This window comes from Lepidothrix coronata, unplaced genomic scaffold (genome assembly GCF_001604755.1).
Source record: "Lepidothrix coronata isolate B3197 unplaced genomic scaffold, Lepidothrix_coronata-1.0 Scaffold69, whole genome shotgun sequence".
NCBI classification, from domain to species: Eukaryota; Metazoa; Chordata; class Aves; order Passeriformes; family Pipridae; genus Lepidothrix; species Lepidothrix coronata.
The window spans coordinates 1023742-1095830 of NW_016690249.1; the positions used below are offsets into that span (position 1 = coordinate 1023742).

At 40.2% G+C, this 72089-nt stretch overlaps 2 protein-coding genes across 5 annotated transcripts; one reads left to right on the forward strand and one right to left on the reverse strand.

Annotated features, from left to right (window-relative positions):
* Nucleotides 1-16464: 16464 nt before the first annotated feature.
* POMP (proteasome maturation protein) lies at nucleotides 16465-26515 on the forward strand. The gene is made up of 6 exons (XM_017818574.1): nucleotides 16465-16559; nucleotides 17954-18051; nucleotides 18955-19015; nucleotides 21071-21172; nucleotides 23901-23994; nucleotides 25567-26515. Exons 1-6 carry the CDS (start codon nucleotides 16557-16559, stop codon nucleotides 25632-25634), a joined length of 426 nt encoding a protein of 141 aa, XP_017674063.1. The 5' UTR covers nucleotides 16465-16556; the 3' UTR covers nucleotides 25635-26515.
* A 2418-nt stretch (nucleotides 26516-28933) lies between these two features.
* On the reverse strand, nucleotides 28934-40923 carry SLC46A3 (solute carrier family 46 member 3). Of its 4 annotated transcripts, none has more exons than XM_017818569.1 (6): nucleotides 40813-40923; nucleotides 40513-40726; nucleotides 34561-35434; nucleotides 34067-34150; nucleotides 32465-32621; nucleotides 28934-31104 (listed from the first exon to the last, which is right to left on the reverse strand). In XM_017818569.1, exons 2-6 carry the CDS (start codon nucleotides 40702-40704, stop codon nucleotides 31017-31019), a joined length of 1395 nt encoding a protein of 464 aa, XP_017674058.1. In that variant the 5' UTR covers nucleotides 40705-40726; nucleotides 40813-40923; the 3' UTR covers nucleotides 28934-31016. The 4 variants fall into 4 exon arrangements, with proteins under 4 accessions (XP_017674058.1, XP_017674060.1, XP_017674059.1 ...); XM_017818571.1 differs by having other exon boundaries at nucleotides 40513-40706; nucleotides 40813-40864; XM_017818570.1 differs by having other exon boundaries at nucleotides 40818-40844.
* Nucleotides 40924-72089: the final 31166 nt, after the last annotated feature.

Sequence of the window (72089 nt, forward strand, 5' to 3'; positions counted from 1 at the left end):
TATATGGAGACCTAATGATTGTTATTTCACTTTTAAAAGTCACTATGCCCTAGGGCACAGTTACCAGGCAATAAATTCCTACATGCTACTGAAGTTTAGAGATTAGTGTTTGCCAATCAAAGCATGAAAACACATTTACACCTAATAAAATAAGGCTAATTAGCTTTTTAAATAATAGGAAATGTCAGTTGGGGCCACAAAAGGCTATGAACAATAACTAAACCCACCCCCCAAAAAATTAACACGAGTGTTTAAAGGTTTTAATTGTTTGCCAAGCCATCCAAAAGAGAAGGAACTTCCTCTAAATAGTGAAAACAACAGTTAGTGGTAGAAACTCATTGAAGTACTGTAGGGTGTGTCATTCCAATCTGCACACTTCTTCACAGATCGATTTAGAAAAATCCCGTACATACTCGACCGAAATTCAGTGAGGGTTTGGAGCACAGTACAGCTCTTTAGGACATGTTTTGGCCTTGTCCAGTTATGGGATTGCAGGTGAGTTGAAGAGTATGTCTGAAACCCAAGGCAGATGTTCTCTGCAGTGTGCCCTGCACTTCCCGTCTCCCAGCGCTCGACACCTGTTGGAAGATGCACGTCTCCCCACCACCCAGAGCCCTGTCTGTCTTTCTTAGGGAATCGAGGGCACAGCAGGAGGATTAGATGGCTATGAAGTCTTGCTCTAACATAAAGTCAGGTTGCAGCTATGCATATTCCCAGACCTCTAAACTGGAAAAGCTCAAGCCCTTCATTGAAATATAACAATAATGAAACATCCAAATGCTTTGGATTTAGGACTCTATATGCTCACTTGAAAGTTAGGTAATGCAAGGAAGGAGCTGGACAATAGCACCAGTGTGATATGCCACCTGAACAGACAAGTGACTTCTCTGTATTTGTGACTGCAGCCATTGCTTTTTCATGAGGAGACCAGAATGGTGGCCGAGGCAGGACCTCTATATAGATATACCCAGATATCTGATTAGTTTTTTAAAAACACTATGAATATTTTTTCTGTTAATTTTAACTGCTTCTAGTGTTCTCATTCTGTTTTCTCTTATTTTTTTCTAGCTTTGAATTTCAGAGAGGTTGAAGTGATCATTATTGAGCACCTATATAACGAGACTAATAGCAGCATTTCTGATTGATTTCATGGTTTAGTCTTCTACTCAGTGCTTATAATCTGACAAAATTAAGCTGTATCATTCAAAATCGAAACTAGTTGATGAAGACATGCTTTCTGCTGGTATGAACCGCCAAATATAAAAGAGGTACAACAAAAGTTGATTTTTTCCTGAGATTCTTGATTTTGCCAAAATTCCACTGAGCACATCCCTCACCCGAAGCATTCAGCACATTTCACAAATGTTAATGAGAAAAATTCTTTTAGTCAGCTGGACATTTAGAAGACATATAATAAAATAATATGTTACATTAAGCACTGATAAACTAATGAATAAATTATCAATTGCAGTTTTGAAACCAAAAAGGTGTTTGAATAAAAGTTCAAAGGCAGTCAGTGTTTGCTGAACTTATGGATTTTTCACATTCTGGATTTCTTCTTGTTCATGGCAGGAGTCAGCCTTCAGGCAATGAACAGAAATGATCTTGCATGGTTATATATATAAGCAGGACCTGCTTAGTGCTTGTGATGTGTGTCTGGTCTTTTATATTGCCTGCTCTGCATTAGTATTCCCATGCAGCAATGAATGATAGCCATGCACTGCATCAATAAGAGCATAGCCAGCAGACTGAGGAGAGTGGTTTCCCCCCCGTTCAGCACTGATGAGATAAATCCAAGCTACTGTGTCCAGTTTGGGGATCTCCAGTACAAAGAGACAGACTAGAACGAAATCAGTAGAAAGGCCACCAAAATGTTTAAGAGGGATGAGTACATGACTTAGAAAGTGAGGGTGAGAGACTTGGGTTCATTCAGCTTGGAGAACAGAAGCCAAAGGAGGAATCTAATTGCTGTCTACAACTAATTAATGGGTGGTTATAGAAAACCGATTCTTCTCAGAGAAGCATGTTGCAGCTGGGGAGATGTCATTAGATATAAGGAAAGAACCTTTCCGATGAGGTGCTCAGGTGAGAAAAGAGGCTGCTGCAGAATCCAGATCCTTAGAGATAATCAAAGATCTGAGCAACATGGCGTAATTTCAAAGCTGACCCTATTTGGAGTGGGGGAGTGGGTTTAGGCCAGAGGAAGTCCTACGATCCCTTTAACTGAAATTATCATATGATTGTATGATTTACAGGATCATGACAGGAACACAGTGTGGCAAGACACATGATGAAATCCAGTTTAGTTGAAGCAGTATTTAAGCACGCATTTGAATTATTGCTGAAACACAATCAAGAAATAAATATAGCAGTGTTACACAGGGAGATAAAGTGCCTATATACAGCTTCCAAATTGTTTGAAAAGGGGAAGGATGTTCTGTCTAGTCTTCCAGGTTAGAAACAAGGAGGTATTTGTCATTTCCAACATTTTTTATAGGCTCTTTTGTGATTTGGGGCAAGTACCTGAATCTTATTATAAATCAGCTGCTGACTTATTAAGTAACAGGATAAATCCATTATTGCTTAGATATTTGTGAATCCTCCAAATAATACTAAAAGAGAGTTCACAAGTGGATACCAGTAGGGCAAAGAAGAGGACACATCTCCTTAAATTCTGAATCATTTGTCTGATTGTAAGACCAACTGTGCCATAAGAGCGTCATCGACAGCAAAGCTAGGAGGTTTAGCTCCAGGGTAGGCATCTATCATGTAGACATCTGCATTTGGTTAGAAGAGTCTCTCCTGGGAAGATATGATGCAAAACTGCTTCCTCAAGCCTTCAGATGCAGCATGAATCAGAACAGAATAAAAAGTAGGATGGATGATTCTTTTCCTCAGTGTCTTAATAATTGCACTTGATGAGGGGGTTTTTTTGACATTTTTGCCAATAATACATTGACAAAAACACATTGTAATATCTGTATTAAAAAAACCTAGATTATTATAATCATAAAGCTGTCCCAATGACTTCCAAGAAATAAACTTCTGGATGAAAAACAAATGGTTCAAATTAAACTTGGGTTAAATATGAGTGATGCTTGGGAAAAAGTATCTTTGGAACTGTCCTAGGACAAGTACATTGACTGCTTACAAACACAGAGATTTTCGCCAGTTCCTTAAACAGCACAAATCCCTTGTACTCTTCCATTTGCACTGCAGTCTTTGAATGCCAAAATCACCACAAAAGGGAGACATGACTTCTTCCATATGCCATTTAATAGGCACTATGCCCTCTGTTTCCGAGTGGTGGTCTGTCTGCCTGTGTGATTATTTTCCAGGTGAGTCCGTAGGTGAAGCAATATATAAGAGAATCAAAAGTGAGACTCTACCCACAAACCTGAGTTTAGTGAAAGAAAAAATCCGTCTTAGAGTGAAACTCCTCTCCCAACTACTTTATCATTGATATAAATGTAAGAAGTTGTCTCAAAAGCGAATGATTTACCAGCTTATCTGCTGCCAAGACTATTTCCCTAACCACGCTTCTAGAAAAATCCATATCAGCTCTCTCTTCTGACATCTTCCATTTTGGCATTCCTTTCTGGAATTACAGTTAGCCTGACTTAATTTAATCAGCATAAAGGTGATCATAGAATCATTTAGGCTGGAAAGTACCCTTAAGATCATTCGATCTGCCAAGTCCACCACTAAATCATCCCCCCAAGTGTCACATTTTTTTAATACTTCCAGGGGTAGTGACTCAGCCACTTCCCTGGCCAACCTGTTCCTATGCTTGATAGCCCTTTCAGTGAAGTAATTTTTCCTAATATCCAATTTAAACCTCCCCTGGCTAACTTGAGGCCATTTCCTCTGATCCTGTTGCTTGTTACCTGGGAGAAGAGACCAGTCCTCCACCTTGCTACAATCTCCTTTCAGTAGAGAGTAGAAAGGTTCCCCCTGAGCCTCATTTTCTCCAGACTAAACAACACAGCTCCCTCAGTCACTCCTCGTAAGACTTGTGCTCCACACCCTTTACCAGCTCCATTACCCTTCTCCAACACCTCAATGTCTTTCTTGTAGTGAGGGGCCCAGAACTGAACACAGGAACTGACATATGGCTTCATCAGTGCCGAGTACTGGGAGGATGATCACTGCCCTGGTCCTGCTGGCAACACTATTGCTAATACAAGCCAGGATGCCATAGGCCTTCTTGGCCACCTGGGCACACTGCTGGCTCATGTTCAGCTACTGTTGACCAGCACCCCCAGGTCCTTTTCTGCTGGGCAGCTCTCCAGCCACCCTTCCCCAAGCCTGCAGCGCTGCATGGGTTTGTTGTGACCCAAGTGCAGGACCTGTCATTTGCTCTTATTGAACCTCATACAATCAGCCTTGGGCAATCAATCCAGCTAGTATGGATCCCTCTATAGACCCTTCCTACCCATGATGTACATATCTTCTACCACTGACTTACATTTTTATAAGCATATGTCTGTATTCTCAAAGGCATTTTAAATCCATATCACTTGGCTAAGACACAAAAAAATTAAAGGTTATAGGGCTGGTCTATAGCCTTTATCTCTTGACTTTTCTTAAGCTTGGACTATCAGTAAAAATGATCTTTTCATTCTCTCTATGTATGTCACCTAGCAGAATCTGCCCCTTGTCCTATATAGCAATGACTGCATATTTCACACTAACAGAAATATCTAATATTGATTAGCAATTTTTTTTTTATAACAGAAAACCTGCATGGGAAGAAAACTACTTCTAGTTTAAAAAACCAGTAAAATCTGTGTATTCAAGGAAAAGTAAAATCCAGGACACAAAATGATCACAATCCACTTGTCACTGGTGGCAGATCTTAATGACCAGATGTAATTCAAAAAGCTTAAACCCCATACTGATCGACTGTCAGGAAAATCACAGGGTAGATCCAAGCAGGTAAGAACAGCAAATATATCACTGTAGCTTTCCACCAGATTCTGGGCTGCTAAGAGTTCTTGGGCAACTCCACTGAATCAGTGTATGTGAAGCATGTGGGCTTCCTTATGCCACTGCCTGGTTTCCTCTTCCTTGAGAACAATACCATGAATGGGACTGGGAGAGTAGGAGAGCATCCAGCCCTGCAGGACAGCTATTCACCCTGCTCCAGCCAAAAGCCTCTCAGCATTTCCACTCTTTCACACGAGTACCAACTTCAGACAGGGATGACATCATTTTAACCACTTTTCTCACATTTAAAAAAGTCAGAATTAGTCAAAACAAAAACAGCAACCATGTGTGCTCAGGGATGTGAGCGGAGAAATAAAGATAAACAAATCTGCTGTCTTGCATATCCTACCAGCAGTTCGTCTCAGCATGATCCTTAAAAACAGCAGGGTGCCTAGCCTCAGCTTTTATCAAATAACATTTATAGGACACCCAACATTCCCTACCAGTGGACCACAAAGAATCAACAGGGAACTAATAGGCTGTCCTTTATATTTGAAATGTTAGGATCCAGCTTACTCAAAAAAAAACTATGATGTATTTTATTTTGTTTTGTTGTGTTTCACAGCATGGGAAAGAATGGATGAGCAGTGACCCATACATGCTTACTTATGAAAAATTGTGGTTCATCTTACATGCATATGTATGAAAACAACTTTGTGTAATGACAAACACCCTTCAAATTTGCAGTTCTGTATCTGCACGGACACAAGAAGTTTGCTGTGAAGTCTGTTTTAAGGGAATGTCAGTTTTTCAGTATAGGAAGAGGGAAGGCATGCTCTAGCATGTCTAGACAGATGTGTTCAGGGGTGTTGGCCCTAGACAGCAGAGGATATATGGCCTTTAACAAGGACAAAGATTGGCTTTGCTATAAAAGAACAAGCCACTTCCTGAAGAGGAAGATACACTGATTTTTTAGGAAAATGCAGACACATTGTGAGCTCCAAGGAACACTGATCTAGAGAGGAAGGAAGAGACTAGGTGTGAGAACTAAACATTATCTACCTATAAACTTTGTAATTAAGGCTCATAGCCTGTTATAAATGACTCCTTATACAATCTTCACCTAGATGACAAGAAGCAAATACTTTATTTTATGTCTTTATTGTTTTCCTCTTCTGCTTCTCTCCTGCTTTAGAACAATCAACTTGTAAAGTACACCTGTAATATGGATTTCATTGCTAGTAAAGAGAAAAGCCAAAGTGGAATATGCATTGCAAGAGAAGAAAAAGGCTCTGTGCTCAGGAAAAGACAAAGAAAGTAAGACACTACAGAGATAACCCGATAACATAGAGTGATTTCCCGATGAGGTCCTATAACTCCATGCTTAGACTCTGACACCCTGGACTCTCAAGGCTTCAAGGAAAAGCTGGCACTGTTACATTCACAGAATTAATACAAAAAATAGGAAATGTTTTCCAAAATTTGATGACATATTTTGTACAGTCAGCAAGTTATATTTCACTACAGGAAAATTCAGAAAAGCGAGAAAAATATGTGAGAGGGAGACAATGGAAAACTGTTTTTTGGCTTTCTTATTTCAGTAAGTAAGCACATAACATCCTTCCTTTGGCTACAAGACAGCTATGTTTTCTCAATATTTTATCGTGAATAAGCACGGATGAATGTTCAAGGAATTCTCTTCCATATTTCTCATTGTGGCTTTTAACTTCTCAATAAATGTATTGAGTTGAGTTTCTTTCTCCAGAATTTTCCAAATGATGGAGTTATTTTAGCAGTATTACAAAGACTAATGTATTATCATAACTCAGTAGCTTGTGGTTTTAAAATGCTAGGAAAGGAAGTGGGGGGTAGGACAAATGTCAAATCCTTTGAACAGAGAAATAATCCTGAAATCTACCCTTCTCTTTCTAATTGCCTAACATTCACCTCTTATTATGTTCAAATATGCCAGACAGTGGTTAATAATAGATAAGTGTATCTAGAATGAGGGCCAAACACATCATTTCATGCTCCTTATCTCTGTAATCTTGCTTCAGAGGAATTCTCTTCTTCTTCTGGAATCTGGGGCGACTTTTTGGAAAACCACAGTGATGCCAAATGCAGTTAGTTATCAGTCCCCATAACATGTGTGAGTTGCTGCTGGAAGCAGAGCAGATGAAGATATCAACTAACAGCAGATATTTTTCCATAATATCTGTCATTAGACTAAAGAAGGCATGAGCTCACGGTACATTGGGTATGAAATGGCAGATGAATAACTTCACAAGGCTTTAAGGAAAAGTGCCAGAAAAACATGGGAAAATGTGGCATTGAAACAGAATACTAGATTAATGCACTAGCCTCTCATTCTCAGACTAGTAAGAAAATAGACGAGATCATTAATGAATGAATTGGTGGTCTCCCGTTACTAGACCTTCCGGAACATATCTCAAAGAATGAATGTAATTTTCAGTCTGTCTTTGAAAACCTTCCAGGAAAGTGTGGAAGCACATGTTTTATGCTGGGTCTGAGTACTGCCTCAAGGAATAAACAAAATGTGTTGGCAGGCTGAGCTAAATAAGAGTAATGTAAAATTCTAGGTACACCTGATGTCTACAATCTTTTCTTTAATTAAAGAGTGGGAAAATGCTGATCTAGAGGCTTTGGAAACACACTGGATATATTTTGTTTTAAGAATTTTTGGGACAACACTGGTATAATGTATAACACTGGTATTGTGTCTGTATGGTGAAGTCTGGTGCTTTAGCCTTGCATTCATAAAAATGTGTGTAAAATAAGACAGTATAGAAACATATTTAAACAATATCTTCCATTCTAAGGGAGAGAACAGTTGAAACACCTCACCAACCAATCCCAGTGCTACTTCTCAGCATATATAGAAAAGTAGGTTGCTTCTCTTTGACACTGTGCAGATCCACATGTCCCCCCTCAACTATAAAAAGAAAAATCTGGTCTCCTTTAGACAAATCTTGTGCACTGAGAACCTACAATACAGCACATCATTTACAGTATGATCCTTATTTATGCTCTTTAGACAGAAATATCCCAGAGGACAAGTCTCCAGACACTCTTCCTTCCTCTCTTTTTCAAAGGATTTTTTTTCATCTTTTCAGGATGGTCAGCGTGCTATTCCCAAACAGAAAAAAAAAGCTTTAGCTTTTACTTCAATCAGATTTAATAGCAATCTAGAGGGAAAATCGAATTTGGAAAAAATAAAAATCATAATTTTAATGCAGATATTGCTGGTGTAGATTCAATTTCTAACCAGGACAAACCCCCCAAAATGAGTATTCTTCCTCGGTTTTCAAGCAGAATGAGAAGAAATAACTGAATGGTCATTTTGAAGAAATCTATAGTACTGGAAATGTCTATTTCCGAGGTGGCAGAAAATTTTTAAGAGATGAATAGCCTAAATTTCATAATTTAGGTAAATTTCATCCTCCAATTCTCATAGAATCAGCACAGCAATCACAAATCACTAAGGATTTTCAATAAATCTTACAAATATTGATTTTATCTGTTGGCTGGTGGTATACCTAGGAACTATATTTAGGAAAGAGAGGGAAAGAGTATTTTAGATAACAGTAGAGTCAATAATCTGATTATAACAATATGCCTAATTTTATAATAAACTTTGTAGGACAGTGTAGTTAGGCACTGGGTAATTAAAAAATAACATAGACTGAAAAAAAACCCAATTTGCTAAGAGGAGGCTATGTCAAAGCATTAAAATATCCTTCCTTGATGGTAAAACAGGAGATTTTGAAAATAGTAAAGCACAGATCTTATCTAGCATAATTTTAGTTTAGTATTTGTTACAACGTCACAAGGAAAACCACTGTTTAAGATAGAGAAGAAGGGTGTAAATGGTAGAACTGAAATTTGAATAAAGTATTTTTCAGACAGAAGACTACAATGAAGTGCCTCGAAATGGGAAGATTCAGCCTATATTGGAATTCCTTTGGAATTGCTTTTAGGATCAGTCTTTATTAATATTTCCATAACTGATGGTCCCTCAAGAAATAGAAATTTGTTAATTAAAGTTAATGGTGGCCCAGAAAGTCATGAGGTCTCAAACTAGAGGAACATCAGATTAATCAGACACAAATTACCTGAGAATAATAGAAATGTAGCAGAATAAAACAGGGTCTTTGACTAGAGATTATGATTAATACTTTCCACAGCAAAGTAAGTGCTTCCGAGTTAAAGATCTGCAGTGACGACAAAGCCTGAGAGTATCCTATGAAGCACCAGTGTGAAGCAACTATGAAAAAAAGAAAATGAGATCCTACACTGTATGAGAAAAATTGTATTACTGTAGCTGTGTAGGTACTGATGCAACCTCATCTGAAGCACTCTATAAATTTTTTAAGACTACTCATGTGAAATGTAAAATTGGAGCATGTTCTGGGAAGAGTTGCTGGGATTATCAAAGGAACAGATGACCTGGAATCTTCATGTCCTCTTCATGGAAGAAGAACCACGTGAGCTAAAAGTGACCAGAAAAAATAAGTATAAGATTCCTCTGAATTATTTCTGTCCAGACACAAAGTTTTCATGACCAGAACAATGAGGTTCGAGCACAACTTCCCAGAATAAGAACACTCAGAGAAGAAGGAAGAAGAATGGGATCAAGTTAACTTAATATTCAAGCCTACTAAGATGTTACAAAAATAATTATGTAGCACAGCTCTTTGTAACAGCAGGGACAGGACACAGTGAGCCAAGAGGAACGCTTGAATCCAAATGTGATCCTATGTCGACCTCCCTCCCCCTCCATATCTCCCTTGAGCCCGTATATTACTTTGATCTGCCCACTCTGATCCTTCTCCACAAAGGTATTCACACAAATTTACTCTCAGAGGAGGATATGACAGTCTGTCTTGAAATGTCCACTGTATATATTTCCCAAACCCTTTCAGGACTGTTTGCTTCTTTGAATAAATGGCTTGGGGTTTGTTTTTCCGGTAATATTTAATAACTTTAAAAAGTCCTTCAGCAGAAGAAACCACACAAGTTTTCACAGTTAATTTGCATCTTCTTGGTTCCAGCCTAAATCAAAATAATTTAAATTTTTTTTTTTTTTTTTTTTTTTTTTTTTTTTTTTAAATATGGTTTGTCACTGAAGCTAACCCACAATCTTCCTTTCCAAAAATAGAGCTAAAAATAGAGAATTTGCCTGGCATAATGATCTTAATTTGTTTCCTTTCTCTTTAGTTTCAGTTCAATACATTAAATACAAAACTTTCTACAATACTGTAATGGTATGTGCTTCAGTAATTTTGTGTAAAAAGTTGTGTTGGCTCTTGGCTGCAACATTCTTTACTTAATAAGTATAGAGCTGCCACTCTGAATTCACTGACAGCTTCTGTCACAAGCATGATGCTATATAAACTGTACAGGAAATCTCATTGTAACAAAGTTCCAGCAACACATATTCATCATCTTTCAGCAATAAACTGGAGCATAGGAACATGATTTAAGCTGTTAGTATGACACACATAGCAAAAAAGTATTTAATGTAATAAAACAGGTAGCCATAAACACTCAGAATTAAGAGATGCAATACAAAGAGCAAAAGAAGTTAAGCCCATTGAGTGGAAAACCTGTAGTAAGGAAGTACTAATAAAATCATCCATGGAAAATGTACAGCCATAGTTTCAAAAAAAAAAAAAGAACAAAAATAAAATTCTCAAGACACGATTTTCTCCATAAAAACAATTAACAGCCAACATCCTTTACAATATAATAACATTGAAAGTAGTAAGAACTTTTCCTGAAGAAACACTGTAGCAGTTGTCCAGTACAAAAACCATGTTGCTCTTTTGCTCCAGCCTTGACTCAGTGAGTTCCGCTCTATGGGATCATCTCACCAATGTGGAACTCCCTGAAAAGTCAAGCAAGCTCCCTACAAGTGTCAGAGCTTGCACACAAGCTTACTGTAAGCTACAACCTCTGTTTACCTACAATATAGCAAACTGCAGTTTTCTGTCAGAAATGAGTCATCAGATTTAAACCCAAGCCCAAGCCTGGACAATGATAGGGAGGCTCTAGACCTTCTTCTGATTTTTCTGTCTAAATCTAGGCATAACTGGCTCACATCCTGAGGAGTTCAACACATAACTGCCTTCAGAGTTTTGAGTCTTAACTATTTCTAAGCCAGCCTCCACTATGCCCTCTGCGTGCCTAATTCTTAATTAGCACATTGTGGTTGGATCAGAAACTTTGTCATGATTTCTTTTTTAAAATCACAGAAAATGCATATGGAAAAATTTTTCTTTGATAGTGTCTTAAAGGGAAAAGAAAAATTATTTTTAGTGATGCATATATTTTTGCTGTAAATGCCTATTTTCTGTGCAAAATGCCATCTTCTCAGTTTGGCGATTATGGGCTCATTTATTGTATTCAGCTGTAAGAGGAAATTAATGTGACTTCTGATTATCTTGCTGCTTAATGGATATGGTTATGAGTCAGAGCAATCTCGGACTCCCCTTTTGCTGCTAGGCATTTTGGCAAACTCTTGGGTGATTTTTTTTTTTCCCCTGCACAGTAGCAGGAATGGGAAGTAATGTTCCATTCAACTCTTTCAGCTGTGACTACTATTAATTATATTCAAGGTTTCCTTAGGAAGACACTCTTACAGGAAATGTGCTCTTAGTCTCACCTATATGTGCAGAGTGGTTATGCCTCTGGGAGGCAAATCGCTTCAGGCTAAGGTGAAAGACAAAAATGTTTTCCTGTGAATTCTCGTGAGGGACTTGGTTTCAGATCTCAACTGTCAGGTCCTGACTACATAAACACTGGCTAGGTTAAACACTGGACTCAGGCTGAAGGATTAGTTTAAGATTAATACTGTCCAAAGGAGGCAACAGAGTTTACTGATTCTTCCATTAATAGGGAAACATGCCTACCAGCATTCCGCCAAGTACTGTCCATGTAGCTTCAGCTGTTGCATATACCTTACTTTTTATCTTTCGACCTTGTATTTTTCATAATTCTCAGCATTATGGGTGAAGAGAAAAAGTACTCTCAACCAGCCACGAACATCAGAGCGAGGACGAGCAGAGGCGGCTGGCGAGCGCCGAGGAAGGCAGGCGCGGGGTGTTCGGATACCGAGCACCCCCTAGTGACCGGCTCTCCCAGTGCAGCCTCCTGCTTTTCTGAGTCTGCACAAAGACCGCAGACAAATCCGGATTCGCAGAATACAAACAACGGATTAGTACAAAGAAAGTAGTCCTAGACTCACAAAAGCACTGACAAGCTAAAAAATAAGTCATCACTTCAAGATAACAAGGACTCTTTTTTAATCCAACCACTTTATTTGACTTACCAAAAGAGGAACTGAAGACACTTCTATGGATATACCAGCTTTTTACTTAAAATTTGCTAATGACTTATTAATCAAATAATTGATTGTTAGTATTAATTCCCCACTAGATGCTACAGCACGTTAAAAAAGTTTACATTTCATGGAGAGATACCAATGTACTCTTTTTGGTCATCTGTTGGACTGCTTGCTACTTTTGAATCATGGGGATGGGGAAGTTTTGATCCAAGAAAATCCTATGAACTGTAGAGTTTTCTGGTAAACAAACAGAAAAAAAACAATCCACTTCGACAATATGTGGGATTCTTTTTTTTTTCTTTTCTTTTTTTTTTTTTTTGTATCCCTGCAACAGTAACTTTTTTTCTAAATACTTTCACCAGCTTCAGGAAAGGGTGGGTTAGAGTCAGGGGTTTCCTGAGGCTTTTCAGAACATGGTTTTAATGTAGCCCTGTGTTCAGAAGAGCCCCTAGAGAGTCTTGTTTTGGAACACTCTGACGCCTACACGTTATTATCTTTGCTACATTTTGCAGTTTTGTGTGAAATTTATTTTTAATCTTTAACAAAACATGTCCCTGTTTATCTTAAATTCAGAAAAGGTTTAATAATGTAAAACAAAATAACTTTTTAAATAATTAAATTTACAATGAATGCCAAAACATAAAAGTATAAAGCAAGTTAACAAGAAAGGACTTCTTAAAGATCAAAGGAAATGTGTTTATTTGATTTGATTAAAAACAAATAAAAAGTACTTTCACTTTAACAAGTTATAACTGGCTGTTGACAGAAACCAGTGAAAGAGTTTCCCAGTCCCACAGGATAAAGGTTTTTTTCTGATAGAGGTTCACGTACTCAGAACAGATTGCCCACTGATATGCTAAAGGAATTAGATTTTGAAAAGTGACAAAGCTGCATCAATATTAAAAAAAATGGATACAAGGGCAAGTTTCTTTGGAGAACATACTCCTTTTGCTACTATTAAATAGCACTGGTGGTATAAATCAGTAGGTATTTCTATATTTCATCCCCCTACACACAACAGAGCTCTGGGGATGGTAGAGGTAAAATGTACCACTTAATTTAGTAGAAAGGCAGGATATATTAGCTCAAAACCTATTTTAACATAGCAGTAGAGTTCCCAGAAAAAAGCTGGCTTCTGTAGATCTCCTCTTCCATAGGCAGAAGAGGCAGGTATGGAGTGGCCTTTGCCCCACTTGCCTCTGTCAGGACAAGTTTCGAATCCATTGGGTAAGTCTCTTCCAGAGGTTTCAATAGTAAATGTACAGACCTCATATGAAATAATGCCATGCTGGGATCCAGGCAAGAGAGAGCTGAGTAACTGGAACAGGAATATACTTTAAGTCAGGCTGCCTAAAACTTTGTTTAATGAGGTTTTTTGTTTGCTAATACCAATGAAACTACTAAAAGAGCACTTGAAAGAGTATGTTTTTTTAGAGAAGAGTAAACACTTTCCTCATTGCTATAAGATAAAAAAATCCACAGTCTAAGGATTGTTTGAAACTTAAGTGAAGTCCCCCCAACTAAACCAAAACAACCAGATCTGACATTCCAAAATGCTGTGGTAAAAAAAAAATCCAGAAAATATTTGAAACTGTCATTCATTTCAGACCTTCTCTACATAAAATGATGAAGAGAAATTCTTAAAAAAATAATGATTTGGAGGTTATCTTTCAAGGCAACACATGAAATTCTTCATCCTAAATGTACAGAAGTAACCATTTTAGAGAAGCTAAGTAGTTATTTTCACACTAAAATTAGAGCGTCCACATACTCTTTTAAGAATGTTCACAGAAAAGAATGGCCTCTTTAGCAATTGCAGTTACTACACCTCACTTTCTACCCTGTTACCACCGGCCTGGAAGATGCCTTCAGGCAGACTATCCAGACCTGCAGCCAACAACAGTCCTGGCGGGGTGCTGTGTGCTGGGACCGCTGTGTCTGGTGCAGTGCCTGCAGGCTCCTGTCTGCACTCTGGTCAGCCTGGTGCTGGTAGCAGCCTTGAAATCACCTTGCACCACTGAGGGCAGCCATGCCCTCTGCTTCGGAGCAGTTGAAGAGCTCATCGCTCACCACAGGCTCTCGCTTCTGATCAAAGCTTTGGTCAGCCCAACAGTTGCTCATATAACTCAGATTAACTTGCAGTGGGGCTGCAGAGAGGAATCCAATCACTCACTGCTGAGATGCTCACTGTAAGGTCATTAAAACAAAGCTGCTTGTGAAAGAAATCAAGCCTTGCTCCAATTCAAAATACTTCGTAATCTGATGAGAAAAATATGTGTGTGATTTGTGTTTATGTCTGGAAGTTTTCCCTAGTGTGAAAACCTTTAAAGGAAAACCAGTTCTTTCTTGCAATGTATGTTCTTTTATGTTATGCAGCCTAGACTGTGGATTGCAGTGATGTCAAAAATGTACATGAACTGATTGCATCCTGTCTGTGTCCTGCAAGAATGACTTTGAAAGTTAGATGTTTCATCTCTACAGTCATATCCTGATCAACAAACTCAGTCAATAAATAAATACATTTAGTGACAAACCTAGCTTTTTCTGTAAGCTGCAGTTAAACAGGAACTTGATTTGTTTTTTGTATTCACATCTATTCTATAATAATGAATCCAGCACCACAATAACCAAATACCCATTATAATTACAAGATCAGAGAAACCTTTGTGGTACTCATTTTCCTAAAAATGATTTAAAAAGACTCAGTCCTCCATTCTCATTCTTTTGAAGTCTTTGCTTTAAATCTAAGACCTAAATACAAAGGACCAGAACTGTGGTTGAGAATGTGGGGGTTTTTTTAAGAGGTGGATGGATTTTGCCCAAGAAAGAGAAAAACAAAGTATAAAGTGTATAAATTTTTCAGCTTTTTTTTTCCAAATCTGAGTGCCATATATAAAATTCATATTTAAATATTGTGTTTCTGTGCAAGATGTGGTGTTTAAATGCCTCATACAAAATTTGTAGCATCAGGGTAATTTGGTGCAAAATCTTAAAGGGTTTTATGAACTACAGGTCTCAGAAGAAATATGTGAAATAGATATCCCAGACACGCATCTGGAGCTATGCATTGAAATATGTGGAAAATTCTCTCTTGATTGTCAGAAAATCTTTCAAAGTTCTTCAAGTGCAAGCTAATACTAACTCCGTTACCGTACAGTTACTGTGGCTATTAATACCTGCCTACTAACACATCAGCTTATATCCATCATTCTCAAAACTCATTTCCAGAGATTAACCTGCTTCAGGCCCATCCCTGTTGGTCACTGACGGAAGACCAGGGTCCCAAGGGCTGCCTCAGGTCTCTGCCAGAGCAGTGCACCCCGACACCTCATATGCACCCAGCGCTGCCTGGGAAGGCTGCATGGCCGGCCCAGCAATGAGGCTGCGTTTACCTCTGGAAGCATCACGGCCTGGTTTTACTGCCTCAGGCTGTCAGCACTGTGATGCTGTTGGTGTCATCTAAGCAGCTTCTACTGCCTGTGGTCCAGCAGGAGGGGATGGGTTTGACCAAGAAAAGGTCTCCACACCAGGCACAGCAACACAGCCACCCTGGTCTACCATGGGAAGGTGTTAGTTAGTCAGCTCCAGCTCCTGCCTGGATCCAGGGCGGTACCGAGACAGTTGTTTTGCTGGCATGTGGGAACAGCCTGGAGTTTTAGCCTGGAGATGAGGAAACTCAGAGGTGACCTTATCACTCTCTACAACTACCTGAAAGGAGACTGTAGTGAGGTGGGAGTTGGTCTCTTCTCCCAGGCAACTAGGACAAGAGGAAATGGCCTCAAGTTGTGCTGGGGGAGGTTCAGGTTGGACATTAGGAGGAATCTTTTCACAAAAAGTGTGATTAAACATTGGAATAGTCTGTCCAGGGAGGTGATGGAGTCACCTGGAGGTGTTAAAGGAAAGACTGGATGTGGCACCTAGTGCCATGGTCTAGTTGACAGGCTGGTGTTTGGTCATAGGTTGGAGTCGATGACCTCAGAGGTCTTTTCCAACCTAAACTGATTCTGTGATTCTGTGAACAGTGCGCTCGGTCGACGACCAACAACCTCGGGAGCAGGAAGGCCATTGCCAAGGACGTCACAGAGCTGGGAACGAAACCCCCGAGGGCAGCGCAGGGCGGGCGGGCATCCGCTCTCAGCCCCGCCCCTCGGCCGCTCTCAGCCCCGCCCCTCGGCCGCGCTCGGCTCCGCCCGCCGAGCGGGCGGGGCGGAAGTGAGCGGGCGGCGGCGGCGGAAGTGGCGGCGCGCGTTGGAGGCTCAAGATGGTGAGTGCGGGCAGGGGCCGCGGGGTTGGGGGTTTGCACTGGAGCGGACCGGACCGGACCGGACCGCCCTGCCCTCCCCTGCCTTGTCCCCCCCTCCCCCCCAAACCCCTCCTTCCTCTGCCCTTTCGGTGTCCTCGGTGCCGGCGGGGCCGTGCTGAGTCATGGGGGCTCGGCGCGGCCATGGCGGGCTCCCTCATGGGCGCGAAGGGCGCGTGGCGGCTGTGGATATAGCCCTTCTTCTGGGAGCGGGGCGGGACGAGGAGTCTCGGTGGTCTCCGGCCTCCCGCAGTCTGGGGGAGGGAGGTCACGGCTGGGCCCGCCGCGGAGGGCAGCGGTGGTGGGACCACTTAAGACAGGCTGGGCACTGGTGGGACTCTACAGTGTTGCTTTTGAGGAATATTTAGTGATTTTTCTCCTTGCGTTTGACTTTAACTTTGATTTTCCCTTGTCACGTCCCCTAGGTACTGTATCTCTTTAATGCTTTCACTTAACAGCAGTCTCAGAAAGGTCTGGTCAGTGTTGAGTGTGCCAGTTGTAGATGCTTTATATACACGTAAAACAGATATTTTAGGGCTGTCTTATTGCTCTGATGTCAATGAAAGCTAATGCTTAGTACAAAAGACCATAACTGTAAGCATGATTTTTCTGTTGGATCTGACAGTGCTGCCGGAGGAAACTCCTGCACTGAACAGCTCATTACTGTCACCTTCCAGAATTTATTCTGCATTGACGAATTGGTGCAGCAATTTGTGTGAACAATCCTAAAATCACTTCAGTAAAATCGTGTAGGTTAGCTTGAAATTAGTGGTCTGGGTTAATGTGGCTTTACTTAGTAAGTGTGTGGACTTCTGGTGTTCTGCTACAAATTGCTATTTTCCCTTTGTTCTTTCAGCTAACTGGCATACTGGATTGCTTAAGTACACCTTGTCCTCTTTATGACAGCCTCAAACCATGGCTAAAATCAATTTAACCTTACTTGACAACGTCAGTATTGCAGTACATGAAGGAATGCTCAGACATGTTCCTTTCTGTCCTGTCAGCTCTCAGGACCTGCCATCTTCCTTTCCATCCCTGCAGCCCGGGGTGGGAACAAACAAGGGGTAATTGCAGTTTCAGCTGTTTCAACCAGGTCCAAAAAAATTGTTATTGGGATCTTTAACTCTTACCAGACTCCCTGAAAGAATTCTAATTTAGTGTAGGGTTTGTGTTTTGGTGTTTTGAGGGTTTTTTGGTTTGTTTTGCCTTTTTTTTTTTTCTAAGAGACTCAAAGGACTAAGGCTTCCAGGACTACTTTAAGAAGTCTTTGAGCACTTTATTTCATTTGCCTGACCTAATGGCCCATACAGAAGGAGTCTGGTTGTGTTAAAGTAATCCTCACTTTTTTCTTGTTCCAGAATTCCAGAGGCACTGCTTCTCTGTTGAAGGATAGTATCCCGCTTACTGAATTTTCAGCTTCAGGGCCATTTGAAGGTCCCGATCTTCTGCGCAGAGGGTACGCTCTACTTTTACTTGTTGAATTGTGTCACAGACAATGATGAACTTCAGATATAGGAAGAAAGTATGTGTTAATGTCGGCTTTTTAAAGAAGTTTCTTGCAAGGTGTGTCACAAAAGCTATAGCCTGAAGTCCACATATTTAATCAAATTCTCTTTCAAGCATGGATTTTCTGTGAAATCTCATTTCAAGAAGTAGGTAACATTAACAGACTTTTATCTTTGTGATGCTGTTCTTTACAAAAGAGACAAAGTATTAATAATTGTGAAATATCTGCTGGTTTTAGTATACATGGATGTAAGTCTGCCTTAGCACTATGGGAAATGGTTTAGTTTCAGCATTGGTACGAAAGGTAGAAGTAATATAGTCAAAAGAGTGGGTTTGGGGTTTGCCATTTTATGTAAGTGCAAAACTATTTAGATTGGTTATTTGTGTCTTGGATAATGAATCTGAAATAAGCTCGTGGAGTTTTAAATGCCGGTAATACAGCTGAGTGGTGGGGGAGATATGTACAATATTCCATTGTAAAAGCTTGGAGAGTTTAAAATAAGATACAGACTAGCTTGGACATAAGTAGATCCACTATGTTTTAATTTGTTAATATTTTTTCTATTTCTGAATGGAATCAAGGAAGAAACACTATCATTCTGTTTTGTCAAGCATAAAGGAACAAGAGTGCCTGAAATCAAAATTCTTTTTCTTCAGATAGTGCTCTAGTTATAGGCCTTATTTGCTGCTTCACTGTTAAGCTTTTTTTTTTATTTTTTTTGTAGTTCAGGCTGTGCTAATTGCTAATTGTGTATCTCTGTGGGGTGGTGTTTGTATCTGAGATTAGTTTGGGAATGCAATTTAAAAAAATATCCCAATTAATTTGCAGTTGATTTTTTTACTTTTTTTTTAGTTTTACAAGTGTGAAAAGTGAATTGTTGCCCAGTCACCCACTGGAGTTGACAGAAAAGAATGTAAGTATAACATCAAATGTAGCCATCTTTGCTCTTGGCTAATTATGAAGTTTAAATTAAAAATGCGGTAACCTGGACTGCTTGTGCAGTAACAAGTAATGAATAGTCTTGTCTTTTAACAGAATAAAGATATTCAAAAGAGTAACATATTTTTTATACAAATAATGTTTTGGGCAAATTTATTTAATGTTAACCTCGTACTTATGACTCTCTCCAAGTATATAAACAGGCTTCCAAGTAGGGATTTGTGTGCTAAGGTTTAGTCATCTAGAAGTTATTGAGTTAGTTGTGTATGCAGTCTCTATAGGTAGGTGAGAGACCCACCTGACACCTCTGGAAGGCTGATCCTCCCATTTTATCTGTAGGTTTACTGTATCTTTATTTTCAGACTTTCAGTCTCATGTATTTTTCAATAAATTACTTGGTCCCAATCTACACATTTTACACATACAGTCTGTCATAAGTGTGTGTGGTCTTGTCTGGCTTAGTCATCACTTGTGGACCGTTAGGAGTGGTCTGTAGAAGCTAAAACCAGACAACTGGACAGCTGATTGAGCTGATTGTCCTCTCTAGTGCCTCTTTTGTCTGCAGAGAAGATACGATGTATCCAATCTATCAAAATATCGTGAAGACGAATCTAGTGTTCCAAACTGCTAAGTTAAGCAGCATGACAAGGTCTGGCTGTAATGTCTAATATATTCTAATTTTAACCAGTGTTAGTGTTGCCTTGTGTTACAAGGATGATGTTATTGTGACTCCAATTTTATGAGCTTATTTATAAATACTTTAAATGTTTCAGAGCTATTTGTCAGTTGTTTGTTTTTTTTTAAACTTCTATAACCTAGTTTTTAACTCTGTTCTTGCTATATAAAACCTGCATAATTAAAAGATCACAGACTAGAGAGACAAAAATGCATAGAAATAATTAAAACAGGCAATGTGATCCCCTAAGAAGTATGCAAATCTTCTAAATTGTTTCTCCCACATTTTGTTTGGTTAGTTTTTCTGTAAGCTTATGGCCAATTTATCTAAGAATTATTTTCATGAATGGGAAAAGACTTAGACTTACCTTAGCCTGAGATAACCATGGTTGTTTTTACTGCCATAAATGTTACAAAGGTTATTCAGGTAGCACTAGTAGAAACTCATAGTTCTGCTATCAAGAGATCCTTACCCTTATAAAATAAAAGAAATGGAAAAATAATGTGACCAGAATTATAAGTTTGGGCTGAGGAATATAATCAGTATTTTCTGCTGACTTTTGAAAAGCACTCAATATATGCTGTTATGAAGAAAATGCTTGTTGCACCTTTTGGCTTGCATTTTCCTGTTGGTTTTTGAGATCTCTTCTCATATGTGACTCAATGTTCTCTACTAGTAGGCTTTTGTCATGGGGATTGAGTACAGGTTTCAGAATAAGAGATTTATATTTTTTGGGTTGTTCAAGCTTAAGCTTAACATTAAGTATAACTTACTTTTGTGAACTTCAGTATTCATGAGCTGGCACTTTTTCTTTAAAAGACCCTCTACTAAATAGATTTTCTTTGTCTTACTGATCAGTCGTAGAGCAGTTGGTAAAGTTATGAGCTTTCATTTGCTTTTCAGAGTCATACAGAGTGTAAGTGGTGCTCTGTCTTCCTACTTGATCAGAAAAGAAGTATATCAAGTATTTTCAAGTAGTCTTTGATGGCTGACAATGACATCAATTGTGGATTTTAAGTTTGTGATCTCTAAACCGTACTTAGCTTCCTATTCATGCGGACAATATGGTAGTAAAGTAGTGCAAAACTATACCACTTGGTGGTGTTACATGTCCTGATTATCAAAAATAACATAATAAGATTGGCACTACTAATTTGGAATAAAATCCAGCAAAAAGCAATTTTAGTTTCATAAAACAAATCTTACTGCATCACTGTCTTTCCCATACATTTGAGATATGATGGTTTCACTGAATTTTTACATACAGATTTAGTAAGCAGGTCACAAATCTCTTCTATGGCTGTACTTGAAAGTAACTTTTTCTGAAATAAAAATCAATGTTGTTTGTGACAGTTCCAGTTAAATCAAGATAAAACAAACTTTACCACGCTGAGAAATATTCAAGGAATCCATGCACCTTTAAAGCTGCAGATGGAATTCAGAGCAGTGAAACAGGTAAGCATTTTTATCCAACAGGTAATAACTTAAACTACTTTAAAAATGCTTCTTTTGGAACATGCTTTCATAGAGACATCTTTCTTTGAGATACGTTATATTTCCAAAAGAAATCAATTCACTGGACTGCTTTTATTAAAACCAACTAACCAAACACTGCAATTAATAGTTTTCAGAAGAGTCAATATGCTAAAGCCTTTCAGCTTTATTGGTTATTTGGTGAAGTGGTAACTCTTCTAGCTTTTCTGTGCACTAGCTTCCTGTCAGCCTTCAGAGGAAAGCAGGAAGAATTGAGTAATAATTTCTAAAATTAATACTCTCTTCTGTGGAAATGTATGGCCTTCATGGGAAGGAATCTCTGCACCTATAAGGAAAAGAGACTTGGAGGTCTGAAGCAGATAGTGATTTGGGAGGGGATATAGAGGTAATGTGAAACCTGAAACAGAGAATTTGCTATGTGCTTATTGTTCTGCAGCCTTTGTTGTAAGATCAAGGGAGGTCTACAGGGAGTTAAGTTCAAAGGTTTTAAGTCTGAATTGAGAAGCTGAGTCTGTCTCCTTTTCCTTATTTTCTCCTAGGATGGAGAGCAGCTGGAGAGAGGTTGACTTTGTCCCTTAGGAAACACAGAAAGTTCATTGGTCTTAGTAAACTTTTTTGGCTTGTGGAAGGTTGTCAAGCTATTAAGAGTTGGTTTTCCAAGTGTATTAGAGCAATTTTGTACTCCCAGTGATCAGGTGCTACTGAACCACAGTGAGCTGCATTAAACTTGGCAGAAGTTACTAACTAGTCCCAATGATCTGAAAGTCAGATGGGACATATGAAAACATCTCTGGATCTCAGCTGTGCTGTCTTGTGAGGAAAAGTCTTTTCCCTAACTTAGGTTTGCACATTTTAGAGAATGAGGGAGGTGAGGATATCCTGCTAGTGTGTCTCCACAGATATTTTGGGGGATGGGTGGGGGAAATATGGTGATTAGAAGGCTTTCCACTTCCAGATTCATGTTGGGTATACGAGTACTCTTGTGGTTTAATTTCACTTCAAGGTATTTACTGGAATAGTGTGTTTGCACTTCTGACTGTTGTACCACTCATGATTATGGAAATCTTGGACTTATTTTGTGTGTAGAGATACGATAATTTTATGGTTGAAAAGTATGTTCATGGCATAACTTAAGTATCTCTAGTAGCACTGAATGCAATTTTAAGTACAGATACGCCCTTCTCAGAATATTTAGGTTCTAAATGCTGTGTGTACCACTTAAAATTTTTTTTGTAATTCTGTGCATGGAGGGTACAGAAGACTGTTGAAAGTAACTGGGAGTGGACTTGAAGCTTAAGAATTGGTGGGGATCAGAGAAGTAATTATGATTTAGATTAATTGCAAAGAGGATTATGTTTAAATGTGAAAATCAGTATAGCTCTTTCACTTGCATTCCTGACTTGTGTCAGAGTTGTAGTTTCCAAATTCTGCAGCTGTAAAACTCCAGCCCCAGGAGCTGCCGGCTCATGGGAGTGGCTGGGAATTTTACTTTAATATATAGATACAGAGTTCTTTAATACCTTGAGATAGCATCAAGATAATAAGCCATGGGCTTGTTCCCAAGGAATTTCTTTATTAATTTAAAGGGGTAAATAAGGGGACTTGGTCAAAGTTCAAAAGGACACCACACAAGCTAGACAAAATGTTTTACACAATACTGACTCAGCATATACTATTAATCCACAGCACTTAAATCAAAATGCAGTAAATCAATTCCACAACACTTAAATCAAGATTCAATCCCTCTATCCTCCTAAGCATCAAGAAAGAAGCAAAGAAAGAGAAGCAGAGGCATCAAGAAGAGAGAAGGAGAAAGAGGGAGAGACAGATTATATAGCTAACTCCGAAGCCTCGTAGAAGACCAGTTCTCGCATGTCCAATGGCAGAGCCACGACACAAGGCAAACACATGCCCTTGGTTTTATCTGCTCTGATCCCTATGGCCAGCCCTTCCAGCTGGGGTCTCTGACCCACCAGCCACTCTGGGGATTTCAGGTCAGGGTAAGGGATGGTGTCCTAACTGTCCCTGCCAATCTGAGCTGGCCTAGGGGCTCAAGGATGTGTGGTGTTAGAGTTTTCCCGGGCTGTTTGTGACTGGCAGCTACTCCGAGGCTTCCCCATGTAGGCTCCAGGGGCTGCCATGAGGGATATGAGAGGACGCCACCCTTCCTCACATGAGGTTTGACCCATCGCTTCCCCCTCCGCGCACACACACACACACACTCACACACACATGCACTCCACAAGTTAGTTCTGACCTGATAACTGATCTGGTGTCCAACAGCAGTATACATCAATTGCCCAATACTGACCGCAGGGTGTGGATGTGTTTATTGCAGTGAGCCTCCCCAGCTTAATGTGACAGGAGCTTTACAGAAGAGAAAGAAACTATGTCTTTTTTTTAAAAGCAAAGTATTTGCTCTAGTAGCTTTTTTTCACTGCACTGAAAGCTAAAAATCTTTTGAAAGGCAGCTGTTTTCCAACAGAGAGATAAACAACAGAAGATGGTGGTGTTTAGATAGGTTTTGCTGTCTATATGTGCCAGTAGTTCTCTTATTTCAGCAGTGTTTTTAAAGAAAGTGACTGCCTCTTGATTTTCCTCAGTCGCTTCAGACTGAGAAGTCCAAATATGAACCCTTTCAATTTCAGACTTGCAGAAACTTGAACTTTTGTTTGAACTCTTCTTACAGGTCCAGCGTCTCCCATTTCTTCACAGTTCAAACATGGCCTTGGATACTCTGAGGGGAAATGATGAATGCATTGGTTTTGAAGATATCCTTAATGGTAAATACATTCTGGTTTTAGTGTTATGGAAACATTTAAAGATAAAGTATGGGAGCTGTGAAGTTCTTTGCCTCTATGGAACAAGAAAATTAAACTTACAAAATACAAAGAACAGAATTAATTCCTAAAAGCAAAGAAGCACTGGGGAAGGAGAAATAAATGTGCTTCAGCTGCTAATTGTGTTACTTCGAACTACTGTGTAAGCCAGTATTTGTTTGTAGGCTGGGTTTCTAAAGGAGTAGAAGATTATGCACTTATGTTGTATGCCTGTTTCCTCAGAAATTTTTAACTACTTGTGCAGATTTTGAGGAGCAGAGGTTACAAATATACAAAGTTTATGTAAGTTTTGTAATTAAAAAGAAAGGCTAGAGGGGAGATATGGAACTAATGAACCAGAGTCTTCCACAAATTGACTCAATAGGTTGCAGTTGTGTGGTTCTCTGCTGACTGTCAGTATGTGTGAAAGAGAATAAACCTGGAAAAATGGGTTTTAAACAAATTATTTCTTTCTAACTGGTACTTAAGGACACAGAAGAAGGGAGAGAGTATTTTGACATGTGATTGGAGAATGAAAATAGTTGGGGACATATGAAACTGGAAATAATAAAGAATAAATAGGAATCTAGAGGCATGAAGTAAAATTCTGAGATGGATATACAGGGATCAAGGGAAGGAATCCCAGGCTCCTGTGGTTCAGTGGGGGAAGAGCAATGTCGAACATAATTTATAGGAAGTTGGTTATTTACCATTGCTCACAACAAGCTGTTAGATGCTCATAGAATGCTTACAAGTGGGTTACAAGTGTTTTTGGTAAGGCTCTACTTATCAACTGAGACTGGATTAGGTGTTTTTGTCTCTGGAGGAATTAGAGGCATTAATATGTATTATTTATGGAAGGAAAACACTCTGATACACCTATAAAGAAAGTGGTATTTCTTCTGAATTGCAGTCATAACTTGTCTTCTGGTCTTGATTTTTTTTTTTTAATATGGAAATGAAGTTCATACTATCAGTATTGGTCTCTCTTGTGTTCTCTGTACAGTCCTTGATAACCTTTGAGTACAGTGGCTAATGTCAACCATACTCTACAGAATGGAGGGAATATTTAAGGGTATAGAATTTCTGTGAAACTAGGCAGTTGGGTGGAGAAGAGAAACCATGAGTATATCCCAGCTAACAGAAGGGAGGACTGTGAGCTCCTATTGCACAGAGAAGTTGTATTGGAAAGAGGTATAGGGCAACTATGGAGAAAAGCTTCAATCAGACCTGTTTTCTTAAACACAAAACTTGATCAGCCTTGAGATTCAGGCTACAGGAATCTGTGCTTATGTAGAAATGGTTGGTTTTGCTTGAAGAATATATGTGTCTTTATGATGATATATATATTTGTTATCTGATCAATGCTTTGGATAGAGACTTATGAGTTACAGAGCTGCATTGTGCAACACTGTCAAAAATCAGTCAAGCAACTGTTGCACTAAACCTTATAATGAAAAAATGTTTTTATTCATAGTTATTGATGGTCTTTGAACGTTAGTAAAAGCCTCATGCTGTCAACTTTTCTTTTTCCAGATCCATCACAGAGTGAGGTTATGGGAGAACCACACATGATGATGGAGTACAAGCTTGGTTTATTGTAACAAAATATACTCCACAAAAATGTTTTGTGTGTGTCTTTCTACTGCAGATCTAAATACACGATACTAAATTGACACTAACAGTGTTAAACAGTCCTACAGTTATCATTTGCCTTCCTTGATGAAAAGGCACATTAAATGTTTAAAGTCTATAAATTGTTCTGTGCTTGTCAATCAAGTAAATGTCCTGTAACTAGGTAGTTTAAATGTCTTTTCATACACTGCTCAGGACAATAGCTTCTTAAATATGGAAATGCTATATATGTACACAAGAAATCCAAAAATACCCATGCATTTGAAAACTGACTGCTGTAGGTTAATGCATTTAATGGCTGTTCTCGTGGAAGAACTTAAGAGGGAAAGGAAGGTATTTTCCATTGAGTAACATTTTGTTCATGAAAATGTCCATACACTTTTTAAACTATTGAATAAAAGTTTGCTATAAATGCTCTTGCGTTCCAAAATATATGTAATCATTAATCAAGCATCTCTTACCCATGACACAAACAGTGTTGTTCCTTTTTATTGCAGTATCTTTAAAGACCTTTAACATCTGCACTGCCAATGTAATCCTGCTACATACGTTTTATCCCACTCTTGACAGTTGTTTATGAGGGAGCTGTTAAGCCTTTGTGTAGAATTGGAAGTATTGCTGTAAGAACAGAGTTAAAAGTATAGATCTTTTCATGTGTGTCCCTGAGAGGATGTTCTGGTTTCTGAAAGTAGAAGCAAATTCCACTTGGAGTTTAAAGAGATGTTTTAAAATCTTATTTGTGAACATAGTCCAAAAGAGCACTCCTAGGTCTATGCATTTTAGTAATAAGAAAGAATGCAGTGCCTAATTATGAAAGTGCCTAATAAAGCTGCTGCAGTAAGAACATGAAGATATGGTGGTACAAATAAATAATTTTTTGTATGTTTACAGAAATCAAGTCTTAATTAAGGGAGAATGAGAGATCGATACTTTAGTACACCTTTTAAAGGAACAGATCACTGAAAGGGGTTTTGTGTGCTGAAGTTTTCTTTATTTATTAAATTCAGGTTGTAACAATTATTTTTAATGTTGTACATGTGCATATGTCATATATAAATCCTGCAAGGCAGCTAGTATGTGGCATATTAGAAAAAAAGTCTGCAGTTCAAAAAATGTTATCTTTCGGCATATGTGGGGAGCTTGAAACAATATTTCTAAGACGGGAACTCTTTATTCAGCAAGTTTTAATGACTTAGTTAAATTTCTAAGTGCACTTGGTGTTGTAGATAATTTTAGCAGAAATGTTGCTATAAACCTCTTTTCACAATTTTGTCTTTTCAGTGGGCTTATAGCTGCTACAAATTCCCTATGTGAGCCAAAGCTTCTAGCTTTTGTCCTGTAAAGTTTATAGTGCTTTTATGTGCAAAACATTGCAGCAAATTAGAAACGTTAAGATGACAGTAGGAGACACTTTATTGGTGGTTTTATTTGGTTTTATATTTAAACTTGTTTCATTTAAGAAGTGAAGCTTCTAAAATTGTCTTTCACTTGAGACTTGCAGAGATTAGAGGCTTCTGCTATGCAGTACAAGCAATTTCGTTTGAAGTTTATTTTGCCTTAGGGAGGTTAAACATAGGACCAATGAATTGAACATGCAAGCATAGATCTACTCCCATTTTTGTTGTCCATAGCTGTTCTGGTCCCTTTGTGGGCTGATAAGACTGTACTGTTCAAGGCTTAGGCCAGAAAGTTTGAGGGATTACCTTGCCAGGTCTGGGACAACTTATGGTTTGGGCATGGATTTTCAGGAGGATTTTAAGGTCTGCCTTCCTACCAGCACTGTTCCAGAAAACGGAGCCAATAGTTGTACAATTACTGGTACCTTATAGCTTCAATACACTTCAGTGTATTGAATATTGTATTCAATACACTTCAGTGTATTGAGCTGGTTGGCCTTTCCTAGTGTTGGTTGGAAGATGGATGCTATTGCATCTGAGCAAAACTACATTAAGATGAGTAATTAGAGTTTCTCATTAGTGCAGTGAAGAACCAGATGCAGACTAGGAGGCTGCATGTAATTTCTAGGTGGTTTTGTTCAACAATTAGTATACTTTGTAATAATCCTGGGTGAGATCAAGCCATGTTCAGAGGCAGGAAGGTGCATTGTTCATAATGTATGTAAGGAAGCTAATCTTAGGGGTTTAGCCAGGCTGGAAAGCAAATAGTATACGTAAGAGGCCTGTGCAAGAATTTATGCTGTTAATAAAAGTACTGGGAGTCAAACAGGACTGAGGCAAAGAGCTTTTGAGATAAAGAGGAAGGGTTATGCTCAGACAGTGCTGCAGGGGGTTGGGCTGGGGACTGGGCTTTCTGCCCCAGCCCATTCTCCCCATTTCATATAAGCCTCATTCTGTAAAGCAGATACTGCACGTAGCAACCCACAGAGGCGTGCCATGCCTTGGCAGTGGAGCTGGGACAGACTCTGACAGAGCACAGGGAGGAAAACACTTCCAGATCCACTGCTCTGGCAGGTGCAACAGAAGCCCCCACCCTGACTTCTTCCACATGCCATGCTGTCCCTGCTCTGCAGTTCCCTGCCTTTTCTTGGTACTGATATTCTCAGCAGCATTTTTTTCCTCTCCCCAGGCACAAGAGGGAGGTAAAAGCACATCTTCCTGCTCTGCTGTTTGTTTGTTATGATCACAAAAAATAGATGATACCATAGTGCTGCTTCTTCTGTTTACACAAACATTCTTCTACCACTTATGCCATTGGCCATTTGTCAAAATTTTAAAAAGTACAAGAACTAGAAATGCAACAGAGTTAAAAAAAACAAACTTCATTGTTAATTTATATCAAAATCATTTGCATTATACACAAATAAAACAATTATTATAAACTGAGATTTTGATTTATTAATCTGAAGCATATTAGTACTTGGGTTCCTCAGCTTGCACCATGCTGGGCATTTTAACACAGTTCATATCCTTGGTCAACGTGCCTGTAGCAAATGTGGATAGAGCCTTCCCAAATCTTCGTTCGCGAAGCCTCGCCATGATATCCTTGGTGTTTGGACCTAAATTTACAGCCAGTTCTAAATGCTGCATCTACCAGAAATACTTTGCAAACAGCACGTACTTTGTACAGTAAAAGCAAACCATAACAAAGCCATTCCTGAAGTGTACGTGCTTGTTCTCAGTTGGACCAACACACCACCACTATAGAACTGGCTTGCTTTGTTGCTGCCTTCTCAGTGCTATTGGAGGTGTGCACCAAAGAAGAGGAAGTGAAGGCACACGCCCCTTCTTCATTTGCTTCCCCCCCCCCCCCCCCCGGCAGTTTTCTGTGGAATAGTTAATTTCAGAAAGCCTTACATAACTGCATAATGAAGAGGTGAGGAAGACAATGTAATCTTTGTGCTGAAATCCTTTGCATCAGTGTTTTCTAAATCTCTCTACAAGTACTCATTATGTTCTGGACCTACTTGTAGAACTCAGCCCACAAGTTGGCAGCAACTTGGGCACCTCAAAGGAGGAGAGTTAAGCAGTTTTATTTTCTGGCCAGTGTCTAAACTACCGAGGAAAAGCTAATGATCTTTAATTGCTAACATCACCCTCCGTAGTTCAGGACAGAAGTGTAAGAGCTGGCTATAGCTGTTAGCTGTGTAAATACTTGTTCCCTCTGCCCTGGATAAATGGTACTGTTTTCACCTGTGATGAGCAGGCAGTGGTCTCCTGAATACTGTAAGCTCTCCTTTACCTTATTTGAACCCTCTTTCAAACCTCAGTGAGCACAATACATAACTTGCAAATGATGCAATTCTTCAATTGTGAAGGATCTACAATAGTATCATCATGATGCAGTACTACTATTTCTTGGTGGAGTACCACTGAAAAGTTGTGCAGGAGTTCTCTGTTCATGTGATTGGTAGCAATGGCTGTAAGCAGGTCATCAGTTATACAGCACATGCTATGTCTGTGCATTTTTATCCTATGCTGTGTGCAAGTGAGTTCCCACATCATAGTTGCTTTCCTAGAGGTTTCCTTTACTAAATGTCAGCCACTTTCCATGATTTTGACTTCTCTGTCTAATCTGTTTTGGGGGACAAGTCACACACCACTTTCAGAGATCAGAACAGTATTGGCTGTCAAACTCTTAAAAAAATCAACATATGGGAGTGGTCTCTAACATGGTGTTATATTTGCACTTCCACTCTGCACTCCAGAAGCTAGTACTCAGAATAATTTCTACTTAAAGATCTCAAGGGAAAAGGTGAGGAGTCAAAGCTGAAACTGATTCCTAGGTTTGGCAGTCTCACCAGTTTGCACTGTGGCCTTGGGCATGTCACTTGTCCTCTCTGTTAATTTTTCTCCCTATGCAAGAGGGAAGAGAGTATCTATTATGGAAGGATGTTCTTAATAGCATTTGTAAAGTGCTTTGAAGATGAGAAATGCTCTTCAACTGCTCATATAATTATGCTGTATTTGTTGCAAGATGATTAGATTCATGATTCAGATATGGTCACCTCGTTTCAGGGTTGTGAAGAAAATAAAGATCCACTGATAAGAAATGCTATTACAGCCTTTCACTAAAAGAAACATTTAAACCAAGTACCAACTTAACTAGAAAATAAGAAATATCTCTGGGACAAAAAATAGAGATGTCTGTACGCAGTCCCTAATATATGGAAAATTAAAAATGTGCAATATGGCCTCTGCAAAATGTAGGCACAGGCTGAACTTCACACTCTGCAAGCTGGAAATTTCCTGAAAGTTCTGTGTAAAAATCCATTTTAAAAACTAAATCACAGGCAAGGTCCACACATCATACATTATACTTACACAAACACTCTGCTAGCTGCAGAGCAGTAAGTCTGCTTACAGCAGATGTTAAGTACTGCCTCCAGGTTGGTTGCTTTCTGAAAAAAATACCTTTTTAGTAATTTTAGAAAGGTTTGGGGGCTTCATCATTAAGACGGGACTTTAAAGATGTACACAGTGGACCACATCCTCATCTGGCACAAGCTCCAATGGCTTCAGCAGAATTGCCAGCACCCTCTGAGTTAATAACTTATCTCTGTCACCCCATTTAGAATGATACAAGATGTATCACAATCCATACCTGACATTCTCAAACTTGAGAAAGGGTAAGTGGAAGGAGTATCACCCTACCTAATTTTTTTCTTCACGCTGAAAGCAGCATTATAATCTCAACTGCCTGCCTATTTGCATAGTTAAGAGCTAGCTTTAGTCAAGTGCTGAAAGACTGGGTATAGAGTGCTACCAATTTAGTGCTTATTGCTGCAGGGCCACTTGGAGATTGTGTTGTGTTATCTCTGTGGTCTCTGTATGACATAATGGTCTCTGCCACTGCATGTGAGATTAGAAATCCCAGGTGTGTGGATCTTTTGTTCAACTATCAGCACTCTCTATGCTGGATACTTCTTCAGGTACCAGCAGAGCCAAGTCCTCCCCATTCCAGCTTGTGCACAGAAGCCAGCTGTAAGACAAAGATAAGACAGATATCTTTAGTTGAGATAGTTACTTACAGCATTCTGATTCAGCACCAACAAACATACTGGATAGCTCTGTATGGCCATCTTCTGTGGCACAAAGCTCTTGATGTATCTTAGTAAACAAAAGCAATGACACAACTTGTACTCATTACAGAAGTCAGACAATATCATTACTCTGTCTTTGATCAAAGTACTCGACTACCATGTCCATTACAGACTGGAACAACCACCCTTTTTGCTCTCTAACAGCAACATTTCATGACACTCTCAAAAGAAAGGTTCAGAGAAAGGTTATTCAAAGGGTCCTGAAACACTATAATGATAGAAGATAAAGAAAAATAACTTCCAAAAATCTATGGTGATGATGGACTACAGTCCTGATGGCAAGATGGACTGATTGATGGTAAATATCTGTAGTGAAGCAGGTACAGACTTAAAATGATGTGAAATGTTCTAAAGCTACAGCATTATCGCTGCCTATTTAAATCTTAAAGTGCAGTTGATAGAAGATAAAAGGTGACTGAGGTGAAGTCTAAGTATTAGGAAAAACTATACAAGTCTCTAGCAAGCGTGCCACCCTCTTAAGGAATACACCTTTCCCCCCCTCCCCCTGAATATAAATCTATCTAATGAAAAATGATCCTTCTGTCACTTAGAGTTTTGTTTCAGCATCCTAAAAAGAAGTAATTTATATTGGAAATAACATAAAGTGACCTTTGCTTTTATGAGTACTCATGAATAATGGTATTTCACTGTCAGTATTACTAGATGGTCACCAGATACGATTAGACACAACTGCTATAGAGGTCTATTTTTTGAACACGTCTACAGGTTTATTCTTTAGGGCCTTAAAATCTTTTACAGATTTTAATGGCACTGGGTCACAAGGTATGACCAAAGACCAGGACAGAGAGCTTTCCATTAAATTCATGGCGTGATTGGTCATGTTTGTAACCCTAATTAGCATCTAGAAGAGCTCAGATTGCAAAATTAAGCTCATGCATTTCAAGAGATCTGTTACTTTTGTTCTTTGTGAAAGGCTTTCCTGTAAAAAAGACCATGTAAAGGTCTCAAACCAAGGGAAGGCACACACATGTGGGCAAGGCTATGATGTGTCCCACAAGCGGTACATTCACGGTAGACTTCACTTTGGGGGAAGTTCACAGCATAAGGCCAAGGGAATGTAGCTGGATCAGAGAAAAAGTGTGAAACTGGAGCTTCTACAACACACTAGAAAATAGTAAAGTCTGAGAATTACCACACTAAACCATTCAGCTTCAACTCATGTCAGAACAGAAATTACTGGCAAAAGCAGTCAGAAGCACCCTCCTGATCTGTACTTACCACAGGACAGTCAGTGGAATTAGACAAAGACCTGCCGATAGGAGGAAGCTAAAGCCTGAAAACCATGCAACAGTAGTTGCATACAGAATATTAAAAACTGAAATTGAAACACTGCCGGTCACAACTTCTAAACAGGCAATACAAGCAAACACAGCACCTGCCAAAAATAAATGGGTGAATTACAAACAAAACAAAATAAAACCTCTTCAAAATACTGACATTTTTAAACATGTTTTGAAAGATCTATGACAGTATTTTTGCAAGTATACACGTAAAAAGCATCAGAGTATCATACTTTGCTATGGAAATGTCTTCTGTGGAAACTCCTACAAAATGCTTGTTCTTTTTAATGAAAAAAAACAAAATAAAACATTTTGCTGATGGAAACTTTCTTTGCTACTATTCTGTCACCATTCCTACTTTCTTGAATCTGCTTATCACATGAAATTCAACCTGTTTATCCTCATTAACCGTGTTCTACACACTTCCATCCTTTATCCCTTCCAATTTTCTTCTTTATTCTCACTCTTCCCTTTATTGTTTCTTCCTTCTCTAATCTTCACTCCTGTATGCCAAAAAGACTGACCCAATGAAGACTGCTGGTTCAGCATCTAACCATGTCCCTCTCATTTTTGAAAAGAAAGAAAGAACAGTTTTTGGACTGAACCACCCTTTGGGGTGGCAGTCTATCCCATCAGTGTCTTGTTGAACACGTTTTCCCAAGCTGTATTCATAATCATGGGACCACAAACAAGATCACTGTATGTAAGCAGAAAAGGATGATGAGGCAACCTGATTCCTGCATCAAACTACTCAAGTACCCAAAGCCCTAAAGAATGCTAAGAAACTGCAAAACCAGAGGTCTATGTTAGCACAGCTAGTAAAAAGAGATCTTTGTTTTAGTATACAAAGATTAGTCTTCTAAAAAATAAAACCAAACAACTTGGGAGAATGTTTCTAGAAAGCATGTGTTTCCCAAAATCTAGAAAATATATGCTCCCCAAAAGCAAAATATGGGATACTGGAACCACATTTTGAGGCCTGATATGCGTTTTTTCCTGTGTTCCATAACGACAGGACTTCGAGAAGTAATGTGTTGCATTTTTTGGGACATGTTTAAGAAGCCGCAGGCACCCATGAAGATGTGTTCCTCCATAGCTAAAAATTCAAGTCTAATTGTTTTCAAGTGCTTTGAAGGTTGACCACCTACTGCTTACCTTTTTAAATTTGTGTGACACTGACTAAATAACAAAATATATCTTTCTCTGCATGTCAAAATCTTGTGAATGTAGAAGCCCTTGTGAAATCACATTTGTATAAATCTTGAGCATTCTTCTGCTTCAAGTTCCCCATGGTCTTTATTTTAAGAATAGTATCTCCTTTGAGGGTGGAAACTTACAGTGGTTTCTAACACAATGTTGTTTATATTAAATTCAGAATCAAAAGCCATTAATATCAAGACAAAGGGTCATATTATATGGAACTTGAAAGACATGCAGTCTTAAAATACCAGTACAGATCTGTTAGTTTAAAGGTAATCTTGGTGCATCTCTGTTTTGAAACACCATATTATTTTATTGTTTAAAACCAAATGCTACTCACCCTGTTCACCAGTGAGAACCACTTTTGACAGCATGGATCGGAGAACAGGAATAGGCATAAGGCAGAACAAAGATGGCACTCTCACTGTAAAGCAATCATGAGATATTGAAGTAATTAAAATCCAGGATTTTACAAATACATTGCAAATGAATTAGTCATGCACTTTTGAGTGCTTAGTTCCTCCGATAATAAAAGGCAACAGGAAAGAACTAGAAGTGCACTGAGACACAATTATCCATGCACAGAGAAATTAATAAATCAAATATATTTGTATGGCACTGAAACCAAATCATAAGCAATTCATTCTGTTCTCTCCACACGTTTCATCTTTTAATCAAATCAGTCTGATCAGTCTGATCAACCATGTATATTTTACCTCTCTATGGCCCTTTCAAGATAGTATGTCCAATATTCAACAACAGCATTCATGACAGATAACACAGCGGTATTGTCATATATATTGTTGACCATGGAAAAACTGATTCTGAACTTACCTAAAAACATGAGCAGGGTAGTTTTGGCAAAGGCAGCCATGATCATTCCTCCAATGTAAGAAAATATCCCAATAAAGACAATATAAATGTCTTTGAGACATTTAGAAAATAAGTAAACTCCTAAAAAACTGGTCAGAGAGACAGAAGTGAATGCAGCTGCTCCATATCCAATGTATACTTCATTCCAGCAGAGCGGCTCATCCAGTTCATACAGTGTAAAAAGCGAACTCCCACCAAGCATAGTAAACATATAAGTCATAAATGCAAAAAGTAACACAATTATTAAAATTCTCTTTTTATAAGGGGCAGTTTTAAAAAGCATGTACACTCCAGAAAATGTCTCCCTAAGAAGTTCTTTATAGGATACTGGTACCTCCTGCTGGAATTCAGATACACCTATGGTATCTTCCAGAAAAAATATAATATAGATGATATTAATGACATGAAGCAGAGATGCTGTCACAAATGTCCACGTAAAGCCTATTCCTCTTAGAAAGTAGCCAGATGAGAGTCCTGCCAATCCCGATACAAGTCCAAAAATCAAATCCACTACAGCTATTCGTGTTGTTTTCTGGTTCTCATCATGACAACCATCTGCTATAAAAGCAAAGCCTCCTCCAAGGAAAGTTGCTATACTCCCAAACAGTCCAGTAACAAATGCAACTGCAAATAGGACAGAGAGTGACAAGGAAAAATATGATATTGCAGTGAGGCTAATACCAGCAATCAAAGCTCCCACTGATGGTAAAACTAAAGACCTTTTGTGTCCCTGGCGATCCCCATTAGCTACAATGACAAAGGCAACTATAAGGCTGGGAATGGCCCCAGTTAAGTCCAACTGCATATTAAAAACAGAGGCTTTTTCTTGAACTTCCTGCAAAGAGAAAATAAAAATAATTGTAAATACTGTAATGCATTGGGGGGGGAATCTGTAACAATATTATTTACATAATTATTAGGTGCAATATGATGAATAGCACAGTATGTGTTTATAGATTATAAATTATACTATTATTAAACCAAATACAATGTAATTTTATAAGATTATATGACATATTATGGTATAATAAAATATAGCACATTACTTTATAAGAATGCATTATATTACAGTAATCACTAATACAAAGGAATTGCATATTCAGACTCCTGCTTTTGTAATTTGATCTTCAATATTCCTCAAATATCCCTTGTTACATTTTAAACCAGAAATTAGTTCTTAAGACACAGTCTTACTAGTGCTGTTAACAGGGAAGTTTCAATGGACACGAGAGAATAATTCTTCTCAATACGCATTTACAAGAGCTGGTACTCCTTCAATACAGGGTATGGCAAAAGGACACTGGGCTATTTTAATACTACTCAGAAACAAGTAGTAAACCAGTCTTTGATTGAGGAACCCCATGCTCCCTATTCACATTTTTCCTCACAAATAATTCTACTGAGGGGGTCACAAGAAACTAGTCATGGAGTAGAGCAAATTATGCAAGTAAACAGATCAGGATTTGCTCCAACATCCCAGTGTACCATGTTACTGCTACTACTAACAATAATAACAACTACAAATGTGAAATACAGCATTAAATATTATATTGATTCATAGATATGTGAATTAACTAATTTTGCAAACACTGTAAAGCTCTGGGTTCAGAAACTGTCCAAGTCAGTGATGTCTCTATACATATGCTACAGCAGGTGTCACATGAACAGCAGCTAACACTGTAACAATAAACTGTAAACACCCATTCTGGGGAAAATTTCATAATTCTTTTTAACAGAAGCATAAAAATCAAATGTAGCTGAAAAACAACCATTTAACAGAACATGAATGGCTGCAGGAAAAAAAACAAACTAAAGGGAGGTTAATAAAAAAGAGAGATCTTGTTATGAATGCAGCTGCTAAAGGATACTCAGCAAACTGATTGAGATCTTGCTTTTAAGGCATAGATGCAGACTTGACAGACAGCAGCCACAACAGCCCTTTCAAAGAAAACCATCTCATCAGACAGAAGAGCAGCGGGAGAAAAGGAATTAACTTTTTTTGCACAAACCCTTTATACTCTCTAAGTTAAACTTTAGGTGCAGAGAATAAAGTCACACTGAAAGTTTTCATGAAGTTTTCTGAGGCATAACACTGACTTGGGCAGGGGCTGCACTCTTAAATCAGTAGCAGGTACACCTGTGTAAGTTGGCCCACACCATTCTCAGCCTGCATTGATCTATATTCCATGTATTCGTCCGTAGCTAACATAATCCTGACCGAGTAGCATCCATAAAATTCAAAACACCCTAGAACTTACAGGAATGTATTCTGGGCAATTTTAAAAGCTGATGAATGCTTTATAAATTCATGTTTATATTTACAGGCAAAGACAATGACTTTCTAGTTCAGTCTCTTCCTTTGTTTACAAGATATCAGGTTTTACTGCAAGAGGAAAATTCAACTGATCCTGAGGTCCTCAAGGAAAGCCTTCAAGATTCCCAGCACTACAAAGTCTTTTACTCTCTTCCCTTATGGTGTCTGACTGCCATAGGATTCACGGTGTCCTACTGTCCAGCACTGTTATCACTCTGGAAGGGTCAAAACCACGAAGACTGAACAAACTGAGACAGAAAATGTTAATAACTCCTCCACTGCTGACGAAGAGAACTCTATGTAGTTGCAAACATCATTTCTTTACTAGAACCATCATGTTCAAAGACATGAACATCAAACAAATGATACTGCCTTAAAAATAAAATTAAATATTATTATATATCATCTCAACCCACATTAAGCATATAATACAAATATTATTGCTAAGCCACACTGAAGGAATAAAACAGCAAATATTAGCGTGTCTTTCTTTTGGAAGAAGTTGTGCAACATAAAGAACATGGCTACACATCCAGATACCACAAATGACCATACACTTGCTGACATAAATGACTTGATGTCTTCTAACAAGATGACTAAAAGACAGAAGTACAGGAAAACTCCATGTAGAGTGAAAGGCATGCAACTATCTACTTTATGGTTTTATAAAGCCAATAAAAACAAATTCAGAAAACAATAGGTCAAACCCTCAGCTCCTTTAAAATTATGTAACTCCAATAATCAATACAACTACATACATTTGAAGAGAAAGGTCTAGTTTTTTAATCTGCAAATTCACTCTACTCTGAAAAATTACTCACAATGGACAGAAATAGATCTTAAAATCACTGATTTCAAGATTAAAACAATGAAAATGAAGAAGCAATAATTTACATAAAGATTAAATTAAGAGAGAAGCACGGTGCCTGAGATTGAACAATGTACAGGACATGATAAACTGACAGACTCATAAAGAAATATTACTTAGTAACAAAGGAATGGATTGGATAAGTAAATGGGATGATAATCACATTTAATGATTAATAATATAGCTCTTTCTGAGATAATAAAAAAGTATTATCCAAGCTAGTGATCAGAATGCTTCAGCTTATACTCAAATTACCTTTGAACTCACTTTATTATAAAATGACTAATTTTCTTCAAATTGTAAGAAATAATTAATCTAGCTGCTGTACATTTTGAATTATATTCTACCTTTTTGCAGGGTACAAGTGATTTTTGTCTTCAAATTTTGTTTACATTTTTCTTTGAAATAAGTGAGATTAGTATAAAGTTTCTTCATTCTCAGAATATAAGGATTTGCACCAAATTAACTATTAAGGGAGATGTGCTTCTAAAAGTTAATCTCAAACTGAGCCTCTTAGGAACACTCCTAAGAGCAACATCTATAAACATATGTCAATTAGGATGGTCTTGCAAAATCCAGAACACCTACTTCACACTTCCTCGGGAAAGGGCTTGGATTTAAGTTAGTGGGTCTACTCTCTGGCCCATACACAGGATTATTACTCAGCACAGAGACCAGTTTCCACTTAAATTAATGGGTGTTTTGAGCATTTAAATTCTTACGCTATGGTAACAAGTGTGGTATAAAAATGTAGGCAAGATACCCAGACAAGAGAGTAATTGTTCAAAAGCTCATGCCCTACTGGCAATCACTGAAATGGAGCAAATGGAAATTTTGCAGGAAACGGAAACAAAGAAGTTCTGTTGGCCATTACTCAACTGCTGTTGCTGTCTCAAATATCAAGTTAATTATACTTTGTAACCAAAAGACCTGTAATGTGTGAATTCACCACCACCTCAATTAGAGATGCTATCTAAACTTCAGCTGAAAATAAGACTTTGCTTTAGTGTTTTGCAAAAAGAAATATGAAGACTTATATCCAGAACCATAGGTGATGGCAATTTGAAAGTCAGGTTGAATTTGGGGAGGGTTGCAAAATACGAAAATGTTTTTGAAATGTAAGTTTCTTGATAGGCTCTGCAATTAGAACTGTATGCACAACTTATGGTTTCCTTAGAGCTGCTTGTTCTGTATGAGAAAATGCCCAGACACAGCACCAAACGGGGAGCTAATACTAAATAAAATACAAGAATTACTCAGATAATAATTGTTTATTATCTCCATGGGTCAGCCCAGAAGTCATGTTGGACTACAATTCTATTAACCCTTTTACTTTCACATTCTTTCTACTAAGACCAGCTTCTGTCACATGACAAAGAACCTACATCACACTAAAAATCCTGAATTATTTCTTTGATCACCTTCAATGAAAACACGTACCATTAAAAATCTTCTTTTATATATGACAAATGAGGCAGATAAGCTCAGGTGCTCAGTCTTGCATATACGCAGCACATCAGAAATTCAAATACGGGATGTGAGCAAAAACTTTCAAGCGCCACCTTTTCAGCAGCATAAGGGAATGCCAGCTGACTGTTTCCATAACTCCACCTTCTGTGTAATTAGTATTCCAAGTCATCTACTTTTCTGACCTTACAGTGGTTTAATCCTCCACTTAATCCAACCCAACTGTCAGTTGTTGTTGACAAGGATGGTTCTGTTGTATCTCTTCTGGAAATATGTTCCCTCTGCTATTCCCGTGTTAGGTACAGCAATCATGTGGCCACAGAGTGTCAGAGCAATGTACTGCTTAACACTCAAAAAGCAAACACTTCAAACCAAGACATGCGCTTTCTGTTGAATCAGTGCCCCACTCAAATCCAAACCATAACCTGTAACTGCAGAATTTCAAGATACAATAATACATGGTGGGAGAAGGGAAAGGAAAATGGAGTATGACCATCTCTCCTGCTGGCAGCTCAGCTCATAGTTAGCAGAATAGAAGCATTAAAACTGCATTAGAAGTGCAATGAAAGAGGTACTAACCAACAATTCACCATCTAGCATGCTGAATTATGAAAATATGCTAAAAATGTAATTGACTGTGAGATGCTGCTATCTTGACGTCTTCGTATTTCAACAAGGCAGACTAGTACTCTGAATGGTAAACCATCAATTATATTTGATTGTCCAAAGATCAGCTAAATTTTTTTTCACATTTTAAAAACACAACCCTTTTTATTTTCACCTCCCCTGTTCCTCATTCTTGTAATTCCTCTGAAATAAATGTATTCTAAACTAGATCTTATTCCTCAAAATTACAGGACATTTTTTAAACTTCACATGGTTACAAAGAACACTAGGAGCCCCAAAGGCAACTGACGGCTCACAAACACATGCATGAGCCGCTACAAGGAGCCTCCAGTTGTACCGGCTGTAATGTCAGCGCAATGCCAATTCGGGCCAAATCCTCTCAGATGATTTTCAACTCCTGCTACAATACGAATTTATCTCAGCATCTTCTTGGAGACAAATCTTTGTCTTTTAAAGCACTACCACTACCTACAGTGAAACACAGGAGCAATGAGACAGTAAAGTGAGAGCAGGTTGCAAAGCTACAGCTTTTCTGTCTATAAAAGGTTAAGTAAGGTTATAAAACAGGAGATTACGCGGAGGCAGCACCTCCTAGCTGCAAGTTTATTTACAATTGTTACTTCTTCCCCCGTCTTACCTTCTGTTTAATATAAGTCGGGCTGCTCTTATTCTGCTCGCAGTGACTGACATTGCTATCGCTCACGAAAGTGGAGTTGTACTCCTGCTCCCACAGCCGCCGGTAGATAAACTGCTGCACCAGCGGGGTCGTCAGGGAAGTCGCAAAAAGGTATATGAAAATGACGGGCTCCACGCACAAAACCTTCCTCATTTCTGGGTGGGGGGTTCAAACCCTGTGTCAGAAAACAAACCGCGAATCCTCACGAGGTGAAAGGGAAACACACGTCCGAGCAGCCGCCGGCACGCTGGCAGCGCCTACCTTATCCGGGACACTCCCTCCAGCAATCCCCGTCCCCCAGCGCACCGGCTGTGCCCCCGCCTGGCTGTGCCCCCGCACGGTGTCCCCCCCGCCGCCCGCCCTCCCCCGCCCCGCGGCGCCGGCGGTGCGTGACAGCGGGAGGCGGGACGCGGAGGGCGGCCGCGTCCCTCAGCAGGGGAGTGTCCCCCGGCAGCCGGTGGCCGCCCCCCCGGCTGCGGCCGCCGAGAGGACGACGCCAGCGCCGCCATCTCGGCCCGCTGCTGCTCGGCCGGCGGGCGGGGCGCCGTGGCAGGCGGGGCCGCGGCCGAGCGGAGGAGCAGCGTCCGTGTGCTGAGTGTGTCACCCCCCGCGCTGTTTGTCCCCGTGCCGGGGACATGCGGGGTTGCTGCGGCAGATCGGGACACATCAGCAGTTTGGCGATTTCAGCATCGTCCCAAACGCCGCCGCTCAGCGCGCACCGGGCCAGCCGGCTTGTTTGGGCTGGTTACACAACGAGAATCTGCCTTATCAGCGGCGCCTTTGGCCTCGTTTAACACCGTGACCCCGGCCTGGAGCTCAGCCTGGCCCAGGGCATCAACGCGCCCAGGGCCAAAGTGGCCGAGCACCGGCTAAGGAAGAACCTGCGTTCTCCTCCGTGCTGCTGCGTGTACTCCACTCTCAGCTGACTTGGTTTAGAGGTTTTATTGTAGCTGCTTCCATTCCAAGCGCTCTTGCGTTGTCAGGATGTGTAAAAGCAACATTTGTTAGCCACTAGCTGGTCTCCAGTTAATAGAATCATGTAATCTTTTAGGCTGGAAAAGAAATCTAAATGCCATCAAACCTAACCATTAACTCCTCACTGCCAGGAAGACATACATTCCATTCTCTTTGAGTCTGACATAGCTAATGCCATGTGTCAGGGGAAAGGCATTGTGGTGTATGTCCCTTTTGGAACAGCTGCCGTGGCACATGCTGCAGCTCTACATGAAAGGTCATGCAGGTGTGCATCTGCAGTTGTGCGGTTTAGATATGGCCTCTAACTCACCCTGGTGTACACAAAAGAGGGAGCGCACCCTGGCATCTGATACACTATCCTCCTCAGACCTTGGTACACCCACCTGGGGAGTCCCAGAGGACCTCCTTTCAGTCTTAAATACTGTTTTTAAATTACAAATGTTGCAAAAAGGCCTATTTGCTAAAAGCAAGGGCAGTTTAGGAACTTCATGAAAATTCAGTTCCTTGATAAAGTGAAGACAAATGATCTGTAACATGAGTCATATGATCTTGAATAATGCTTTAACTTGTTCACTGCCATGTGACATGTCATTCAGTCCCAATATTGGGGACAACCCTGGCTTGTCATATGTCTCTCAGTATAGGATGAACCCAATGTACAAGCTCAGTGGCCTTGATCATTTACTTGTGCTTTTTTGGTCAGGCATATAGGCTTGCTCACAGAGACACACAGACAGACTGATTGAAAAAAAGTGCTACTCTGGCCTGCGATCAACTTGTAGATAGTATTGTCCTTCTCATCGACCTGTCCAGGTCCAAAGTCTGAGTCATCCTGTGACAGTATTTTGTGTATCACAAGGTAAAGCATGTGAGGGTTACATGCAAATGGGCTGCTAGGTGAGAGGGGCTGTTCAGGTCACTCATCCAGCTGCTAACATTTATTTGAGCATAGTGAAGAAGGGATTTTTAAACCTGTGGGAACTTTCTATTGTTCCACAGAGGGATGTTGGCCAGACCCCCATTATGTTTCTTGCCAGATCCAGCTGTTCTGAAGAGCATGTCACGATCACAAGTGTCTTACACCCCAGGTTGCTGGCCAAACTTGTTTTAGCTCACAGTTCCTTCAGAACAGCCTTCCCACTGCCAAAGAATGGTGCTCTGGATCTGTGTTCTGTAGACGTCCTCTGCTTCTGTCCTTCCTACTGCCAAGAACTGTGTCTGAGTTTGGGCTTGAGTTTGCAGAGTCAAGTGTCTCCAGCAAAGTTGTGGCCTCACCAGTGCTGAAGGCAAGGCTGCAGTGTGAGCTGGTCACCTTAAAGCACTTGATTATCTTTGTGCAACAGCTTGAAGCCTGCTCATGGGTATCTTCTAGCGCTGATGGGTAACATATGCTCCTCAAGCAGGTGCACTGGAACACACTTGGCTCTCTTTGGTTCCCAGTCCCCCCTGCAAGGGGAACTAAAAACAATAGATGTGATTGGATTTTTTAGGTCAGACTTGGTTTTGTGATGCTTATCCTTTGAAGCTGAGCATTTCCAAATAACACAATACATGGCAAGCTAACTTCTTCTCTCCCCTGTCACCAGTATTCACATTGACCCAAATTTGAGTGAGATGCCCATGAACAGACTTAGCAAGGCACAGGCATGTGGCTGCAGCTCTACACTGGTTTGTATTTTGTTTATTGACATCCTCAATGTGTGAAGAACTGAAGGAGCACATGTATTTATTGTAGAGGTCATGCTTTTGGGGAGCACTTGCTAAGTTTCCAATAAAAAAATTTTAAAACCCAAACAAATTCCTGATCTTTGGAGGTATGTGTGTTGCTTGTGTGTCAGGGCATGGAAAAAGGGCGACATGCAATGAAGTTTCTAAGGGACTTTTGAGAGATCCCACCAGCACTAGTCAAAGACATTACCTTCAGTGATATAAATGTTCAAATAAAGCCTCCTGCACTTCAAGGAATTATGTTCACAAAAATCACTGCTACTATAAAGATTTTTTTTCTAGCAAATTCTTTTGATGCGGATAAAGTTGAAGACATTTTGGAGAAATGTGTTGTTGAAATCTTTTGCTCAAAAAATGAGTAGGACTTTAATAAATAGTATTGCCATGTAAAACGCGATTTTAATTGCCTTCTAACAAGTTCAGTATTTTTAAAATTGAGGTGACTTTAATTTTCCACATTAACAATCTACTGCAAACCTTAGCCCACATATCATTTGTGGATTACAGAGTGACATTAAGAAGTACTGTCTCTACTTACATTTAACTCATGTTTTCAAGGCTATCTTGATAACAATGGTTAACACAAATTAAAAAAAACCCCAAAAACTAAAAAGGGAAGAGAGAAGGACACTTTTGGCAGATAGTCAGTTTTATACAAAATGCAGTTCTGCAGAAACCCTTCTCACCCTGTATCATGCCCATGAGCAGGGCAAACAAAGATACATAAAGGAAGTTCTCCAAATATTGCCACTGGGAGAAAGGAGAAGAGAATAATTCTGCAGAGGCATACCTAGGTTTAGATGTAACTGTTTTGTTTTCATTGTAACTGTGTTGAGTTCTGAAGCTTGAATGTAAGCCTTGACAATAGAGAGTAGTAATGAAGATTTAAATATGAGGCTGAAAGAAAACATGACAAAGGAAATTTGTTCAACAAATCCAACAACATGGTTATGAAGGACCTCTGTTTTTTCCAAAGAGACAGATCATTACTGATTTTCAATGGCATCTCTGACTGCTTAGACAGCTAAAAGCATCTACCCCAGCAAGAGGCCTCTGAGGTGCAGCCAAGTAGCACAAGAGAGGCTCACACCTTCACCGCTCTTTCCTCTGACTCTCCCTATCCACACTGAGTAGCATTTGGTCTGAGTCTCCTCTGGCCCCATGGGGTAGAAGAACATCACAGATAATCAAAAATAATCACATTTTTGTCTTTTTGCATTCCAGAATATCTAAAGTAATGTGACTGAGTTCATCTGGTGTGGAAGAAGGTGCTTGAAAGGTATGGGCAAAGACATCCCACTGACTTGGCATTGCTGAAAATGGGGTGATGTTCTGAACACCTCTGTCACAGCATGAGCGCTAACATTGACTTTAGTCTCTTTGCCATATGGCACTTATTACTCTTCTTAAGTTTTGTGTAGAAAATTTGTGCTTGTTTGAATCCTCAGAAGTGTAAGGCATCAGGATATATTTATTTTCTCTGAATAAGAGAATCTTAACAGAACTGACGTTCTTACTGGCCTCATCACACACACCACATAACAGCAGCCATTTCCAAATGGTGTGGTTTATTCAGTATTTTTGCTTTTCAGTTATTTACCTCTCATGTATTTGCAAGTCTTCCATGCTCATCTCTGACTATTTCATATGTCAGGTTTAGATATCTCCATTGAACGCCCTTCACCCTTGTGGCTTTTCTGTTTAGATGACTCAGTGGAGGAGAATTTAGCAGCTCTCTTCATCTTGGGTTCAGGTGCAGCTTGCAGACAGCGTCTTGTGGTTTCATCTAGCCAAAAACAAAGCTACAAGAAACTATTAGATCTGCCATGACTGACTTTCAGACTACTTGAGGATTTTAAATTTATTTTATGCAGCTACTTGGTCCTGTTTGAGGTGGATTTTTTGTTTCGTTCCTGTTTTGCTTTCAATCACATTTATGTACTAGACATAGGATAGCCCTTCACTGTAGATAGGTGATTTAAGTTGTGTTTGTCTGACTATTTTGGTTAATACAGAATTTCTGATGAGCTGCTTTTACAACTCCAGTTTAGCAACTCAGTCTTACGTTGCAAATCTGCTTTTAAAAATAACTAGTGGTATTAGTAATGCTCTCCTGCCTGCTAGTCTCTGTCCCCTCTCTTCAGAGCTGTGTGTTGGGTGGGATAATCAGCAGCAGCACGCTGGAGATATTCCTGGTTACTATGAATCAGCAAAGTGCTTGTCTCTTTGGTCTGTATTTCACTTCACTCATTTGCAGAAGTGGACAAAGGCATCCTTCTGCCTAGAAGAATCTTTTAATTTGAAACAGAAGGTTTCTTTCTTTTTTTTTTTTTTTTTAATTTTTATTTATTTAATGTAAACAATTCCTTAGAATGAGGAACTGAAAGTAAGCAACTGAGGCAGGGCTGGAGTTGCTGCAGCTGAGGCAGAGCTAGCGTGTCTGCATCTGAGTCACCTGCTTTTCTATTGCAGGAGGCTGTTACATTTTAGCTGTTCTTAAAAGTTTACTAAAGCAACATGCTTTTCCAGTTTGATAAATAAAAGTGCTTTTCATTCCTAGTAAGTTGTTGAGACTGGCCAGCTGCATCCCCTTTACAGAGATAAGGGCTTATCATCTACCCTCAAGACAAGCAGCAGTGTTTTTGGAGAGCTTACCCAAGACCACTAAGCAGAATGCATTGGGTTTAGGATACAAAGCACAATGCAGTGTGTTTAGGATACAAGTATTTAAGCTGAGTACCGTCAGAAAGGTGGTGGCAGATGACAAACTGTTCTCAACTTTCAATGCCAGTGAGAGATTTGCTGCTATTCTGCCAGGGGATTGTGTGTCAGGCTTGAGCCTGAGCAGCCCATCACAAACTCTGAGATCAAAGACAAAGACTTTGTCACTTGAAGGAGTTTGAACTGCGGTGAGTGAGACTGTGCCTGTACCCCAGACAGGGGTTTCATGTGCTCTTTCCTGTTTTAGAATCTCAGGGGTAAAAATCCCTGTTCTCACAGGGGGAACCTGTGAAAGGCTTCAGAGGAAGCAGGAGTCCACTCTGCCTCACTGTGGTTTAGGTGGTAACGTCATTTTTCCTTCACCAGTTGATCACTGAAATGGTTCTTGACATTCAAAGCAGCAGGGGACACAATTATTAGTTCTTATTCCTATCCATCAGAAAATACCCAAATACACCATTTCCCTAATTTTCCAAACGTCTGCCCAGATCTGTTCAGAAAGATCTGCAAAGTGATGTTCGATGTGTCCTGTTACTTTAACTGCAATAATTCCTTCCCTGGAACAATTCTGCTGTGAATTTATGTACAAAGACATTACTGGGTATCTATCCCCATTACACTCTTTTTGTTGTAAAATAGTTGTGGGGACAGTAGGTTTCCTGATGCCCCCTAGGTATCATAGAACAGCAGCAGGAAATTCCCTGGGTTCTTTAAGATTATCACAATGCTTGAAGCAGATATGTCATGTACTGTTTTCAGGCAAGTTCCTTGCAAGATTTCTTATACAGGAAGATGGAGTAATATTGCTGAAGATAATATGGCACTTGAATCCAGCTTTAGGCATCATGATAAGTGAATTTCTTCTAGAATAGTAGTGAATGCTATTTACTGCTCCCACAGGGGAAATAAATAATAAAGCAGCTCCATTCCTTTGGAAATTGGGTCACTCATAAGGGGGAGGTATTCAGTTTAGCCAAATGAATAATAAGTGCGAAGGCTCAGTTTAAGCACCTTAAACAGGTCCTTCATGAACCTATTAAACTCAGTAACCTAACCATAAGTGATGAATTTCCTGGTTCGAGAAGTTGCTGAACTCATGATTCCTGGAAGCAGGGAAGGTATCCTGAGAACAGTCAACATAATGTGCTTGTTCTTTAATCTGTTTGCTGACCATCTGTTATTTACCACTGTCAGAGAAGGGACTTGAACTAGGTGAATTTTTGTCTACTTGATATGGTCACACTTATTTTCATAGAACTTCAGTGCTGATAGAAGAATACAAAAACTGGGAGCATAGCATGGTATGTGCAAGGCAAAGGCTGTATGAATTAGGAGCTGCTCAAATAAGGTTGCATGAAGATGCGCACTTTGGGCTATAACGTGTAGAGTTACTAACAGGCTGTCTTGGCCTGAATTGTTCAGCTGTATAAATGCATGACTTTGCATAAAACCCTACAGAAACTTTGATTTTTCTGCATGGGCCTGGGGGTGTTTGTTTTTTTCCATAAGAAGGTACAAGTATTTTTCAGATAACTTTACAAGTGACTTTCTGAACCCGATCAAAACTTGCTGAGCCTCATTGCCACTGTGGGCAGCAAGTTTTGCCTTCTGTCTACTTTAAAAATGAGGTTTGTGGTGGGGAAACTGAAAACCAGTTATCAAGTGTTTCTGCATAACAGAGTTTATGGTAACAGTGTGCCTTACAGGCAGTGAACCTCTTGTTCATGACTATGCTGTCTACTCTCCCTGACTGTATTTGTATGGCATGCCCATGGCTGCTAAAACTGCTTAATGTGAAAAAGAACTACTAATAATGCACTTAAGGACTTAATGCAAAATTAATTTGGCAAACAGAAAAAGTACTGTCTGACTCCTCTAGGTCTTTTTTCTTTCCTTCAGAGCTGGCAGTTCTCATTGATAATGTGATGGTTTTTCTCTTTGCCACTCTGAGCTCCCTGCTACTCCATGCGCTCCTTTGATGCATCTTCTGCCCAACTTTTTACATCCCATCTACTTTAACTGCTTCTCTTTGGCTGAGGCCATGTGATGACCTTGGGAGCTCTTGTCTCCCTGGCATGCCTGAGGCCTGGGAATACCTGGTGTTTTTCCCATGTCTTATTCCCCAGCAGTGACACCTCAGAGAAGCAGCTGGAATCCCTTTCATAATTGTTTCCACTTGCTTGCAGATGGGTCAGGTGAATGAAGCTTGAAAGTATGAAAAAGAGCTGGAAACCAAAAAAGCCATGCTGTCAACCAGCAGATCTAGCTGCTCTCCATGAAACCAGCCAGTGTCCATAGCTTAACTATTGCTTTTCACTGGTTTCACTTTCTGCGTGTCCTGCTCCATCCACACACATTTCAACATTGGCAATCCAGTCTGTTGAAATGGTTATACCTTCTTACACCTTTTCTTTTTAAACTTGAATAAACTCTGTTTTTCCCATCTTGAGAAAAAACCCTTTACAAGAATGGCATTTTGAGCTTGGACTTGTGTGCATTCTCCAGAAAAACAGAGGAAAAATTCCTCTTTCAAAACTGAACATTTCTGTTATTTTTAAAACAGAAAGACATTAGTGAAGACATCACTAAATGTCTTCAATGATTCAAATAGATTCATGAAATAGATTTACAATGTCACATAGTGTATTCAAGTGTAAATAATGTTTATCTCAGGAAAAGCCAGCCATGTGAAAGAGTGAGTACTTGAAATACCCTCTTTTTCCCCCTCTTCTTTTGTTTTGAACTTCCTAAGACTGGACTGTCATATCCCTAGATACAGTACTTTTGTTTTATGAAAAAAAACTGAAAATGTTTTAAGAGATAAATGGATACACACTCATTCAGAAATATCACAACTTGAAGTTCGTCCGTTGTATTTTGCACTTCCTGACTGTGGCTTTTGTTTAGTCTTTAAAATACTGAACTGCCAGAGAGCCCCCCACTGGTTTATAATGGTTACAATCAAGGCCCAACCTGAAATTTTGGAAATATTTTTATTTACTGTGAGAAATAGAGTATTCTGTTGCAATATCAGAATTTCACAAAGCTCATGAGGACACAAAGACTGGCCAGAGGAGACAGCTGACAAATATTAGGTGTCCCATAGCAGGCAGTTAAATGCACTGTAAGGGAAATGCAGCATTTGGACCTTGTAGGTATAAATCACATTTGTTCATGCATGCCTGTTAGGCTGACACTATTATCATCATCATGGCGAGGCTTCGCGAATGAAGATTTGGGAAGGCTCTATCCACATTTGCTACAGGCACGTTGGTGGCTTATGAGGCCAATACGTGACAGACATATCCGATTGCAAAAAGGCTGACACTATTAATTGCAGCTGTAATCAGCACATCAGTATTCTGCATTTTCTGAAGAAAATCTGGTACCAGCATTTTGACTAATTTGCACTACATTTGGTTCTTCTTTCTTAGTAAGATTGGTATTATTTACCTGTCTTTGAAAAGCTGCTGAAATGAATGTAGCCTCAAGCCTGCTTTAACTGAGAGTAGCAAAATACATTTTTTTAATAAGTAAGCATCCTAAAATAACTGATTAATGACTGATTTAATTTTCCATCATAATGCAATTCTTCAGCCTAAGTCCAATACAATTTCACAGTTCATTCATGCCAAACTCGGCATAAAATATTTTATACTTTTTTGTGAAATCAAAAACTCAAAACTCTTACAAGCCCATTATACTAATTACCATTTTAATGAGCACAACTGAAGAAGTGGGTGTACTTACAGGGTCCAGAGAATGCTGTATGCGAGAGAGAATGATACGATCCTCAGAATTTCAAAAGTGGATTTTGTTTCTAAGCTAGTAGAAAATTCAGCCCATTTCAGAATCAGCTACTGTGAAATCCCAGAGTAACAGGTGAAACTTATGACAAATTTTAAAGAGTCACGCTGTCTACCATACAGGAAAGCAAAGTTCCAAAAAGTCTTGTTTGATTACACCCATTTCAGTAACCAGGTTTGTTGAAAGAAACAGGAGCGGGTTTTAAGAGGATGCAGGACGGGTCAAAACACTGAAGATAACTCCAGCAAAGTTAAGGGGAAGCCTTGGAGATAGAGGTTCCTCTGGTGCTGTTTTTTTCAAACTCTACTCTTTAAGCTATTGGTAGGTTATTGCAGGGACCACAAACCAAAGGCCACGTGCCTTGATTATTGTTTGGCTGAAAGCCTACAATGGGTTCTAACCACAGGGAAAAGCTATTCTTCCTTGGGGACAACAGAAGGAAGGTACAGTCATGATGTCCACATGTTGTCATCCTCAGGGGATGGACTAGTGAAACCCCATGCAGATGGGCAAAACCCCACAGTCCCATGGAAACCTGGCCCCTCCCCTCCTCTCCCCTCCCCTCCCCTCCCCTCATTTACCTAAATATTATAGGAAGATTTATTTAGACGTATCTTGCCAGAAATTTGAGTTCCACTTCATATTTGCAATTAGGAGTCTAAAGCACATTTATGCCACTTACTAACAGTTCAGGGGAGCGAGAGGGAGATAAAGAGTCACTTGCTGTGGAAGTCAATTTTTTCCTTCCCCACTTAAAAAAGATAAAGCAAAGAAAGCTGTGTAGAAATTAGAGCATTTCACATGATGGCCCCACTCACATTGCTAATGCGATCATAGGGTGTCAGGTACTGACCTGGGGTTGGTGGTCCTGCCTCTGCAGCAGCTACACTCCATCTATCCTCTGCCATCTCCAGACAGCAACACAAAGCCCCCCACAAAACTCCACAACAATCTTCTGATGAAAAATCACCAGGCTGTTGAATAGCAACACTATTTTTAAGCAGCATAAGAGAAAAAAATTATTAAAATGCAATGAAAATTCTCTTCATCTCTAAATATGAACTTGCAATGGAAAAAAATGTGAGGAAGATGGGATTTTTAGATTTATTGGTCCTATGCAAAAAAAAAAAAAAAAAGAGACTTTGTGATATTTTGATATTTCATGGATGTTAGCAATAACTCCTGTGCAACAGCTATATCATCACTCCACAGAATGGAAGGAATACAGTCGATGCAGATTAGGACACAACTATAGCTATTATAATACATTAATGTGTCCTGTAGTGATAAAGGAATTTAGAAAGACAAAGCAAGGGGCTTTGTTGATGATATATTATGCATTCCCCTTCAGTAACAGATATGGTGCAGAAATATCTCAGCAGGGTGATGAGGCTGCAGGTAGAAAACAATTGCAATTACTTCAGAAAGGTGAAAAGTAACAGATGCTTTAACATCCCTGGGGAACACATCTGATAGAGGCAGCTGCAGCTTCAGTTTCCTCATTGCTGACTTTTGTGAGATGGCATCAGTTAGACAATCCTCTGTATGTTAAGAAATAAGGAGAAAACAAAGCTGTCATCCTCAGTGTTGTGACCCTACCAGCATTATCAGAGCAAGCCTGTCTCAGTTGCTGAGTCCCGTCAGCTAGACAACAAAACTGAAATCAAGGTAATAATTATTCCCCAAAGTAATTTTTTTTCCCCTGAACATCAACAATTCCTTCAACAAGCAAAAGCTGACAGTCTTTATTTTCTGGTTGTACTTCGAAGGTCTCATTTTCCAAAATACTGTCTATAGAATTTTTTCTCTGCTGATGAAAACATGTACAATGTTGAATGTGATCAAATTTGCTCCAATTTGCGAGGGAGCAGCAACAACTCATAGCTTTCAGCCATGACTGAGATGTACATTTCTGCACAATAAATCTTCCTCCCACATTTTTTTCATGCTGATGAACTTGCCTGAATGCTATGCAACGTCACACAATCTGTAAAATTGCTGTTAGGGAGCCCTGGTTATCATTTCAGCCATGTCCTATGTGGGACTGGATGGTGGTATCTGGCAATATTTGATTTTGCAGCTATCATAATATCCTATCTTGCCTATCCTCTTGAGGCTGTTGTTATTGTCTGGAGTCATCTGCAGGCAGCCTGATACTGCTTGCAAGTAGACAGCTCCGGGAATTTTTTGCCCTTCTATGCTTTGAAGCTTGGTTGAGAAAGATCTGCTTTTATCCATTTTTTCCCCTTAAAGCTGTGTCATCTATTATTTGCAGTTCTTTGCTTTGATGGGAAAGCACAAAGGAATGCTCCATCTTTATCTTCCCTTGGCTCAACTGCAGTCCTAACAAGCTGGAAGTGATATATTCCCATTAGCATCTCCTTGTGTTCTCTTCCTTCTGGATTTCCTGAAGCTTAATCACCAAGGTAGTGGTACTGCGTGGGATTCCTCATTGGATTCTGCTTGTCTTTGTGCCCTGACTTTGAGCACTTCTTCTATGAAAATGTTATGAAGTGATTTCCAGCTGCTGAGCACCTTAGACAGGGCAAGGTGGATTGTGCCAAAATGTCTGTGTGCAGGAAGAAGAGTTTCTTCACCTTATGATCCACACATCTTTTGTGCCCTCTGTACATCTTCTGGATCCAGCTGCAGCCTCTGCACTGGAGATGAATGACACAAAGGTAAGAAAACTCCAAACTAGGCCACACAGAACACTTTTGCAAAACAAGGCACAAAGCCAGCGTCATGGATACTTTGATAATCATGGTACTACCTGCACCTAGTCATTGCGTATTTGTTGGCCATCGGTGCCCTACATCTCCCTGTGATTTAGAGGAGCCTCTGTTCTTCTGCTGTAGGTGTAGCAGAGAGTGCATTAACAGATGTCTGGGTGCAGCAATATGAACTGCTCATTAATGCCCCTAACTATTTGCTTCCCAAAATATCCCTGCCAGCTTTCAGAAGGAAAGATCTAGGTACAAATCAGGGCTGGACATTGCTGAATGATTTGAGATCTGCTGTCATCTTTGACAGACTTTTGCTGTTTAATAGTGGGGAAAACAGATAGGTTAATACTTTGTATTTTAATTTTAATTTTAAATTATATTTGTATTTACTATTTTCAGTTGTGGATGTCTGAAGTCAGATGCATCTGAAAGTGACTGGTATTTATAGATCCCTTTGATTTGATAGTTGGTGTCCATCAATGCTGGGAATCTAGAGGATCTTACACTTTTTAGTATTGACATCAGAAGTTGCTTTAGATCACATCCTTTCTATTTCAGAATTTTCCCATGAATAATACGAATGTGGTGATATTCTTCTGGTAAAAGGAATACAATGCAAGTTCAATGTGGCCAAATGTTGTTCTAGGTTAAGAATATAAAACGGACACCAAAACTGATGGAGAATTATGCAAGAGGACAATGCCTTTAATGATAAGAGTCAATTGACAGGACATTTTTAGCTGTCAAGTCATAAAGAGCAAAGTATAGTCTCATTTCCTCTATAATTGACACAGTACAATTTTCCCTGCTTTATGATAGCTGGTTTATGAGTAATTGTTTTATTTCTGCATACCAAGTCAGTTATTGTTTATCATCTAATATGGTGTGGATTGCAGATGCAGTCTAAAAGTTTCCTTTTAAAGGAAACTATAATGTTCTAATCTGGTTTTTTGGCTTTATAACATTTATAGACAAAATGAACAGGATCAAACTACAGCTTGAAGAATCATGGCATTTTTAGCTAAGGAAATGTTCTTGATGGAAACTCAGATTTTATTAGTGATACTACAATTAAATAAGCCATTATCAACTTCCTACAGATCTCCTAAGAGCAGCTCTTTTTCGTTCTGGAGCCCAAATTACGGAAGCAATCTTCATAAAGGCCACTTCCCTAGCTATAGCGCCTGCTGTGATATGATTCATGCCTTTTGTCTTCTGCTGGAATTTGGGGATGTTTATAAAGGAATGTTATAAATACTGCATTTAATTCCTCTTTTCACAAGATGCTTTATTCACAAGGAAAAAAAAAAAGAAAATTGCATCACATGTGTACGTCATATAATTTCCATTCCGATTGCCATCTGGCACTATTCTTGTTGCCTCCTTCATATACATATTGAAAGGATGTGAAGCCAATGCCAGGTAGACACTCTGAAGCACACATTTCAGTACTACAGCTGGGAGTGTAATGGGGCACAGGCGCATTTGGGACAAAGAATCTGTGTAAATGTGCATTTGAAGGCTGGAGCTGGAATACTACATGCTTGGGAGCAAAAGAAGTAATGCATTGGAATCCCATTTTTCATGCTGTGCATTACTAATGATCTTACACAAAAAGTATGAAGGTGAACAGTATAAATGTCTTTTTATACTATTAAGACTTTCATTTTCACTAGGGAAACAGCGGTATCCTGTGCATCTGGAAAGTACCTGGCTGTTGATTTACCCTAAAGTGTTGTCTAAAAATACGCGTCAGATCTTTTTGTCATGGCAACTTCTTTGAGACAGTAACTGCCATGTGTCAGCATACTGCTAATTACAGCAGGATCCTTTCTCAAAGTAAAGAGAGTTTTCCAAGGCTGAAAGATGACCTACAGGATGGTCACTGCAGATCCGCTGCATTCATCCTGCCTGCTTAAGGTAAAGGGCAATGACAATGGTTGCATTCATATTCAGTCTATTTATGTGAACCATTATGGTAATAAGTGACAAAATTATTGGTTATGAAATTCAGATGGGCTTCCACATACAGAGCTACTGTGGTCATGTGACAGGAGAAAGGGAGGAATTTAAGAGTCAGGAATTTCTTATCTGTGCAAAATGAAAAAAAAAGCTAGATAAATAATCTGGCCACGGATTCAAATGGAGATCTGATCCTTTTATAAGGTTTACCTAGTTACAGGTTACACTGCTATCATCTCTTCATGTCCCTCCTACGTCAACACGACCCCAGCTTCTAGCAGCTGTGACAGAGCTGGACATGCAAAAATAGTTGTCAGCAGACACATCCAGTTGTTCATGGCCTGGGTTTGCAGCCTGAGCTTCTGCTGCCTCCAACGGGCCTGGGGCTCTGCAGCATTGGCTTGGAAAGGTGGTTCAGCTGTACCAGGCAGCTGTAGCCTTATGGCTCTGAGGAGTGCACATGGAGGGCTAAAACCTGGAAAGAGGTGTTTTGGAGACCCAATAACTGTCTCGGCATCGCTGAGCAGAGCCCAGCTCAGTGCTCACTGGCTCACTGTCTGGAAGAGTCTGCTCCCAAGGAGTGAAGCTTATTTAAGCAAGAAAGTTGAAACAGCGGCTCTAGAGCCTGCAGGTAAATGAGCCTCAGAAAACAGTGCTACAGATGGAGCACAAAACCAAAGCTGCTTGCAGTGGGGTTTATTTTGTTTGTTTTGTGGTTATTTCATTCTCCAGCTGAATAAATGATTAGGTGGATTATTACACATCCTATTTCATAGTCTGGCATTAAGTCATTAAAGTGATTTATTTTTGGAAAGAGTGATTTTTAATCACCTGTGTACAAATTAACCAAACTGCAATAAACAAAACAGAACCTCATGATTTATTCATATTTAATGTGTCAAACACTTGATTCTCGTCTTGATATCTCTGTTCTCTGCCCTGAAACCCCAAAGAACACAAAGCCTGACTGTGGTTCTGGGGTTCCTCTATCTGATGTGTCAGTCGTGGATACAGATACTGCAAGAGAAAAAAAGGCTATATAATTCCAGGAAAACAAAATATAGCAGATGTGTCATAGTGAGCTGCTTGACCCTAGCGTCCTTAAAGTTGCACTTGGGATTATCAACTATAAATAAAAAATTAGTGTAATTATTCGAACTTCAGGAAGTGCTTCCGGACAGTTCACTGGGTTCTCTGCTCCTTTGGCTGCAAACTCTCCAGATAAATAATACCAGATTTTGTGTCCCATTCTGACACTGGCTGTGTGGGCATCTCAGGACAGGGGCTGCTACCATGGGGAGAGAAACCCTGCCTGACAACACATGGTGTTTGTCACTGATCATCAAGGGAGTGCTGATGACTAATTTACAGTGTAGTCCTGTTTCTAGAGGGCTGGAATCAGAATAAATTGTTTCCCAACTGTAAAGCAAGTTTTCAGTTCATCAACAATGATGTGATTAGGAGCAGGAGCAATAAGATCTGTCTAATCCAGAGCAAAGACACTGCCATCCCTGAAGCTGCCTGGCAGTAACGGTTCCCCATGAACTGAATAACATAATCTTTATGCAAAACCAATTCCTAACCTCTCTTTATTCTGCAGGAGTTATGAAGCTTGTTGCACACATTCTTCTTTTCAAAATGACTTTAAAGCATTAAGGCTTATCGTTTCAAATAGGGTAGGAAAACTGGAAGCTCCCACTGGTAAAATAAAGATAGTTGAATATAGTGTCTTACTCTGAATTGCTTTCAAGAGCTATTCTTTCCCTTGATCTATGAAGGGAAAACTGAGAGTGACTTTAAATGTGGATGATGCAACACTGCCTCCCACTGCTGCATCCTGTTTCTCTGATGCCTTAACCTCATTTCTGCCAGCACGAGCCCACTGGTTCTTCAGTGGGAAGGCAATGGGACACAATAGGTGAATGTTGGGATTTGCATAATTTTTTTTTTCCATGCTGTTGATTCTTCATTTCCCACACAGGTATACCTGGGTCCTTGTGCTGGGCATAAAACTTCTGGCAGTTTTCAGGGCATGAATTTAAGCTGCCATGTCTCTTCATGGAGAGGGAGTTTCAGATATCCAAATTAAAAATCTCCAAAGGACAGTACAGGATAGTGTTTCTTAATTTTTTTTTAGTCAGAAGACCATTCTGTCTCCCAGGAGAGCACATGCACAGACCAGCCTCCACACTGCTGTCAACAGTTTTCACATATAAATAAAAGTCTATTAGGTCACACATAGGAAGGGTATTTGTTTTTCATCTTAAATAGACAGTATTTTATACTTCTATGCAAAAGAATGTACATTTTAAAATGTATTGTTGTCATCATCTCACCAAAGCCTGAGGCTGAGAGCAAAGCAGAGACTGAGAGGAAGCACTCTTCTCTACCAGCTGATTCCTGGAAGGTCTGTCCATGCCCTGTAGCAGCATCATGGCTCTGGGGGATACTTATTTTTCTGAACTGACCTTATGGCAGGCTGCCTAACTTGCTGTGGCAAGTACAGTTGTGTAGCCACTTGCCTCCATTTCCTAGAAATGCCTTTTCCTCCCCCACAGGTCTTACCAGAAATTAAAAGACATTGAAGGTATTTTTGTCTCCATCATTAGCCAGAGTTCATCAAAACAGGGATTTTGTTCTCCATTGTGGATTTCACGGGATGAGTTGGGAGATATCTCACTCTGACATTTCACAACTTTCTTCTGACCTACCTAGGCTGCAACAAGCAAATCCCAAAATGTTCTGTCAGGTTGCTTGAACTTTCACTGTAGTCAATATCTAAGGTTTTAAGATTGCTGATTCAAGAGAATTAATTTAAGATCACCTTTCAGCAACTGTGTTACTCCACGTATCAGGCTCCTGCAACATCATGATCTCCAGTTCTGCTGCACCAAGGGACATGCTTCTGCTCTGCTCTCCCAAACCCACCCAGCCCGTGTGCAGCTGGCAGTAGAGAAGGCCTTACAAAACCTGACCCTGAATTCTCTACTCATTAATCACTCAAGCAGGTTTAACCTGTTTTGTAAGATAAAGATGTTTCAATTATTTTTTAAAAATAAGCATCTAGAGTTACTTTAACTGTTTCCTACCCCTACGACAAAAATCAGTGTTTTCTAATCAAACAGCTGCATATCAGCTGACAGCTTTTTCTAGCTGAAAATTGCAGTGCTTTTACACAGTTTGGGTTGGAGTCTGATATTTCAGTCCTGGAAGACCACAAAACTTGAGCATATGCCCCCTGACAACCTTCAATTTTCTTTTGATTTCATAGGTGGGTTTCCAGTGACATGTGAGATGTAATCCCTTGTGTCTGGCCTTTCTTTGATGAGGTTGCCTGGTCCTTTGATCCAGTGGTATGCTATTCGTGGCAGTCAACAATGTAACACTCATGAATCAGTTTTGAAACTGTCCAGTGTTATCTCAGAAAATGGGTTCAAAAAACAAAGAGTTGGAAAAATTAAATTTGTGACTTGTTTTTTTCAGCCTCTCCATAACTCATCTATAGAATTTCTTCTTTTTTTTCTGCCTTCACTTCTCCTGCCATAAGGGACAGCAAAATGAAACATGGACCTGATGTATATTTTTTGCAGAGCTTGGGAGTGCAGAGCACTAAGTGCTTTCTTTCTGGGCTGAGGTAGATAGCATGCAGGAACCTGAAAAAACTCCTTGGTATCTTGCAGTTGTAGGCTCGTGATTCGTCCTTGGGCTGCGTGCAAGGGCTATGAGCAAGCAGAGGAAATCCTTCCTCCGATCTCCCGGTACGTGTGGAGCAGCGCACAGCTGGGGCCCACGCCGGCGTGCCGGGAGCTCCGTGGCCGGCGTGCCTGCCTGCAGACACGGCCCTGCTCGGCATCCCTGCTGTGCCGCAGGTCCTGAGCGGGCTGCTCCTTATCTGCGAGAAGAATAGACACCTTCCGTATGTGGAGGAGCGGCTTTCACTTCCTCCAGGCATTCCAGGGCTGGACCTATGTGTCCGTGTTTCACAGCACGGCTCTTGCTCAGGCAAACCGTGAGAGCCCCTGCATGTCTCTGCGTGCTATGTGTGTTGGCAGTATATTCGCTCAGAGACGTTATTCATGGGTACAAAATAGTACTGGCTGGTAGTATTGATCTAAGAGAGCAACCTGTGAACTATCTACCCACCTGCAGCAACATGAATCCCTCCTACTGTAGTGCAAAAAGTTGGCACCGTTTTTCAGCAGATGGCTGTGTCCTGGGATGTAGGGGGACGTAGCAAGCCCAAAGGCTGCCACAGGGCTTGCGTAAGTGCTTGCAATCAGAAGGAGCAGATGGGTAACAACCAAAGCCACAGATTTTACATTTGTGGTTTTTCCCCTTCCAAAAATGGAGAAGTCTGTACAAGAGTCCTTAGTGGCCGACTGTGTCTCATAAAGAGGAACAAAAAACCCCAAAACAGTGAGTGTTGTTCAGTCAGAACACATATGGAAAATGCAAATTGGATCATAAAGACCTGAAGGGGTAACAGCAACTACCTCTGGTGGGCCAGATGCTGGAGACACTTCTGGACCCTAACCATGGAATAGCATGCTGCTAAATGAGAAAGCCCATCATTTTTTAACAGCAAAAGCCAAACTCAATTCCATAGCAACCACATTATGTCTGATATGCTGGAAAGGCTGAATTCATCATGAGAAAAGAAAGCTGTGCGTGGCTTGGAAACCTGAAACTACCACTCCGACTATGGGAATGAGATCAGAACAGATGCCATTAGAATAAGATACAGGATGCTGTGTTACAGAGTTGCAAGGAGACAATAATTTATGAGGCTTTTCCTCTCTAGGGTGGGGAATAAAGAAGAAGGAATTATTTTTGTCATCTTCTCATTTTCATTAGTTTCATTTGACAACTGATTGTCATTTGTTTAAGTTATGAGAGTATAATATTTATTGTACATCTCTGCTGCATCATGACAAGGCAGATATGCAGCTGAATAGTCTTGTAGCTTAGTAATCTTCAATTATAGTTGTTATTTTAATGCAGTCCACAGTCATTCCCTGCAATATACAAGTAGAAAGTTCAACTTCCTCTTGAAAGAGCTAGATTAAGACTGGAAAATGTTCAGAGCAGGGTGTCAAAAGTGGTCAAAGGAATGGAGTTGCTTCCCTATAAAAAAATAAACAGTACAGTTCTTCTAGCTGGAGAAGAGGTGACAGAGGAGAGAAGAAGACACCCTCTGAGTGCTGGAGCAATGGGGAACAGGAGAGTTTTCACCATCCCATCCAGTGCAAACACATGAAGGAAACCAGTGGGTACGAAGTTGCAGGAAAACCCAAGGTGAGTCTTCAAACAACATCTGTGGGCTCTGTGAACTTCTTGCCACAGGAAATAGAGGGCGATAAAGGTCTCCATGCATTTAAAGAATCATCAGAGAAATCGGTGAAAGGCTGGTAAACACAAACACAGCCCATACATATAGTGCAGGCAGTCCCTGCCCTGCAGGTTGTTACTGTTTGGCAGGATGTTCTGGGCAGTATCTCTACAGGCATTTCCTTGCCTTAAACATTTATCTAGGTATCTACTTCTGGTCATTGTCAGACGAGCATAACTGACATTTGATCCAAGCTGATATGGTTTTCATATTCTTAGAGACTTGGCATACAGGCTGTGACTAATTTTTTAAAAAAGGCCAGAAATCTGCAAATACCTCTGTTCTGTCCTGCCATGTTTCCTGTCATTTCTGTTGTGGCTCTGTTGAGCATGTGTCTGCTCTCACCTTAACCCCAATTTGACACAAAATTCCACCTTTCATGGAGGAAAACCCATGTGAAGAATGGAAGTAACCCCCTCTATACTACCTGCCTCTTGGATGCCAGGGTACCACATGGGCGTAAGGCATATTGTGCTGAATTATGCACTCCAGTATTTGTACCATTGCAATCAGGAGTGAAAACTGCTTTCTTACAACTTTCTTTTCAAGGTCACACCAGAATTCCCGTTTGTTTAGTTCTCCAGCTTAGAGCCTGCCCCGTTTCCCTGTGCTGAACTCACATTTAAAATGTATGTAACCAGCACACAGGTTTTGCCATAGTCAGTTGCTTCACAGTTACTATACAGAAATTCTGAATTATTCTACTTGGACCTTGACAACTGTAGCTAGTTTATTTATTTTGTGTCCTTTTATCTACTTATCAGCTCTATGTGGGGAAAAGAGGGCTTAATTGTACAAAACGTTTCATCCTTGGCTGCAGTAGGTTGGAGCCTGATCTTGCTCATGTTACCAGAGGCTGCTGTGGGTTTGGGTTACACATTTGTGAAAAGCCTGTGAAGCTTTTCCCTGTTTTTGTGCCTATGTTGCCCTCTGCTGACTGGTGACGGTTTGGAAGATACAGAAGGTCCCCACTGAGCAGCCTGCAGGCATCTTGCAAGTTAGACAGGGATATACTTTTGACCTGGGATGTCAGCTATGGTCTTTTATCTATGGCTAGTTGTATATCCATAGTTAGGAATGCCACAGTAATTCAACAAACCGAATATCCCCCTTCATGTCAGCTTAGCTGAAATTTTATTAAAGTTTTGATTCTAATTAACAAGTAAAAATTAAATTGCTGAGACTTTGAAACAGGCTCTTTGTCACCTGTGAACAGTGTCTAATGCCTCTCATCAGCTGGCTTAAGAAAAGCGCAATATGACACACTGTATGGAGGGAGGATAGAATTTGACAGTATTTTACACAAGAGCTAGTTTTCAAGGACAGGGAAAGGAAATGGCAGTTATTTGAAAATAGATGCAAGCCTGTGCAAAGAGAGAAATCCAGCAGGAAATGTGAAGCTAGAGATGATTATGTACTCGGGGCATGAACCACTCCAGACTCATCTTCAGAATTGAAAGAGAACTCTATTACTTGCTAAAATGTGCTCTTTTCTGCACTCCCTAAAAAGCTGTTGTCGTGGACCCTGATCCTTTCCCAGGAGGTGATTGAGGAGCGACATTTATGTAAATGTTAATGGAGAGATTTGTGTCAGATGAAGAAAGAGAAGCTTGCCCTTTGACATCGCAGGTTCCTATCTCAAACACAGTCTCTCACATAAAAATTGCTTTGAATAGCTCTATCAAGATTTCAGCAAAGTCTTGTTGATAATACTTACCTCCTATTTGTTGTTAGCTTTGAGACATGCAATTGAAAAAGCAGAGCCTAAGCTGGAGGCAGTATTTATTTTATCTACAAGGACTGAATGCAGAAAGGAAAGGGAGATTGAATGATGCTGGTAGACAATGTAACAGTACCGCAGGCACAGATGCCCTAGATCTGACTTGCAATTCCATCCTAGGTTATAGTCTTTTTAAAATCATCCAGGCTCAAGGCAGGCTGAACTGAGTATGTAAGACCAGTTTAGCTAGAGAGCTAACATCTCAGACACATTAAAAAAAAACCAAATCCCTGCAGAAACAACTATTAGCTCAGATAGTGTTATTCACACTGTCAATATAATAAAGCTGTGCAGGAAAGTCTTGCATTTACAGCTTTAGGCCATTGGGTTTGCACTCTTATTTAGTTATGGAATAGTTTCTTGCTGAAAAGCACTATATTTTGAAAAATGAAGGCAAGTGCAGCTACACAACCATTTGATACCAGAGTCGTCCCTTTTTATGAATGGTATAAAATTCCATCTTAACAGTAATACTATCTTCTCATACATGACTTCATCTTTCCATATGCAACTTTATATCTGATTTTGAAATGGAGTAGCAAAGCTAAATGTAGATCTGTACGGCTGAATGCAATGCTGAATGTTATATTAAACCCTGAGAGGCAGCAGCCTATCAATGCAGGGCAAGACTCATATCTGTCCCTACTTACATCAGGCTCATCAGTGCTACAGCTTTCCAAAGCATGAGTTCTTTCTCTGCGAACATCCAAAATATGTGGGTGAGCCCATGTATGACGGTACCCACAGGCCTGCCAAAAATCAAACTTGGTTCAATTCTGCAAGCTCTTAATAAAGAAAGGAGAGAGAGTTTCAGAGAACTGCTTTAACCTATGATGATAGAGGAAGAGGTGCACTTCCATAAACATGAACTGACTTCATTGTCAGTTTAATTAAAGAAACTCATTTAAATATGACGCAAAGATTCATATTCTCCAGATGAATATTGACACTTGTGGTGGAGTTACTTCTTATTTGAAATGAGGTTATCACTAATTGCCTGCACATATTGGAATGACTTCTGATTATGTTGATAATGTCAAAAGTGTTTTTGGGAAGAGACATTATCAGTTGTCACTCATTAAGGACAAGGCAGATGTCACTGGAATGAGGAGCTATACATACTGCTTATTTTTAAGAACAGCAAGATGAGCATGCAAAGGTTTGTTTCTTTACTTCAAATCTGATTTTGAGCTTGGAGACCACTTAGGGGGATAAAGACCTCTGCCAGGTGCCCTCTCATCTCCTGCCCTGAGATTTTTTATAAGTATTAATATTCTCCTTATTGGAAATGAACTTAACAGTATTTCTCACAGCAAACAGTTAATCCTGGGGAAGGAATACCTGAATGATGTATACACCTTTTTTTACTGGTGTTTATTGGTCTCTAACTGCATAGTGCAAGGAGGTTGCAAGTAAATTTTCATCAGGATTTATTTTATACACTTTCCTCCTACTTTCTGGACTTTTCCATTACTTGTTTCATTCCATATTCTCTCCTCTTTTCTTTTCCATACACACTGTATTCTCCTATGCTGTTCCTATGTAAGTACACTCTCCCACTCTGGCTCTCCTCCACCTTCTTTCTTCCCAGGAAAAGCTGCCATTAGCTCCACCAGGTACCACTACCCTTTCCAGGTGTCTGGGCATGATCAGAGCAGCCTGAAATGTTGTCAGAGAGCCTGTGAGGAGCTGTAATAACACTTCTACACATACTTTTGGATATAAATGACAAAACAGGAGTCAATGTGGCAAAGGATCAGGCCCACCAGTTGAGATAAAGTGAAGGACACACAGGAAATTTGGGCTGAGGCTTGCTTACATTTTCAGATGGAAGCTAATAAAATATTATTTGTCTCTTGAACCTCTTGGATTCCTAATTCCTTTTGGCCAGTATCAGCCAAGTTTCGTAAGACAATAGAAGTCTTATACATCTCAAGTACCTACCTGTGTCATGAAGGCAGCAGCGAAGCACCCCATGTGCCCCTGTCAGAAGCACAGTAGGTGAGCTGACTTGAATTATTAGACACCAGAGAAGCCACACAGGCTTAGGGTGCTCTCAGCAGCCTGGCTGTCCCCACACAACCCCCATGGGTCTTGCTCTTACAGCTGTCTTAATTGCAGGAGCACCTTTCATCAACTGCCTCACCTTATTACAGGTAAACCAAGCAGGTGGTGCCAAGCCTGGGAAAAACAGGCTCTGGCAGCTCCACAGCTGAAGGCTTGCTCTGTTCAGTAAAAGTTTTACCAGAGTTCACCAGAGGAAAAACAAGGGGGTCTCTCTCTATGCAGGCTGTGAAGTGTTCCACTTGGATGGCTGTCATGCCTTTGCCTCTCTTTGAGGGAGGACACTGCCAATGAAGGGAGCACCCCTGGGTGCTCCCAGCTGCAGCTGGGGCTCAGCTGTGACAATGAGCCCTGGGCGAGGGTAACTGCATGGGCACAGTCTCCACTGGAACGGGGGGCAGAAGACATTTGAACTGCAGTGGTACAGTTTTAATCCCAGTTTTCCTCAAATGTTTGATAAAGATTCACATGTCTCAGCATTTGGAGGAGTCAGGAGCTGTTAATTCCCTGCTTGGCACAGTGATTCTTTGTCCTTAAACACAAATCCTGGAAACAGTGAAGCTGACATTTCCTACAGCATTTTTACAAAATTCATAGACAGATAGTAATCCTTCTTTGTGAGAAGATGAGTTTGGTTAAATACAACAGCCAAGACAATAGGTCAAGTGCCCAAAATTAAAACATGTCTATCTCTGAGGTCAGTGCAGGAGAGTGTTGTGAAACAAGTGTGAGTTGAGGGACAAAGACAGTAAAGAAACAAGAGGGGGAGAAAATCCCATTTCAGTCCTCCAACCCTGTCTGTAGGACTTATGAGTATGTTCTTCACAGAAGAGCAGATACACAGTAGTTTTTTTCCTTCAGAGTCCACATAGTCTCATTACAAAACAAAGCCAAATGGAAAAGGCAGTGTCTGAATGGAAATGTCCAGGAGGAATGAGACTGACAGGTGGCCTGCTCTGGGAGAGGATGTATATGCTTGCAGGGAGCCCTGGAGCAGCCTTTTCCTTCTGCTCTTGCAGAAGCCAGAAGAGGGTCCTCTTTTCTTGACTGTCTCTCTTCTCTGTTGCATACAAGCCCTATGGAGGCTAATGATGCCTGGGGCTGTGATAATCCCTGACAAACCACCAGCCCTGTGTGGGCAGATGGGCTGTGGACTCAGCTAGCCTCCTCCTTCCACAGCCATCCTTTCCTTTAATTGAAGTTCCCATTGGCAAGGAATTACATTCAGCATCTGCAGGAAAATCCAAACTCTGTGATTTCTCTGCAGCTGAACTCAGGCTCAGGAATGTCCAGTGAAACCTTGTCCCTGTGGAAGGTAAAGTGGGAAAGGACCTCAAACACACCCCAAACCCCACAGGGCCATTAGTGCAGGCCCTGATGCCAGATACTGCACTCCAGCTTTTAGAGAAGTGCGAGAATCAAAACTTTGACAGATAACTGGGATATTATTGGATGGTGCCACAAAGCCAGAGAAGACTAACAGATAAGAAGACAAGAGGATAGCACACAAGGGGGCTCAGATTTTAATATAAGTGCTGTGTAAATAATGGTCCTTCTTCTAAGATTTTCACTTGTCTGTGGTATGTAGAAATCTCTGTCAGGTCTGCGACTTGTTCTCACCGCTCTTTTTCTCTGTGGCTACTGGACTGAACTGCTTACAGGAAAGAAGCTATAGCCAATGTGTCACTGCTGCTTACAGGCCTGCTGAAGCATTTCCTGAAACATTTGCCTTCCTTGGAGCTTGTCAAAGTCACTGTCAATTTTTCCTTTTACTTCCTTTGCAATATCATTTTCTAGAGGAACATGCCTGCCATTCCAGGCTGCTGATAAACCCCACCGTCAGTCATAATTTCACAAACCTCATTATTCTGCATCCACACAAACATCAATTCCCTTTGCTTTCCCAGCTGTGACTGTATGTCTGTTGTTTTCCTCCTGGTCCTCATTTGTGGCTATGTTTTCCTCCCTCACATACTTATATGCAATGACTTTTCCCTGAAAATTATCTTGTGCAGCTCTTCCAGCAGTTGAATGACAGAGGTAACAGCAGCTCTACTGTAAACCAGCTGCTATTTTCTTCAGTGCTATTATTTAAACATACTCTGAGGAAATCTAGCTGATGCCATGATAAAGCTGAGCCTGCCCTGTTTTCATTTATTCCTGATTTTGACAGTTCCCAGCTGTCCCAGGAGGAGATGCAGAGAAAGCCATGTAGATTTACTATTGCTACAGCAATGCTGGCTTGATTCAGCCACTTGTTCTGTGTTCCCTGCTCACTGTCTAGAGTGCATCCTAAGCTGTGTGTCTTCAAAAGAAGCAATCCAAATAGAAACTAACTTTCTGTTAAAAAACTATTCTGTTCTTCTCTGTTTGATTTATCAAAGGTCTGAACAGTGATAGCTGGAGAGAAGAGGGTGTAGTTTCTTACTGCTGACTTGCAAAGCTGTGGTGTAAGTCAGACCAGCAGGCAGCTGAGGAAGATATCTTTGAGTATGATTTTACAACAACCTACTCTGACAATTGTGTGGCTAGTAACCTGTAAAATGGGAATGTCCAGCAGGCCTGGCAATGTCCATAACCCTCTGTAAAAACATCAGACTGCAATGTTGTCTCAGAGCTAACCTGCCTAAGTCCCCTGAACAGGCCTGGCTCCCCAACAGCATAAACACCTTCAAATACAATGCTCCTGTTTTGCGTGCATTTGGGTTTTCCTCTTCACCATACAGCAACATTCAGTGAATTGAAATCATGGGCTTTGGGAGAGCTGTGAAATACCTTCAGCCCTTACTTCAGCTAGTTAGAAGAAATACACAGCCATACTCTCCCTTCCCACTGAGAATATGTTCCTGAAAAGCATGAGTCTTAGCCATGCAATGGATAGGGAATCAGTTTTTCTCATCAGAATTCATGAGAAGTTAACCGTTTGAAATAATCTTGGCTGCTTTGTCTTAGAGACAAAGCACTTAAGCATTATCCTCCATTTCTGCCCTTCACGCTGCATTGACTTGACTGATCTTGATTCATCTGAGGAAGATGATGCTGCATGTGGCTATTCAGAAAAAGGCATTGAAAATGCTCACAGCAAAAGATGTGTGCTCGGTGTTTATTCTCATGGATAAACCAGCCAAGACTGTGGACACCCTGTGTCCCCCCCCAGGTGATGATTTGGACAATCCTGCTCCTGCCTCTTCATCCTCTACAGCATTTTACACTACTCTTGTGTATATAAGTGGTATTTCTTCAGTCCTTGACACATCCTCCTCTGTTTCATTAATTCTAAAGGAAAAACTGGTTCATTATCCAGTGAATTCAGTCACTTTACCAGCCAAGCTGAACACATAACACAAAATTTTGTCACTCACTTGATGGCAGCAGTCCAGCCTGAGCGAACAGGTACCAAAATGTACTCCAGGTTTAACACTGGACCTTCTTGTTTTCCTGTTCTGAACTCTGACAGTCTCTAAATCCCAATTTTTGGCAGAGGAATTGGAAGGAAGTGGTTCTTCTGGGATGTGACCATCCAGTTTTCTTAAAAGCTGCTATTTGAATAGGAATTGTTAGGATCTAATGGCTCTCCATTTTCTTTGTGGCTCAAAAAGCAGTAGATGCAGGCCTGCAAACAGATCTCTGACTATGTATGTGAGTTGCATATATGTATATGTATGCATATATATATATATATATATGCAACTGCATAAATCCATGAGAATCCATAATATGCAGAGAGTCATAATACTTAGGCTATCACAACAGCTGAGTTTTCCTCAACTGTAATGTTTCCTCAACACAAACTGGAAAAAAAAAAAAAAGAAATAAAGAACTTAAATTGTGCAATCTTTTCTCATGATGATTAGAAATCATGCACATGAAAAGTTCCCTTTGTCCAAGTAAATGTGCTTAATTATATTTATTCCGATAGGAAGTTGATGTGCTGTGCAAGCTGCCATTTTATTTGACCGCAATTACTCTTCTTCATGGTTGGGATTCCTCAGGTCTCATGGGACAGATTTCTTCCATGGTGTCATTCACAAGAGCTCACATCAAACTGCTTTATCATCTGTCTGCAATGTTTCATTGCAGTTATCAAGCAGTAACACAGCTCAGAGGCACAGCTCTTGTGATCCCAGAAGATTTTGAATTTATGGCTTAAAATAATCCAGCCATTTGAAGAGTATTTGAACTCATCCTTACCACTTGGTTGTACTCTACTCAAAAAAGAGCAGGTTACCACTGTTAGCATGCCTAATTCAATATGTTCTTTCAGGATTTTCAGTCACTAGTAATTTGAGTGTACAAGATAGTCCTCATAATTTAAATGAAGGAGCAATTGACTTTATAGATTAAGTTGATATTTTTCTGGCAAGACTGTTTGCTTTACATGATAGATTTGCCCTGACTACAGCCATTTCTTTCTCATTAAATTAGCCAGCACACATTCACAGATGAGAGAATAAATTATTTTAGCTGTAACTTATATAGAGCTCCCCTACATCTTTACAGTATGGGTTTATTTGTGAGGTTATGACAACCCAGTCTCTCCCCTGATGAGAAGAGCAGCAGTCATAGTCAGAGCCAGCTTCTCAGTGTTTATCAAGACACAAGAGTTGTCCCGCTTTAATTACACTGATAACAGTTTAAGTGACCCAGTCACCCCTCGTGTTAGTGCAATAGAAAAGAACCTAGATTGTTACAGCTATTCAAGACCAGAAGATACCTAAGTCAGCATCAGATAGCTTCATACTGGGACAAGTGTTTCAGCACTCAAATTTTAGTTGGTATAACTGCAGTTTAAGATGGCGCTGAAATAAAAAAACTGCTAGGACTATGGTAATTATCTAAATTAAAAAAAATAAATATAAAAAATCATGCTTTCAACTGCAATCATTTTGCCGATAAAGTGTGTGTGGGCCAGACCTGAATGGCTAAGGAAAAGTTCCCTTTGGAGATGGTAGCTTAAGCATCTTATCCAGTCAGAGCTGGGCTCCAGGCATCTGCATGTCTTTGCCCCTAGGCAGCAGCCCCAGTCCCTTCTCCTGTGCCCTCAGCAGTGCTTGCAGCCCAGGAATTTCCCTGTGGACTCTTTCTTGTGCAGACCTAAGCTGCATCCTTGCTGGTACAAAAACCTTCTAAAAATTTTCTGGAGCTAATAGTCTTATTATGATGTTGTAGCTTTTGCAGCTTTATGTAAGCATAGGGGGGGAGGCTATTTTTTCCACTTGACTTTCATTGTTCCCAGATAATCTGCAAAGCTGAACACTGATTGTGCCTCTTGCTTTTTTCTGCAGAGAAATGAGCCTCATGCATCCTTCTGGTATCAGCAGCTTTGTATTTATCACCAAGTAAACAGGGCCAGGAACTGCTCTCTGATCCTGGGGCCAAGTGGCACAGACTGGCTATATCCATGTTGCATAGTGATTGATCCTGGTCTCCCACCTGGTGCCTCTGTGGCCCTAAGACTTTGGTATTAATGTGTAGATATTTCCATTCCTTTCTTTTTTTTTTTTTAATTTTTTTTCCAATTTATGCTGTCTGAACAAATGTAATAGCTGTGCTGTAGCCCACAAGAACCGTGTTTTATTGCATGAAACAGGGTTTGTATTGCACGAATTGGAGGGAAGTTTGTGGCTGCAAAGCCTCCTGAGGCAGAGCTGGAAGATTGCATAGGGTGAAAGAAATGGGAAGCAATGCAGTCCCATCTCTGCTGCTTGCTGGGGACAGTCCCTCCTGCATGCCACCTCACAGGCTGTGCCTAGGCACTGTCTTGCTGTGCCAGGCTACATGGCATTGGCCAAGGTTGTGTCCTGCAGCACACTTACAGTTAAGCAGTGTGGATGATCATCAATCCAGGTGCTACCTGGTCCCACCATGTCCATCAGTGCAAACAGAGCTACTGAGGTATCCTGGTGCTTGTTTAAACACAAGGGATGAAGCCTGGATGCACAGCAAAATGTGCCTCCGCTGTGCCAACCTTAATGACAGGGAGGGAAGACTTGGGGGGCTTGCTAAGTCAACCGTGGCCAAGGCACGTTGTTACTCCATCCCCCAATTCCATCAGGGCCATATCCAGCTACATGTGCTCACAGACAGGTTGTCCCTGTCCTGGGCCAGGGGTTCCTCGCTGCCTTCTACTTCCAGGTCTATGTGTGAGGCTATTCTGCCACCTCTCTGTAGCTGCAGCAGCTTGTTCCTAGACACATCAGCAAAGTGGGTTCGGTTTGAAACTGCTCTGCCTACCTTTATAAAAGCCACCCACTGCTTCAGTTTCTCATAATTTTCTTTTGCTCTTTACAGCATAAACAACAATTTTTTTGTTATCCCTTCTGTTTGTTGGAGTCACATAAGAAATCTGTCATTGAACATTTGTATGGGCTACAAATCTCTCTTCCAAATGTTGAAGAAAAACAAGTTTATGTGAATTATCTACAGCAGATAATTTCAATTCTGCAGAGAATCTAAAAATAAAATGAGGCCCACATTCCACAATCTACATCTAAGTAGCTTTTAATTAGGTGTGATAATAGCATGAATTATCTTTTAGACTGCAATAGCTCCATGATCAGAAGTCAAATGACAGACGCAATAATTGTTTGCAAAAATGATTGAAGGAAGAAACTCAGTGCTAGCATGTATTTGTTTTTTTTAATTTTTTTTTTTTTTTCATATAATAGATCTTTGCAGGCTGATTAATATTTTGGGTAAATTTGGGCTTTCTCTGTTATTGTCCTTGTTTTAATACAGCCAGCGGGTCCTTTCAAGTACTGACATAAAAGAGGGCTGTGAAAGCCTGTTAACTCCCTGTCATCAATGGCTTCATGGTGATGCCTTTGGACAAGACAAATGGCACTGCTGCTTTCTGAAAATTAATGGCTGGGGTGCTGGATGGTTTTGTTCACTTCTTCAGGGTCCCCTCCCATTATTTTAACCATAGATAGGCTCAGAGGCTGAACATAAATAATATTCTAAACTGAGGTGCAGTCATGTCTCCTGTCCTGCCTACTTTGCTGGGAGCTGGATAGCTCTGGCAGAGAGAGATGGGGGGCAGGGTAGTTCATGTCCTAAACCATCACAGCTAAACCTGACAGTGTCTGGTTTGTCAGGGTCCTCCTTTGTGCAGTCAGAGATATGCTCTCAGTGACTTTACCAGCTAAGATCCTTTATCTTCATTGTCTTTGTAACTGAAGCGTAGTATTTAGCCCAGCATGGCGGGGCTGGGGGCGAGGAACACAGCTTTATTCCGCAGGAAGACAAACCTTAAAGGAAGGTCCTTTAAGGATAAGAGATTCTGTTATGGTGCCACAGGGATGGTACTTGGCACTTCAGATTGCAGACAGATGCAGGCACAGTGTGTTTGAGCACAGGCAGAAATAAGGAAGTTATTGTGTGCCTGGGAAATAAGGATATATCCTGTGACAGTGACTGTCCTGCCGTATGAGGCTGTAACACCAGCCTGACCAGACAGGCATTGGGTAAGGGAAGTCTTTCCAGAGTGCTATACTGTATCCCAACTGTCAAAAGGCCAGGCTTGCACTGGGATGCAAACCACAGACATTTCTTCCCATGTCTTCCCACACTCCCAGGCACTTGTTGTTTCATGCCTCTGTATGTTGGTCCTGAGCTCCAGGCTCTTCTCCTGGCATCTCCAGGCATCATTGTGGGGGCTCCCAGACAGGAGGATACTGTGTAGCATCTGGCTGGCCTCGCAAACCAGGAACCCCTTCATCACCCCCTCCTGAACAGATCTTCATGCATTTGCCCAGAGGACTTCATAAAAATTAATTGAGTTGCCCAGCATTAGACACAGATCATAAAACTCCCATCTGATCTTGTGCCTGCTGCCAATTTTAACAGCTGATTGAAACAATGAGCGCTAGCTCATCGGGAATATAACAGTGCCCACAGAGAGAGCTGTAGCACAGGCTGTAGGTGTAGATAAGGCTTTAAACACACAATAAAGATCCTCTGCCTGTATCACAGAGCTCTCTTGGCTATGGGAGTAAAACCCCTGGGCTGCAGTTTAAACATAGCAAAAGTGATGGAGATTACCCTTTGAGTTACAAGTTTTGCTGAAAAGCAAATTTATGTGTCTGCTTGTGTATTTATTTATTTTTCTATTTTCTTGCTCATTTCAAAGTGAAAGAGAAAGAATTTGGAGCAAGGGAGAATTGGAGAACAGCCAGGCAAGGAGCAGAAAAGCCATGCCACAAACAAGTCCCGTTTCTGTCTGATGCCATTTGAGGCACCATTACACAGACTCTGACCATAACCATTTTTTCCCCAGGAAAACCTGCATTTGATAACCCACTAACAACCACCTATGTGCTTCTAGGGTACTAACTTCCACAGAATTACAGAATCACAAAGTCAATTAGGTTGGAAGAGACCTCTG

Coding starts and splice junctions, on each gene's coding strand:
- POMP (XM_017818574.1), top strand. Junction 18,052..18,954: donor CCCGATCTTCTGCGCAGAGG/GTACGCTCTACT, acceptor CTTTTTTTTTAG/TTTTACAAGTGTGAAAAGTG. Junction 19,016..21,070: donor TGGAGTTGACAGAAAAGAAT/GTAAGTATAACA, acceptor TGTTTGTGACAG/TTCCAGTTAAATCAAGATAA.
- SLC46A3 (XM_017818569.1), bottom strand. CDS start 40,704: ATGAGGAAGGTTTTGTGCGTGGAGCCCGTCATTTTCATATACCTTTTT. Junction 32,622..34,066: donor GGTTCTCACTGGTGAACAGG/GTGAGTAGCATT, acceptor TATTTTTGGCAG/GTGCTGTGTTTGCTTGTATT. Junction 31,105..32,464: donor ATTCCACTGACTGTCCTGTG/GTAAGTACAGAT, acceptor TTTGTCTTACAG/CTGGCTTCTGTGCACAAGCT.